This window comes from Bos indicus, chromosome 18 (assembly GCF_029378745.1).
Source record: "Bos indicus isolate NIAB-ARS_2022 breed Sahiwal x Tharparkar chromosome 18, NIAB-ARS_B.indTharparkar_mat_pri_1.0, whole genome shotgun sequence".
NCBI classification, from domain to species: Eukaryota; Metazoa; Chordata; class Mammalia; order Artiodactyla; family Bovidae; genus Bos; species Bos indicus.
This window is the reverse complement of record NC_091777.1, coordinates 47,617,971-47,690,059: the sequence shown is the minus strand read 5'-3', so window position 1 is coordinate 47,690,059 and position 72,089 is coordinate 47,617,971. Positions and strand designations below refer to the sequence as shown.

The following is a 72,089-nucleotide window of genomic DNA, read 5'->3' as shown; positions in this document are numbered from 1 at the left end:
CAACCCTTGGCAACCATTGATCTTTTTGTTTCCGTAGTTTTGCCTTTTCCATATAGTTGGAATTATATAGTATATAGCCTTTTCAGATTGGCTTCTTTCATGTAAAAATATGCATGTACATTTCCTCCATGCTTTCTTATGGCTTAATAGCTCATAGGCTTGCTTACTTTGTGAAAATCAACGACTTTTCTTAAACCTATCAGAGAATTGAGGTAGCAGGGGAAAACACCACCCTGAATTGTGAAGAGATGGAAAATCTAGACAACAGCCAAAATCAGCTTACCTGGAGCTAAAGCCACATGAGTCATAAACTGTTGTGCTGTGCTGTGCTTAGTTGGTCAGTCATGTCCGACTCTGTGACCCCATGGACCGTAGCCCACCAGCCTCTTCTGTCCATGGGGATTCTCCAGGCAAGAATACTGGAGTGGGTTGCCATGTCGTCCTCCAGGGGATCTTCCCAACCCAGGGATTGAACCCAGGTCTCCCACATTGCTGGCAGATTCTTTACCAGCTAAGCTACCAAGGAAGCCCTCATAAACTGTTAGGAATACTTAAATGATAATTTTGATGCATTGCTGAAGGGGAGTGTGGATTAACTTGAATGTGAGAAGTTCTAGGGGCCCAGCCTAAGAGAACCCCTGCACTTTCATGTATTTTACCTCCAAGAACCCCACCAGGTTCTCAAGGTGAAGATCTAAGAAACACCCCTGCCCCTCATTTGTAGGCTAGGAATGGGCAAGCTTTTAGAAATACACATAGTGTTCTCCATTACAAAGGCCTGCTCTCCTAGTCGAATTAGATTACAAGAACCTCATCTCCTTGAGGGAAGGGCAACTAGCCAGTGCCAGCCCCCTCTAATCTTCCCGTCTCACTGAAAGGGAGAAAGGAAAAAAAGGCAGAGAAATACTTCCAAAGTATTCAGATGCATTAAAAAATGAGATTTTAAATATAAGATTATAGAATGCTCCCCATCCCCCTTATCTTAGCACCACCTTGATAGGGCTCCTGTACAATAACAGTGGATTGCAATGGAAAGAGCCACAATATACACTTGATTTAAGGAGGAGATATAGGGAAACCCAAAGACAACGTGGGAGGAGAACAATAACGGTAGAGGAACTTCTCTGGTGGTCTAATGATTAAGAATCCAACACGGGTTTGAGCCCTGGTCCACAAACTAAGATCCCTCATGCCAGGAGGCAACTAAGCCTGCACACGGCAACTTCTGAGCCCATCCGACTACAGCTGTGCTTGGCAGCAAGAGAAGCCAGCATAATAATCTGGAACACTACAACTAGAGAGTAGCCCATGCTCTCCACAACTAGAGAGAGTCTGTGTGCTTCCAGGAAAACCCAGCGCAGCCAGAGATAGTAAATGAACAAAGAAGTAAAAACAATGACACTAGGGGACAACAGAGGATGAGATGGTTGGATGGCATCACCGATTCGATGGACATGAGTTTGAGCAAGCTCTGGGAGTTGGTAATGGACAGGGAAGCCTGACAGGCTGCAGTTCATGGGGTTGCAAAGAGTCAGACTCAACTGAGCAACTGAACTGAACTAAATGACACTAGAGAAAACTGAAACCTCTGGCACCTATAGACGTAGCAAATATTAAACATGGTCCAGCGACTGGCAAGATTTACATAACATCTCACACTAAGGTCTAGTTACTTCAGTTTATGTTACCCAGTGTGCTTCCACAGTGACTTGGGGTAAAGGATCCACTTACAATGCAGGAGACGCAGGAGACTTGGGTATGATGCCTGGGTTGGGAAGATCCACTCTAGGAGAAAATGGCAACCCGCTCCAGTTTTCTTGTCAGGAAAATCCCATGGAGAAAAGAGTGGGGTCACACAGAGTATGTGACCGAGCAACTGAGCACAGCCACACATATTATCCAATACATCATATACAGCTTTCAACAAACAATTACAATCTATGCTAAAGGCAAGAAAAAGTTGTCTGAAGAGAGGAAGGAAGCATTAGAACCAGGCTCAGATATGAGCTATATTTTGGAGTTATCAGATAGGAAATCCAAAATAACTGTGATTAATATGCTAAAGGACTCTAATGGAAAATGTAGACAATATGCAAGACAGGTAGGGCAAGCAAAGAGATGAAAACTCTAACAAAATATTAAAAGAAAATGCTAGAAATCAACAATTTTGATAGGTTCATCAATGGACTGAATATAGTCAAAGACAATCAATCAGCTTGGAGCTGTGTCAGTAGAAATTTGCCAAGCAAGTGTAAAGAGATTAAAAAAAAAAAAAGATTAAAAAACAGAGCCACAGCAGAATATCCAAGAACTGTGGGAAAATAACAAAAGATGTTACATATATATAATTGGGATGCCAGAAAGAGAAGAGATAAAGGAGACATATTCTAAATAATGATGGCTGAGAGTTTTTCAAAATTAATAACACCAAATCACAGATCCAGGAAGCTCAGGAAATAACAAGCAAGTGAAATACCAAAAAATCTACTCCTATGTATATATGACCATTGAACAATGCAAGGGTTAGGGGTGCTGACCCCTGGAGCAGTCAAAAATCCATATACTGCTATCTCTGCCTCAAAAACAAGGGAATTGATAAATGACTCACCCAAGGGCAGGAGGCTGCAACAGTCTGGATAGAATCAGGATTCAAACCCTACTTCTTTTGGTTACACATATTGTGATCTCTATTTGAACAAAAACCTTTCCCCACACTTAATTTAAAGATTTGTAAAATGAAATAATGGCTGAGAATTTTCCAAAATTAATGAAAAATGAAAATATAGATACTATATTTATTAAGTGCACCCTAGCAGTTCAAATCCATGTTGTTTAAGCAGCAACTGTATATCATATTGAAACTGGAGAAAATTAAGACAAAGAGAAAAATCTTGAAAAATCCAGGGTTGGGGTGAGGAAATCTTAACTATGGGGGAACAAGGATAAAAATTACATTGGGTTTCTCTCCAGAGATCATGTAAGCACAAAGAGAATGGAGTGAAATATCTACAGTATTGGGGAGGGGGGAACCCTAGCATTCTACAAAGCTACAGTAATCAAAATAGTACGGTTGGTACTGGCACAGAAACAGACCACACAGATCAGTGGAACAAAATAGTCCAGAAGTAAACCCACACACATCTGATCAATTAACCTATGACAAAGGAAGCAAGAATATACAGTGGAGAAAAGACAGCCTTTTCAATAAGTGATGCTGGGAAAACTGGACATCTACATGTAAAAGAATGAATGAAATTAGAACAGTTTTTCATTGCCTATACTTAAATAAAATTAATTAAAGACATATTATAAAACGTGAAATCATAATACTCCTAGAAGGAAAACATAGTGCACTCTTGCAGGTCTTAGTAACTTTTTTTTTTTTTTTTTCTTTTTAGATCTGTCTCCTTAGGTAAGGGAAATGAGTAAAAATAAGCAAACAAGACCTAATCAAACTTAAAAGTGTTTGCACAGTAATGAAACCATAAAAAACCAAAAAGGCAACCTACTGAATGGGAGGTTACAAATCTGATAAGAGGATAATATCCAAAATATAATAAACACTCATACAACTCAGGAGCAAAAACAAACACCTAGTGAAAAATGGGCAGAGGACCTGAATAGGCATTTTTCCAAGGAGACATACAGGTGACCAATAGACACACGAAAAGAGGTGCAACATTACTGACCAGCAGGAAAATGCAAGTCAGAACCACAGGTTAGATACTACTTCAGACCTATCAGAATGGCTACTGTCAAAAAGACAAGAAATAACAAGTGTCAGCGAAGATGTGGAGAAAAGGGAAGAAGGCAATGGCACCCCACTCCAGTACTCTTGCCTGGAAAATCTCATGGACGGAGGAGCCTGGTAGGCTGCAGTCCATGGGGTCGCTAAGAGTCAGACACGATTGAGCGACTTCACTTTCACTTTTCACTTTCATGCATTGGAGAAGGAAATGGCAACCCACTCCAGTGTTCTTGCCTGGAGAATCCCTGGGACGGAGGAGCCTGATGGGCTGCCATCTGTGGGGTCGCACAGAGTCGGACACGACTGAAGCGACTTAGCAGCAGCAGCAGCAGTACACTATAGGTAGGAATGTAAATTGATACAGCCACTATGGAAAACAGTGTTCTGTTGTTGTTTTTGTTTAGTCACTGAGTTGTGTCCAACTCTTTTGTGACCCCATGGACTGTAGCCCTCCAGGCTCCTTTGTCTGTGGGATTTTCCAGGCAAGAATACTGGAGTGAGTTGCCATTCCCTTCTCCAGAGGATCTTCCCGACCCAGGGATTGAACCTGCATATCCTGCTTGGCAGGTGGATTCTTTATCACTGAGCCACCAGATGATGGAAAACATTATGGATCATTACAATCATTAAAGTATATAGATCTAGGAACAGAGGATCAAAATGCATGAGGCAAAAACTGATTGAACTATATTCATAATAACCAAAAGGTAGAAACAATGAAAATGTTCACTAACAGAAAAAAATGGGTGAACAAAATATGCTATATCCATTCAATAGAATATTACTTGGCCATAAAAAGGAATGAAGCATTGATATATGTTACAGCATAGATGAATCTCAAAAACATTATGCTACATGAATGAAGCTGAAACAAAAGACCACATATTGTATGATTATTCCATCAATGTGAATTATACAGAATAGGCACATCCATAGAAGCAGAAAGCAGATTAATGGTTCCAGGGACACTGGGGAGGAAGGATTGGGGAGTGACTGCTAAATGGACATGGGGTTTCCATTTGGGTTGATGAAACTTTTCTGGAATTAGTGGTGATAATTGTATACCTCTGTGAATGTACTAAATGCCACTGAGTTGTGCACTTTTTAAATGGATAAAATGTGAATTTTATCATAATAAAAATGACTAATAGAACTGTAAGATACTTCAACATCCCACTTTGAATAATTGACAAATCTATCAGGCAGAAAATCAGTAAGAACATATCGTTGAACTGAATAAGAGGATTGATAAGCTGAATTTTTTAAAATGTTTATTTATTTGGCTGTATCGGGTCTTAATTGCAGAGGAGAAGGGGACGACAGAGGATGAGATGGTTGGATGGCATCACCAACTCAATGGACATGAGTTTGAGCAAGCTCCGGGAGTTGGTGATGGATAGGGAATGGTCTGGCATGCTGCAGACCATTGGGTTGCAAAGACATGACTGAGCGACTGAACTGAACTGAGATCATTGCCAAGTGCAAGATCTTTGTTGCAGCATGCTGGATCTAGTCCCCTGACCAGGGATCAAACCTGGGCCCCCTGAACTGGGAGCTCAGGGTCTCAACCATTGGGTCACCAGGGAAGTCCCTTGATCAGCTGAATTTACTTGTTGCTTATAGAATACTTCATCCAAAAACAGCTAAGTACACATTCTCAACTCAGTTCAAACATTCACCAAAATAGATGACTTTTTGCCCATAAAACACACCTAACACATTTTAAGACTAGAAATCATATGGAGTATGGCCTCAGACCACAATTCAAATAAACTATAAAACAATAATAGAAAGCTGAAAAAAAGTCACAAAATATTTGGAGATTAAGCAACACATTTAATATTTATTTATTTATTTTTGACAGCACTGGATCTTCGTTGCTGCTCATGGGTTTCCTCTATTTCTGGAGAGCAGGGCTACTCTCTAGGGCAAGGGCTTCTTGTTGACGTGGCCTCTCTTATTAGGAAGCACAAGTTTGGGCTCTATGGTGTGTGGGCTTCAGTAGTTGCAGCACATAGGCTCAGTGGTTGTGGCACATGGACTTAGTTGCCCCACAGCATGTGGGATCTTCCTGGACCATGGATCAATCTGGTGTCCCCTACATTGCAAGGCGGACTCTTAACCACTGGACCACCAGGGAAGCCTTCAGTTCAGTTCAGTTGTGTCCAACTCTTTGTGACCCCATGGACTGCAGCACACCAGGCCTCCCTGTCCTTCACCAACTCCCGGAGCTTGCTCAAACTTATGTCCATCGAATCGGTGATGCCATCCAACCATCTCATCTTCTGTCATCCCCTTCTCCTCCTGCCTTCAATCTTTCCCAGCATCAGGGTCTTTTCCAATGAGTCAGTTCTTCATATCAGGTGGCCAGGGAAACCCTAAGCAACACATTTATAAATAAAACAATTATTTTCAACCAAATGATACAGTTTATCAAAATTTGTTGAGTGCAGTGAAATGAATACTTGGAGAGAACGTATAGCATTAAAGTTCTATATTAGAAAAGAAGAAATATCTAAAATCAGTAATTTAAGCTCCCACTTTAGCAAATGAAAGAGCAGCAATATAAACCTAAAGCAGGCAGAAAGAAAGCAATAATAAGAACTAGAAATCATTGAAATTAAAAACAGGAAATCAATAGAGAATAATCAGTGGGAACAAAAGCTAATTCTTTGAAAAGATCAATTCATTGATAAAACCCTAACTAGTCTAACCAAGCAAAAAAGATGAGAAACCTATAAATCTCTTAGGAAGAAAAATGTAGGGGAAAAGCTGACATTGGATTGGCTGTGGCACCAGAAGCACAGACAGTAGAAGAAAAAATAGATATATTGGACTTAAAAAACTATACATCAAAATACACTATCATGAGAGTGAAAAGACAACCCACAGAATGGGATATTTAAAACAAATTATTAACACCCAGAATATGTGAAGAATTTCTAACAACTAATAACAATTCAAAAATTGGGAAGTGCATTTTATAGACATTTCTCCAGTGAAGATACACAGATAACTAACAAGAACATGAAAAGACACTCGACTTTTTTAGTCATTACAGAAATGAAAAATCCAAGCCCATAATGAGGTACCACTTCACACCCCCTAGGATGACTATTATTTTAAAAATGGACTAGGATGACTATATAAAAATGGAAAATAAGGTTTGGCAAGGATGTGAAGAAATTGGAACCCTTGTGAATTGGTGGTGGGAATGTAAAATAGTGCAGCTGCTGAGGAAAAGAGTTTGGCAGTTCTTCAAAAAAGTTAAACTTCTAATTTACAGAAAATGTAGAGGAAAAGTTAAGTAATGCCAAAAAGAAGCAATCAGGCAAATCCCAAATGTTGCATATTCTGTTGGACAGTTGATCTATTCAGTTTCAGTAAGTCAATGGCATGAGAACAAAGAGAGGAACAATCTAGATGAAAAGAAACTTGAACCACAAAATTCAGAAAATTTAAATTCAATAAAAATAAACTACACTTTAAAATTAAAAAATAAACTTGAGAGACGTAATAATCAAACATACAGTGTTGACTCTGTTCAGATCCTTTTTCGATGAAACCAACAACAAAAAGATATTTGAGAGTATGCGTATGTACGGGCTCAGTGCTGTGTGACTCCTTATGACCCCCATAGACTGTAGCCCACCAGGCTCCTCTGTCCATGGCATTTCCCGGGCAAGAATGCTGGAACAGGTTGCCATTTCTTTCTCTAGGGCATCTTCCTGACCCAGGGATCGAACCCGTGTCTCCTGCTTTCTCTAGTTGCAGCAAGCAGGGGCTACTCTTCATTGCAGTGCATGGGCTTCTCACTTCAGTGGCTTCTCTTGTTGTAGAGCATGGGCTCTAGCGCAAGTGGGCTTCAGTAGTTGTGGCTAGCAGGCTCTGGAGCACAGGCTCAGTAGTTGTGGCACACAGGTCTCGTTGCCCTACAGCATGTGGGAGCTTTCTGGAACCAGAGATCAAACCTGAGTCCCCTGCATTGGCAGGCAGATTCTTAACCATTGGATCACCAGGGAAGTCCCAGGAGAAAGTGCTTTACTCTCACAATGAAATACTTATTATATAGCAGTCAAAAGGAATGAACTGCAATGACACACAACAGTACAGAAAGTCTTAGTGATATAATAATATTAGAAGAAAAAGTAAATTCCAATGATGAAATATAATAACTTTAGAAAGTTAAAAAAAACTAAACAATAATATACTTTTTATCAAAACATATAGATGCAATAAAACTGCATAAAAACAAAGCAAAGGACTGATGAACACAGGGTCCATTACTCTACCTGGAGAGGAAGGAGGATGGTTTATATATATGTATAAACTAAAACTATATATACATATACATATATATATATATATAGTTTTGCTAAAGTAAGAAGCATGGGCACACGCTTTATTTAATCATATTACATTGGCTTTTCTCTTTGGATTTAGTGTAATAGGCTCAAAGTTTGCCAAAGGCCCTATATTTTGCTTAGTATTGTTGTGGGAAAATTGGATGCTTTGGGAGCTTGTAGACCAGAGGAAATGGGTTCAAGAAGATCTTTAATAAAAAAGAACCTCATGTCCTATTAATCACCACTGGGCCTAGTTGAAAAGTTCTTTTACCAGGAGTTGAATGGGAACTGGGTATGTTGAACCAAGGTGAAATGTAGAAGGCAGAGGCCAAGATCCCTGGGACAGAAGATTATTTTCAACTCAAAAGTGTGGGATGAGGGAGACAAAACACAGAGGGGAGATAGGAAATGAAGAAAGTCATCGCTACTTTAAGATTAAAATAAACTTTAAGGATGCCTGAAGGCTTCAGCACACTTAAAATCAAATAAATGCAGTACAAAAACACATAGAGCCTACATGAAAATTATTTTTATGTAGCTCCATGGAATTCTGTTGAGTATTAATCCTATCAAATTGAATTTTAGAGACACTGGACTATAAATGGTATTTTTGTATTGTAGTTCTCATGTTTTTAAAGCCTATACACACAGGTCTGAGATATTTGTAAGCTCTTGAGTAGTCCACAGGTATCAGTTTGCTCACCCAGCATTACTTCATCCTTCACTCCATCCCTGACTCATGTCTCTAAAACTTGCCTACCCACTTCCTTAATGACTAAAAGTCTTTTAATTTCTATTTTTTCACTTTCTCTTTTTAAAAAATGAGTTATAATTTATATAAAATAAAATAAAAATCTTAAGTTTGCATCATATGCACATAAGTGTGTATCCCTCACCCAGATCAAGAAACAGAATATTCTTCATTCCCTCAGAAAGTTCCCTTGGCTCCTTCCCAGACAATAACTATTATCCTCTTCTGAGGTGATCACTCTTCTGACTTCCATCTCCGTAGATTAGTTTTGCTTGTTTTATTTTTTTATAGCTTTATTTTTTAATTACTTATTTATTTTTTGGCTGTGCTGGGTCTTTGTTTCTGTGCAGTGGCTTCTCTTCTCTGTGCAGAGCACAGGCCTTAGACATGTGAGCTTCAGTATTTGCAGCTCACGGGCTCTGGAGCACAGGCTCAGTAGTTACGGCACATGGGCTTAGTTGCCCTGTGGCGTATGGGATCTTCCTGCATCAGGGATCGAACCTGTATCCCCTGCATTGGCAGGTGGATTCTTAACAACTGGGCCACCTGAGAAGTCCTAGTTTTGCTTGTTTTAGAACTCCATATAAGTGGAATCATACATTGTCTTTGGTATCTTACTTCATTTGCTCTGATGTTGTAAGATTCGTCTATATTGTTGTGTGTAGCAGTTTATTTCTTTTCTTTGCTGAGTTAGGGTACCACAGTTGTGTATCCAGTTGCCTGTTGATGAATAGTTGGGTTGTTTCCAGTTTGGGACTGTTACAGATAAAACTACCATGGGAGTTCCCTGGTGGTCCTGTGACTAAGACTCTGCATTCCCAATGCAGGGGGCCTGGGTTTGATCCCTGGTCAGGGAACTAGATCCCACATGCTGCAACTAAGACCTGGTGTAGCCAAATAAATAAATAAATATCTTAAAAAAAAAAAAAAGTACCATGAACATTTGTATACAAGTCTTTGTGTAGATCTCTGTTTTCACTACTCTTGGATAAATAACTAGAAGTAGGTTGGCTGAGTCCTATAGAATGGGAGCCCCAACCTACCTCTTGGATCTAATGCCTGATGATCTGAGGTGGGACTAATGTGTAATGATAATAGAAACAAAGTGCACAATAAATGTAGTGCACTTGAATCATTCCAGAAACATCTCGCTGCACCCCTGTCTGTGGAAAAACTGTCTTCCACGAAACTGGTCCCTGCTGCCAGAAAGGTTGGGGACCACTGATATAGAAGGTATATGCATGGAAGTTCTCAATTTTAGACACTGCTAACTCAGTCTCAGTAGTTTCATTTTCTGAGCTTGGCAACCTATGAAAATATTAGCCACATTTGTATAAAGTGGCAGTTTCGACTGATAACTTCGTGACCAACAAATACAGATGCACGTCAGCTGCACCAGGCTTTGGGCAGAGCTCGGAGTGTCAAAGCCGAGGCAAAGCTTCAGCAGTTGTTTCTGGGGCATAGTTAATGACTGTTTCAGTGGTCCCAGATAACCAGCTGCCATTTCTCCTCTAACTAAATTTGACAACTGAGAGCAACATGAGCAGCCATTTTATGTCATACTCCCAATACAGTCTCTGTTAAATGTACTTGGCAGAGAGCTCTACTATGAGTGCTTCCCCATTTCCGTATTGCTTCAAGTCACATGTTTATATCAGCCTTAACCTTTGTGAAATTTTATTTTCTTGTTGCATCTTGGACAATAACTTTCTAAGATCTCCTAGTATCTAGCAGGCAAGTGTGATTTCTGCTGTCTGGGAAGTTCCTTCAAAGGACAAACACTATAGGCACAGGATAAGTCACAAGTGTTACTTGAAATATGAGACACCAGAACTGCTCTGATCTTTAAATAAAAAGCTCACTCTCAGGAGTGAAGTGAAGGCACTGGTGATGTAGTGGTTGAGAATATACCTTGCAAGGCAGGGAGCATGAGTTCAGTCCCTGCTTCTGGAAGATTCCCTATGCTTCGGGGCAACTAAGCCCATGTACCACAACTACTGAGCTAAAGTGCAAAAGATCCCACAGGATGCCACAAAGACCCTGGGTGGTGCAACAAAACCTGACGCAGCCAAACAAAACTAATGAATTGGGGAAAAAAACAAAACAAAACAATGAAGTGAAGGCAGACATAACGGTGGTGGTGGAGCTTGCAGCAGAAGACAAATAAGGTATGTCCCATGGGCTGACCAACGCCCCTAACATTAGAGGTGGAAGAGGGGTACCTCTGAATAAAGGAATTTATCTTTTACACAATCTTAGGACACTGGTTTGGTCTTTAGTTATCTGGGGAGATACGAATGTTACAAGAGAGAGATTATAGCTGGGCTTGAAATTTTCATTAAGGATAAAAATGTGATCTTATTTTTTTTCTTTGGTTATATTTACTAAAATACAGAAAACTATTAGCTGTTTCTTCAAAGACAACTACGTAAATATCCCATTCCATCTTTTGTCTTTTAAAGTAATGCTTCTCAAATTGTGGTGAAAGACAAGATCTTGTTTCTTTCTTTCAGATTAGCAACGTGTTATGGACCAAGACTTTTGGAAAATATTATTATACATATTTTGTTGTTATATGTATTATATATTTTTATGACATAAATTTCTTGAAAGGTAAAAAAGACACATATAACACATACTCTAATTTATGTCATTTCTAGATTAACAAGCATAGAATTATATTTTCATAAATATAATCAGAACAAACATAACAGGGAAAAGAAAATAATATTAAACACTTCACATTGTTCATTCAAGTGTGCATAGGAGTGACACAAAATTACTGTTATAACTTTTGTAGTTCCGTAATCATAACAAAGAAAGCATAAAGGAAATAGCAATTCTCCATACCATGTCTATAAAAAACACACTTTGAATGAACACTGTGTATAACACATTTTTCAGTTTCTATGACCAGTGAGCTCTTTAAGTTGTTGAATAGAAAGTTACCTCTTCTGTGCTACCCAGCTGCCATCTACCTGTCACTCTTACCTCTGTCCACAGGCCCCAGAGTCTACACTCCTAATTCTACCCTGGTAATAACATCCAAACAGCACCAGCCTCTGCCACTTCCAGGAGAGTCTTACCTTGGCCCTTACCGCACAGCTTTTACCAGGGGTTCCTCTCAGGAGTGATTCCTGTTCCTGTTCAGTCGCTCTGTCATGTCCAACTCTTAGCGACCCCATGAATCGCAGCACACCAGGCCTTCCTGTCCATCACCAACTCCCGGAGTTCACTCAAACTCACGTCCATCGAGTCAGTGATGCCATCCAGCCATCTCATCCTCTGTCGTCCCCTTCTCCTCCTGCCCCCAATCCCTCCCAGCATCAGGGTCTTTTCCAATGAGTCAACTCTTCACATGAGGTGGCCAAAGTACTGGAGTTTCAGCTTTAGCATCATTCCTTCCAAAGAACATCCAGGACCGATCTCCATCAGCTCCTATTTGTTGAATGTTCCTAGCCACTTTTGACTTTATGCTGCCTGGTTCAAACTGATGTATGCTCAAGTAAACGCTTAAAAAATTCATGTCTCAGCTTATCTTTTAACACAGACAAAATTGAGTAGTGCTTTTCTTTTGACCTGTCATTATCAGGTTCTATACCAGTTAAAGTTAATTAGAGAGCATTCCTTCTTTTCCTAGGCTCTGAATAAACTGAACAATCGTTATTAGTTCAAAAATTAGGTAAAACTAGGTGTTCTACTTCTTAGTAGAAGTTAGTAATTTAAATTTTACTAGAGAATCTATGAGGCTGGTTCCTGGTGACGCTGTGGTGAAGAATCTGCCTGCCAACGCAGGAGACACAACAGACGCAGGTTCGATCCCTGGGTCAAGAAGATTCCCTGGAACAGGGAATGGCAACCCACTCCAGTATTCTTGCTTGGAAAATTCCATGGACAGATGAGCCAGATGGGCTATAGTCCATGGGGTCACAAAGAGCCAGACTTGACTGAGCACACACACAAACACACACAGAAAACCCAGTTACCTCTACTGTGGTTATAAATATTTTATTATTTGGCAGCACTGGGTCTTAGTTCGTGGCACATGGGATCTTCTAGTTATAGCACGTGGGATCTAGCTCCCTAATCAGGGATTGAATCCGAGCCCCCTGCTTTAGGAGTGCTGAGTCTTACCTACTGGAACACCAGGGAAGTCCCTCTACTGTGGTTATAAAGTTGCACATAGCCTCAAAATTATTTTTTAAATTTAATCAATCAATTAATTTAGTTTTGGCTGCACTGGGTCTTCAGCTGCTTTGCCAGGCTTTCTCCAGTTGAGTTGAGCCAGGCCTACTCTTCCTTGTGGTGTTCAGGCTTCTCACTGAGGTGGCTCTTCTTGTTTCAGAGCACTGGCACTAGGACTGGTGGGCTTCAGTAGTTGCAGTGCATAGGTGTGTTGCTCCTCGGCATGTGGGATCTTCCTGGACCTGCAATCGAATCTGTGTCCCCTGCATTGGCAGGTGGATTCCAACCACTGGCCCATCAGGGAAGTCCTCAAGATTATTTTAAACATAATGTCTATGGTTTAACCTTCCACATTTCTCATGTTTTTGTTTTGTTTTGTTCTCACTTATCAATATTGTGTTTCATTTATCTTTTAGAACCAAACAATTTTAAAAATCTGGCCCACTATTCATCCATTTCAGAATTTCAGAATCTACACTGACAGAAGAGATTTTCACATATTGAGGTATAGGGAAATTGAAACTGTGTACAAGCTCCTTCAGCCTTGTCTTTTGAACTAAAATGCTGACTCAAGAGTTAATGATTGGGAAATGTGAAGATGTAGAAACAAAGAACAGCTGTCGGGCTATGGAACTGGTAACAGTTTAGACTATAATTCTGTGACACAGCAAAATCAGTGAACTCCGTTTCCTGAAAATATAGATAAAGGCCTGACACACATTCCTAAGTTGTTTTTACAGGAAGCAGATCCCTGCAGATGAAAACTACTAACCATAGATCCTAGACTGATTGAAACCAGAAGGTTGACTTGAAACTATACCTTGATGCCAACCAGCCCAAGAACTGTCCATGAGCTGATCATGCCCTGCTCCTTGAACACTAGAGAACTCTTCACTGCCTCCTCCAGGGTGAGTCAACAGTCTTGAGGGCATTAGCCCACGGTGGCCCCCTTTGCCTGGCAAAGCACTAAAAGTTATTATTTTCTACTTCATCCAAAACTCTCTCCACATTTCTCTTCGGCACCGGTGAACAGAGGCTGAGTTTTGGCAACAAAATCATTCTGGCTTATACATAACTTGGCCTGAACTTTATGTTACTGAAATAGCTTTATTTCCTGTTTTTCATACATTATCAGTTCAGTTCAGTTCAGTCGCTCAGTCATTTCCGACTCTGCGACCCCATGGACTGCAACACACCAGGCCTCCCTGTCCATCACCAACTCCTGGAGTTTACTCAAACTTATGTCCACTGAGTTGGTGATGCCATCCAACCATCTCATCCTCTGTCAACCCCTTCTCCTCCTGCCTTCAATCTTTCCCAGCATCAGGGTCTTTTCAAATGAGTCAGTTCTTCACATCAGGTGGCCAAAGTATTGGAGTTTCAGCTTCAGCATCAGTCCTTCCAATGAATATTCAGGACTGATTTCCTTTAGGATGGACTGGTTGGATCTCCTTGCAGTCCAAGGGCCTCTTAAGAGTCTTCTCCAACACCACAGTTCAAAAGCATTAGTTCTTTGGCGCTCTGCTTTCTTTATAGTCTAACTCTCACATCCATACATGACTACTGGAAAAACCATAGCTTTGACTAGACGTACCTAGAAGACCCTTGAGAATCCCTTGGACTGCAAGGAGATCCAACCAGTCCATTCTAAAGGAGATCAGTCCTGGGTGTTCTTTGGAAGGAATGATGCTAAAGCTGAAACTCCAGTACTTTGGCCACCTCATGAGAAGAGTTGATTCATTGGAAAAGACTCTGGTGCTGGGAGGGATTGGGGGCAGGAGGAGAAGGGGACGACAGAGGATGAGATGGCTGGATGGCATCATTGACTCAATGGACATGAGTTTGAGTGAACTCCGGGAGTTGGTGATGGACAGGGAGGCCTGGCGTGCTGCAATTCATGGGGTCGCAAAGAGTCGGACACGACTGAGCGACTGAACTGAACTGAACCTTTGCTGGCAAAGTACTGTCTCTGCCTTTTAATATGCTGTCTAAGTTGGTCATAACTTTTCTTCCAAAGAGCAAGCATCTTTTAATTTCATGGCTGCAGTCACCATCTGCATTATACATGGCTGTAGTCACCATCATACATTATTCATCTCCTTTAACCATTAAAGAGAAAAAAATGCATGATCCGGAAGTAAAGACTGTTCACTTTGAAGGTGCAAATAAACAAACACCTCCCCTCCTATAAGCCCATGCCAGTACTCCTTTAGGGCTTCCCTGGTGGCTCAGCTGGTAAAGAATCTGCCTGCAATGTGGGAGACCTGGGTTCAATCCTGGAGTTGGGAAGGTGCCTGGAGAAAGGAAAGGCTATCCACTCCAGTATTCTGGCCTGGAGAATTCCATGTATTGTATGGTCCATGAGGTCACAAAGAGTCAGAGATGACCTAGCGACTTTCACTTTCAGTACTCCTTTAAAGATAAGATTCCTTCCCCAGAAACCAAGGCTATAGTGACTCCCTGTGTACGTGCTAATCTGTCTCTTGAAATTTTGAAGGAATGTTCTCATGTCATGTTTGATGTATGTATTTTGCTCTGACAAAATACAAAATATGCTGAAAGCCATGCTTCCTAGACCAGTTTCTCAGAACTACTGACAAGCTAAATCCTCCACTATGGTTCTTAGTACAGCTGAAGAAAAACCTTCTTCTATTGCTTATTGTAGGTTGTTTATGGATTTTTTGCATCCACAATAGTTGTCCACTCCAGTACTCTTGCCTGGAAAATCCCATGGATGGAGGAGCCTGGAAGGCTGCAGTCCATGAGGTCGATGAGGGTCGGATACCACTGAGCGACTTCACTTTCACTTTTCACTTTCATGCATTGGAGAAGGAAATGGCAACCCACTCCAGTGTTCTTGCCTGGAGAATCCCAGGGACAGGGGAGCCTGGTGGGCTGCCGTCTATGGGGTCGCACAGAGTTGGACACGACTGAAGTGACTTAGCAGCAATTGTTCATTTTATATTTAACAAAATGTAATAAGTAATATTTTACAAGAAGGACATGAAAATGGCCCAAATATAAGGGAATACGCAAAGTAAAAAGAAAAAACTCACAACCGCACATCCTCGAAATTAACTACTGTTAAATATTTGTGTGACTTTCCGGAGATCTTACTACTAAATGTCTTTTTATCTATATTTAAGTACTTACAAAATGTTTGAAAACAGTATGACATATTTTAACAGTATTACTTATTATTAAGTTTAGTATTGGTAGTCCATCCCGGGACTCAGGGTTGTCCTTCTTGAACCTCCCCGGGCCCTTCTTGGACTTCCCCATCAAGAACTCATTTGCTCCCCTTCAGTCTCTCCCCAACCCAACCTCCAACCCGTTAGCCTGGGACTACATTTCCCAGAAACCTCCAGGGTGGGTCCAACCCCTACCGGGCGTCTCTGGGGCCCCGCCCAAGTCGTTTGGAAAAGCCTTGACTACCGGCTGCAGGGTTCGACGTTCCAGACCGAGAGCTGCGCTGGGGGGCTGCGCCGGGGACCTCTGGGAATGAAACTTGAGCCGAAACTCGAGCACCCCTGTTACCCCGACTGTGGGCTACGTTTCCTAGAAGCCTCCACGGGCCACAACCCTTTCTTATCCATCCACCTGTTGCTACCTCGACTGGTCGGTTCGCCCCGATCCTTGGAGGATGCTCAGGCGTGGCTGGGCGATCGGGATTGGGCTTCGTTGAAGCTTGGAACACGACGCGACTCGGGACGAAAAAGGTTGTGCCTGCCCAGGCCCTGCTTGGATTTTTACTCCCACGGACTACATTTCCCCGAGGGCCCTTCAGTATGTGTGGTTTCCGTACGAAGTTGGCTGGACCGTGTGAGTTGGAGGGAGTTCGAACGCAAAGGATTGAGGCATTTCGAGGTTGCTTCGCTCACTGCTTTGGGGCGGATTCCATCAGACTGGCGTGAGAGGACCCCAGATAAGTAAACGGTGAGGGGCCTCGGGGCAGGTCTGGGGTTTGTCAGGAGTTTTAAATATGGGTCGCTGTCCGGCATGTCCAAGCAACGTGCCCGCGCTTGAAAAATAAAGCCTGACGGGGAGGGGGTGGCATCCAGGCTGCCTGTCCACACTTAGGGGTGGGAGGTGTCGGCCGAGCGCCAGCGCGGGTGGGTGTGGCTTCAGGCTGGCTCGGGGTCGAATGTCTGAAGGTCAGGAGTGTCGCAGCTGTGTGGCTGCCTGCCTGGGGAAAGAAAGCCCGTGAGATGCTCCCTGGAAGTGGTTTGTGCGCCAGACGTCCGGTGCTAGGCAGCCAGTATCTAGCGGGGTTGTGGTGGGTATCCTGTCGAAGTTGGACTCTGTGGCTCTGTGCGTGGTTGTGTGGGTAGGTGTGTGGGTGGATGCGCGCGCACCCCCAATATGGCCACGTCGCCGACTCTGCCTTTAGGGCTGGAGCTGGGAATGGCGCCCTTTTTGTACATTTTTGGCAGGTGTTGAATGGGGTCCGCGGGTGGGTGGGTCCTGGGCGCCTGCCTCAGCCCGGGATCGCGCTCCCATTGCACTCTTCGGCCCAAGAACTGACACAACTGCAGCCGCTCGCTCTCCAGCGCAGCGAATGGCGTTCTCCTGGGGCCGTTCATGGTGGTGTCGGGGGTTTCTAGGGTGCTTTCCAGGTGGTGCTAGTGATAAAGAGCCCACCTGCCAATGCAGGAGATGTAAGAGACGCGGGTTCGGTCCCTGGGTCGGGAAGATCCCCTGTAGGAGGGCATGGCGGGCCACTCCGGTATTCTTGCCTGGAGAATCCCGTGGACAGAGGATCCTGGTGGGCTACAGCCCATGGAGTCGGAAAGAGTCAGACACGACTAAAGCGACTTAGCACGCTTGCACGGGGTTTCTAGAGCTTTGGCTTGGGACTCTTCCTACTTCCACTTATCTGTTTTTCACCTTGTGGCCGCCAAGGCCCAGTCAACGTGCCCCCAGCCTAGAGGACAGAAACGTGGGACTCCAGCAGGTGGATCCGGTTTCTTTGCATCACAGATCTGGGCTCAATTTGGGTCTGGAAGTACCCAAAGCCAGGCTCTTGTGAAAGAAGGAGGCCACAGTCTGGGAGTCTTTCCCAGGACTCCCATCTGGGCCCCTAAGGTTGTCTGCTCTTCTTTTTGATGATGAGAGAGGTAGCTGGCCTCTTTGGCTTTGGGCTCCCTCTCAGTGCCTGGGGTGGAGCAGGGATTTGTTCTGCCTTGGCCTCCCCCAGGCTCCAGGTAGGACCTGCAGTCTCATAGTTTCTTAACCATTTTCTATTTTTTTCCTCCTCTAAGAATCCAGAAGAGGAGAAGAAAAGAGTTGCTGTGCATCAAAAGTCATGGTGGAGGAGGTAAGTTGTTTGCTATTCTCTTCTTGGAAAGGGCGACTTGTTGGTTTTCAGGACACTATCATTTCAGGATTCTATGGGAAAATCCCCTGTAGAATGGAAAGGCTACCCACTGCAGTATTCTGGCCTGGAGAATTCCATGGGGTCACAAAGAGTCAGACACAACTGAGCGGCTTTCGCTTTACTTCACTTCATCCAGGGGATTAACAGTAGTGATTTGGAGAAAGGGGAAGAGAGAAGGAAACCACCGATGGTTAAACCTGGGCTATCTGCTGTGCATGTATTCTCATCTGGAATTTCCATTTCCCTGGATTTTGTTCAGTGTTATAACAATCTTGGGGGCTTACCTGATGGCTCAGTGGTAAAGAATTCACCTACCAATGCAGGAAACATGGGTTCAATCCCTGGGTCTGGGATCTTCTGGAGAAGGAAATGCCAACCCACTCCAGTATTCTTGCCTGGGAAATCCCACGGACAGAGGAGCCTGGTGGGCTGCAGTCCATGGAGTCACGAAAGAGTCAGACAAGACTGAGCGACTAAACAGCAACAACATAACAGTCTTGAGAGAATGTGCTTGGTGATTTGGTAGGGAAGTGGAAGAACAGAATAAGTTACTTAAATCTTACTAATTTCTGTCTTGTGAAAGAAATTTTAGGGGTCCGGGTTCACTGTAGCCTGTTTGCTTCCAAATTTCTAACAGCATGGAATGCCTGCCAGCCCCTTTCAGATCTTGACATTTCTCCATCCCCACCCAAATATAAATAACCTAATTGTGATGATTAAAGTAATACAATAAGTGAAGTCACTTAGCTGTGTCCGACTCTTTGTGACCCCATGGACCTGCCAGGCTCCTCCATCCATGGGATTTTCCAGTCAAGAGTACTGGAGTGGGTTGCCATTTCCTTCTTCAAAAGTAATACAGGTTTCTTGCAAAAATTTCCAAAATTTGATTAAGTTATTAAAGTTTAATGCCCATGGTCCTACCATCTAGATGTAATCATTATTAATATTTTAAAATTATTTTATCTGCACATATGTGTGGGTGTGTAATTTTGTTTTCAGAATGGGATCAAATTACTAATAGAAGCAATTTAACTTATTGGGTGTTCACTTTGAGCCACTTGTAGCTTAAAGTTCTTGATATGTTATCTTGTTGGATACACATAACAACCCTATCAGTCAGGTATGAATGTAAATTCTGTGATTTTTTTTTTCCCCCTCCACATTTTAACTTCTTTGAAACCAGGATGGGTTTTTCAGTTTCTGGCAAGTTATAGTTTAATTGATGACATTTATTTCTTTCCTGGTATTTAAAGTAATGGGGGCTTTACAAACAGTGGCATATCAGATTTGATGAAATTTGGTATTATTCTAAGTTGACAGATGAGAAAATAGATTCTGTTGAGTCAGTTGCTCCAGAATTACAGTTAATAAATGGTACAGTTGGAATTTCTAAATTGCCTACTGATTTCTCTTGCCCATTTGTCAGTTTATACATTAAGCATATTAAGCATACATTAAGCAAAGTTCTTTTCAGAACTACTCTGTCATTTGTAGATTATTTTAGAAGTATTTTTTCACAGTTAATCTATTTTTTGTGTGTTTTCAAAAAGTGTTTTATGTCATGCCAGAAGCTCTTCTCTAATATAAAAATATAAAAGTCACTCATTTTTCTAAAGTGCTTTTTGTCTAAACAGTTTAATCTTTAAGGTATCTGATTTGAGATATAACTACAGAACATTGGCTGTAAAATTCTTGTGTGTGTATGTGTTCAGGCATGTCTGACTCTTTGGGAGTTTTTCCCCCTCAATGTGTCTGAGTTACAACTATTTTTTTTATGATTATTATTAATTTTGTCCAGTTGCTTTTCAGAACTACATATTTCTTTAGTATTGAAATATTTAAGCTAAATATTCTTTAGAAATATTCTTTTCTTTTCTAAAGAGTAAATAGCAAAAAAGAAAGGAAGAAGAAATACTCTTTTTTTTTTTCCCTTGGATAAATCTGTTTCTTCCTTTGTCTTTGACTTTTCTTCTGAATCCTGTGGAAACTTACTGAGTTTGTCTTCATATTTCCATTCTGGTCAGAACCTTCCTAAGGTCTGAGAAAGGGACCATATCTTCCCCCTCAGTTCTCAGCACATTTTGGTGAGGAAGGAACTCCAGCTTCCCTTTGCCCTTCAACCTTTGACTGTCCATTTCTCCCTCTATTTCCTCCTCTTAGAGTTCTTGTTGTCCTTTCTCTGTATTAACGATAATTGCAATGCATAAAAGGGTAGAGCCTACCTTCGTTTCTGCCATTTCTTAGCTCTCTGACCATGAACTTCCTCAAAACTTCTGTATAATGTAGTCTGCAGGCTTTGGGGAATATGCTGATAATGGAAATTCACCTGAATGTGCCATTACACTGGCAACCTGGAGGTCCCCTACTCTTACTTCCTGGTCTCCCCAACATCAGTGAGGTGGCAGAGCCCATTGAATCTGTCTCTTTTCCTGGTCCTTGCTCTCACGCCCTGCGACCCCACCCCACTGTCTGTGTGCCAGGTAAAACTTTTGTGGGAACGGTAGTGCATTTACCTAATTGAACTCCCTGAAAGTGTTAGTCGCTCAGTTGTTCCGACTTTTGTTGACCTCATGGACTGTAGCCCACCACGCTCTGACCTGTCTGACTACAGCTCTGACCATAGCATTCTTCAGGCAAGAAAAAATACTGGAGTGGATAGCCATTCCCTTCTCTAGGGGATTTTCCCCACCCAGGGATTAAACCCACGTCTTCTGTATTGCAGGCAGATTCTTTACCACTGAGCCACCAGGGGAACTTCGATTGGACTCCCTGCTGCTGCTGCTGCTAAGTCGCTTCAGTCGTGTCCGACTCTGTGCGACCCCATAGACAGCAGCCCACTAGACTTCCCCACCCCTGGGATTCTCCAGGCAAGAACACTGGAGTGGGTTGCCATTTCCTTCTCCAATGCATGAAAGTGAAAAGTGAAAGTGAAGTCACTCAGTGGTATCCGACTCTTAGCGACCCCATGGACTGCAGCCTACCAGGCTCCTCTGTCCATGGATTTTCCAGGCAAGAGTACTGGAGTGGGGTGCATTGGACTCCCTAATTCTAGTTTATTCCTCCAAAATAAAATAGTCCAACTGTATCACTTCCTTTATTCAGTGAATCCCTTTTACTTTCAGGATAAAACCCCAGCTCTTTCACACTATTGTTTATTTATTATAGTAAATATCTATATTTAGTCCTGGCAAAGATGACCATCATCCTTGGCCTTTCTTTTCTGGCCCCTTTGGATTTCTCCACCATCATGGCTGTCTACTTCTTTCCCAGAATCCCTCACCAGTTATCACCATTAACTTATCTGTTCCTCAGACACACAGGATGCAATTTATCTCCCTCTCTACCTCCAACTTAGCACATTCACTGTTCTTGGAATGCTGCTCAGTCTGTTTTCATTTGTTGGAGTTCTGTTCTTTTTCTGGGTCCCAGTTAATCTTTTACATGTTCTGTGAAATTTTCCACATACCCCTCAACTTAAATAAGTCACTGTTAGTTCATTTCAAAGGAATTCTGTTTACAGAACTGCTTCTTTCCTCCCTTACCTTTCTACTTTGATTTCCCCTCATAGTGTTGTGCTCTGCAGTGATAAACAGAGCAAACCAAGTGTTTTCTGCTTCCCTAGGTGCAGAGTCCAGCTCAGGTTCTTGTAAAGGATCAGGAAATCCCTGGCTGCATGTGCAAGGGTCAGAAGTGGAAGGGCATCATCTGGAGGGCTGGAGAAATCTAAATTTAAAGCCCAGCGGTGCCACTGCTTACTGCAAACTTGAGTACATTACTAACTTCACTAACCTAAAGATTCACGGGCTTTTCCTGAAGATTAATACATATAAGACACCAGGACTAAACGTGCTGAATGCACAGCAATTGTGCTTCAGATGCAGTGAGCACTGCCTGTCAGCAGTAGGGCTGGGGGTAGGAATGAAAAGCAAGAAAGCCATGGACGATCTTGGCTGGGGACCAGGATGTACAGACCGTGAGGATTCGGAAAATTATGGTTTCATGTAAAGCTGTTATTGGAAAAGACCCTGATTGAAGGCAAAAGGAGAATGGGATGGCAGAAGATGAGATGGTTGGATAGCAGTACCTACTCAATGGACATGAATTTGAGCAAATTCCAGGAGACAGTGAAAGACAAGGGAGCCTGCTGCAGTCCATAGGGTCACAGAGAGTTGGACATGGTGACTGAACAACCAGAACAACAACAAAAGCCATGGAAGCCTGCATCCAGGTAGTTGAGCTTGGCTGAGGCTGAGGCGTATTGGTTGTCTGGCCCAGTATTGGTGATTCTGGACAGGGTCTTTGTGGAAAGAGGTTCTAGATTGAGTTCTCAGGGCCCTAGTTATGGGATATGGGCACAAAGCCAAGGAAGTACTTGAGTCTTAGGCATGGAGGAGGCTGGAGACCTCTGTTGTGGAATCTGTCCAGGGCTGGGCCTGCCTAAGTGTCCTGTGCTCTGGGCCTGAGGATGTCCTCATGTCTCTAAGATGCTCCTCACCTGAGGAGCTTAGCATCTTCCTGATAGATGAAGGGTCTACCCGGGGCAGATCAGAGTAGGCTCTTCTGGGTTCAGATGAGCTCCTCATGGTGGAAAAGTTATTTCTTCTGAACACATTATGTACAGTTGGAACACACTATGTACAGTTGGATTCCCTGGAATTCAGGGAAAGCCAAGGTTTGTTACTGTCCCTCAGATGGAGAAAGAGAAAGGGACTCTGTGTCTGTGTGTGAACACACTGGGTTGCCAAAAGCATGAAGATAGGAACAGGGAAGGAGAGAGGAAACTTCATTTGTGGACTCTGAGGTCAGTCTGGTGACTCAGGGCTGTTCTTGCCTCTTCCTCCTTTGCCTTCTTAACTTGTATTTCTCTTGGGTGAACCCAGGATATAAATGATCTGGTTTATAACCCTAAAAGCCATTGCTTATGTGAATTGATGTTTCTTCTCTGTCTTACATCAAGAGCACTTTTTTATTTTGGAAGATTTGAACTGTGGATTTCTTTTTCCTGGAACTGCTTGCTTCCCTGAGCCTCCCCGAAGAACTTGTTCCCCAGTTCTTCCAATTCCAATGAGTGATGCTCCTGTCCCCTAAGTGTCTCTCTCTTCTCCAACAAACATTTAACTGTTTATTCAGAAACCGTTTAGCATTCCATAAGTGTATATCCTTCCACCAGGAGTACTGATGGAATGGGAAAACCAACCCTTGCTGGAAATGTTGTCCCTCTCTTGTTAAAGCTGTGCTTTGATGAAGTGGAGGTGAGTGGTTATGTGCGACTCCATGTTGCAGACTTGGGTTTTCCAATTATAGTGGATGCATTTCCAGTCACTCATTCATCTCTGACTCTTTGTGACCCCATGGACTGTAGCCCACCAGGCTTCTCTTCCATGGGAGTTTCCCCACAAGAATACTGGAGTGTGTTGCCATTTCTTCTTCCAGGGGTTTCCAATTAGACAAGAAGGTAATTGATACTGATTTTTTGGATTCTTAGTATTTGCTCATATTTTTGGCTCTGAGATTTTTTGGGGGACTGAGAATATGATAGACATATGATAGATTCTGTGTATGCAGTTATGTGATAGTTCACACGGAACCTGTGGGTCCATTTTGAACTTGTGTAGTGTTTGCTCATCGTGGGTCTCATCTTGTGAGTCTGCATCTTACTCCATTAGTTCTGGGAGTTCTGGAACAAAGAGAGTATAGTTGGGGACAGTTTACTGTAACAGGAACAATTCAACCAGATGTATAAATTATGAAGAAGTAATGACCCTTGCAACTGCAACAGAATTTTAGAGAACTGTCTAAGCTAGTGCTGCAAAATACAGCACTGAATACATAAGACGGGGGGTTGTACACCCAGTAAAAATGATGTGTATTTGTGGACATGGAGAACAACTAGGATTAAATATTCTGGTATATTTATGAGCCTGAGTTCTTAAGAAATTATTAAATCACATAAGCGATATTCAAATCCTATATTCAGAGAGAGAGGTTTTTAAAGATACCTTTGAATGATTCAGACTTTTAAACAAATTTCTTAAATGGGTAAATTCAAGGAGATGGTCACAGTGTTGTGTGCTGAACGTAGCATGTGTTATGTACTTGCATGTACAGTTTTATTTAATTGGGAAACACCGATTATCTCGACTTTGTTTATTCCCAGACCTGGCTGGGAATAATGGATAATGCCAGAGAGGTTTTATCTGTAGTTGCAGGCATGTTTAAGAATGATTTGAACGACACAGGTACTATAACCAATATTTTATAATAATTGTAAATGGAAAATAATTTTAAAAATTGTGAATCAGCATGTTATATACCTGAAACATACAGTATTATACATCAACTATATCTCAGTTTTTTTAACAAATGGTGTGTACACCAAGAATGTGTACTGTGATTACCCTTGTTTCCACACTGAACTGTCCATGTTTTTTTTCTTTTTTTTCTAATTGAAGTATAGTCAATTTACAATGTTGTTAGTTTCAAGTGTACAGCAAAGTTATTCAGTTATACATATACGTATCTTTTCAGATTCTTTTCCTTAAAAGTTATTACAAAATGTTGTGTATAGTTCCCTGTGCTATCCTTATTGGTTATATGTTATATATAGTAGTAGTATGTATGTGTGTTAATAGCTTAGTCGTGTCCAGCTCTTTGCGACCCCATGGACTGTAGCTCACCAGGATCCTCTGTCCATGGAATTCTCCAGGCAAGAATACTGGAGTGGGCTGCCATTCCCTTCTCCAGGAGATCTTCCCAACCCAGGGATCAAACCTAGGTCTCCCTCATTGCAGGCAGATTCTTTATCGCCTGAGCCACCAGGGAAGCCCTATATAGTTAATCCCAAACTTCTAATTTATCCCTCCTCCCACCTTTCCCCTTTGGTAAGTATAAGTTTATTTTCTATGTCTGTGGGTCTATTTCTGTTTTGTATATAAGTTCATTTGTATAATTATTTTTTTTTTTTAGATTCCACATATGAGCAATAACATCTTCTTTGTTGTTCTCTGTCTGGCTTACTTCACTTAGTATGATAATCTCTGGATCCATCCATGTTGGGTGAATGTCCAAAACATGCACATGGCATTGTTTCATTCCTTTTTATGGCTGAGTGATATCCCATTGTATAAATACACCACATCTTCTTTATCCATTCATCTGTTGATGGACATTTAGGTTGCTTCTCTGTCTTAGCTATTGTCAGTAGTGCTGCAGTGAATATTGTGGTATATGTATCTTGTTGAATTATGGTTTTCTCCAAACATATACTCAGGAGTAGGATTGCAGGATCATATGGTAGCTCTGTTTTTAGTTTTTTAAGGAACCTCCAAACTGTTTTCCACAGTGGCTGTACCAATTTACATTCCTACCAGTAGTGTAGGAAGGTTCCTTTTTCTCCACACCCTCTGTAGCATTTATTATTCATAGACTTTTTAATGATGGCCATTCTGACTGGTGTGAGGTGATATCTCACTGTAGTTTTGATTTGCATTTCTCTAATAATTAATGATGTTGAAGCATCTTTTCATGTGCTTTTTGCACATCTGTATGTCTTCTTTGAAGAAATGTGTGTTTAGGTCTTTTGCCCATTTTTTGATTAAGCTGTTTGGTTTTGATATGGAGCTGACTTACCATTTTGTAAGGTCCAGCGTGTCCTTTTTTTCCAAACAGCTACTGAATTGCTCTCTTAATTTTCTTTTATTTTCTTGTAAAGATTTTGGCCCATTAATTTCTGTGTATTTTTATCTGTGGTTTCAGGATTTCAGGTTCAAAGATGTGGTCATTTACTTCTCTTGGAAAGAGTGGGAATGCTTGCACTCTGCTCAGAAGGATTTGTACCAAGATGTAATGCTGGAGAATTATAACAACCTGATCTCACTGGGTAAGTTGATTTGTCCTCCAAAATTCAGAATTGGTCTTAAATTTTTATATTTCTTATAATAATTTCTTGTGAAGTGAAGAAGTGAAAATCACTCAGTCGTGTGAAGTGAAGAAGTGAAAATCACTCAGTCGTGTTCGACTCTTTGCGACCCCATGGACTATATATCCATGGAATTCTCCAGGCCAGAATACTGGAGTGGGTAGCCTTTCCCTTCTCAGGGGATCTTCCCAACCCAGGAATCGAACCCAGGTCTCCCACATTGCAGGCAGATTCTTTACCAGCTGAGCCACAAGGGAATCCCAATTTCTTGTGAGTCCTTCCTAAGTGCTTAGCTGAATTAACAATTCTTCCTAAGTGCTTACCAAAGAATGCTTTGTCTCTTGTGAAGTTAGAAATTGGCTGCTCCTATATACATTATCATGTGTAAAACAGATAACTAGTGGAAAGCTATATAACACAGGGACCTCAGCCTGGTGCTCTGTGACAACCTAGTGGGGTGGTATGGGGAGAGCAGGGAGGCTCAAGAGAGAGGGGATATATGTATATAATTATGACTGATTCTTGTTGTTATACAGCAAAAAACAACACAACATTGTGAAGCAATTATCATCCAATTAAAAAACACATTAATAAAATAATGCATGCAGCCTAGAAAAAACAAACTTAAAAAATAAATATTCAGGACCTGAAATAAAAAGAAAAAGAAATCAGCTGCTCCATTGAACTTTTATCTTCATCCCCCTTTCCTCATACCCTTAATTTTCTTACTCCTCTTTCGTGATAATCGTGGACTGATTTTAATTCTGGGACACCCACAACATAACTTGATCCTTTTTTTCTTTCTTGAGCAGGATTCACCAACTTTAAGCCAGATGTGATCTCTTTATTGGAGCAGAGGAAGGAGCCCTGGATGGTTAAGGGCAAGGAGACAGAAGAATGGTGCCCAGGTGAGTAATAGAGACTCACATGGGAAACGCCATGGCAGATGTCACTCTCCTGACCTGTGAGAAGGCAGGCAGCACATCTGAGATGTTGTTAGGAAAGCTCCCCAAGAAGCCTGAGATCTGGACAAGAGAGTAATGTGTAATGTGAGACTGGTTTTTCACATGTCTTCCAATTTCTTGCTACTGTTCCTCATATTCCCTCTGATTTCAGGAAGGAAATGCCTTTCTGCTTTCCTCCGTTCCTCCTTTCCATGAGATAACAATTTTCACCATACTTTGGGTCCAGTTTTGTTCTGATTTTTTTTTTAATAACTTTTATTTATTTTTATTCTTGACTGTGCTGGGTCTTCACTGCTGCATGGGCTTTCTTTAGTTGTGGCAAGCTGGGCTTCAGCTAAGGCTACCCTCTACTTGTGGTGTGTGGGCTTCTCATTGCAGTGGCTTCTCTTGCAGAAGTTGTGGTGCACGGGTTCAGTCACTCCTTGGCATGTGGGATCCTCCCAGACCATTAGGTGGATTCCTTACCAGTGAGCCTCCAGGGAAGCCTTGGGAGAAATTATACCAGTAGATAAACTGATGAACAAATCAGATCAGTCGCTCAGTTGTGTCTGACTCTTTGTGACCCCATGAATCGCAGCACACCGGGCCTCCCTGTCCATCACTAACTCCTGGAGTTCACTGAGACTCACGTCCATCAAGTCAGTGATGCCATCCAGCCATCTCATCCTTTGTCGTCCCCTTCTCCTCCTGCCCCCAATCCCTCCCAGCATCAGAGTCTTTTCCAATGAGTCAACTCTTCGCATGAGGTGGCCAAAGTACTGCAGTTACAGCTTTAGCATCATTCCTTCCAAAGAAATCCCAAGGCTGATCTCCTTCAGAATGGACTGGTTGGATCTCCTTGCAGTCCAAGGGACTCTCAAGAGTCTTCTCCAACACCACAGTTCAAAAGCATCAATTCTTCAGCGCTCAGCCTTCTTCACAGTCCAACTCTCACATCCATACATGACCACTGGAAAAACCATAGCCTTGACTAGACAGACCTTTGTTGGCGAAGTAATGTCTCTGCTTTTCAATATGCTATCTAGGTTGGTCATAACTTTCCTTCCAAGGAGTAAGCGTCTTTTAATTTCATGGCTGCAGTCGCCATCTGTAGTGATTTTGGAGCCCAGAAAAATAAAGTCTGACACTGTTTCCACTGTTTCCCCATCTATTTCCCACGAAGTGATGGGACCGGATGCCATGATCTTCGTTTTCTGAATGGTGAGCTTTAAGCCAGCTTTTTCACTCTCCTCTTTCACTTTCATCAAGATGCTTTTTAGTTCCTCTTCACTTTCTGCCATAAGGGTGGTATCATCTGCATATCTGAGGTTATTGATATTTCTCCCGGCAGTCTTGATTCCAGCTTGTGTTTCTTCCAGTCCAGCATTTCTCATGATGTACTCTGCATATAAGTTAAATAAGCAGGCTGACAATATACAGCCTTGACGTACTCCTTTTCCTATTTGGAACCAGTCTGTTGTTCCATGTCCAGTTCTAACTGTTGCTTCCTGACCTACATACAAATTTCTCAAGAGGCAGATCAGGTGGTCTGGTATTCCCATCTCTTTCAGAATTTTCCACAGTTTATTGTGATCCACACAGTCAAAGGCTTTGGCATAGTCAAGAAAGCAGAAATAGATGTTTTTCTGGAACTCTCTTGCTTTTTCCATGACCCAGCGGATGTTGGCAATTTGATCTCTGGTTCCTCTGCGTTTTCTAAAACCAGCTTGAACATCAGGAAGTTCACGGTTGACATATTGCTGAGGCCTGGCTTGGAGAATTTTGAGCATTACTTTACTAGCGTGTGAGATGAGTGCAATTGTGCCGTAGTTTGAGCATTCTTTGGCATTGCCTTTCTTTGGGATTGGAATGAAAACTGACCTTTTCCAGTCCTGTGGCCACTGCTGAGTTTTCCAAATTTGCTGGCATATTGAGTGCAGCACTTTCACAGCATCATCTTTCAGCATTTGGAATAGCTCAACTGCAATTCCATCACCTCCACTAGCTTTGTTCATAGTGATGCTTTCTAAGGCCCACTTGACTTCACATTCCAGGATGTCTGGCTCTAGGTCAGTGATCACACCATCGTGATTATCTGGGACATGAAGATCTTTTTTGTACAGTTCTTCTGTGTATTCTTGCAAATACGTAATTATAAAATTGAGAAAAAGATTATGAAGGCAAAGAAAAGGATATAGGATAAAAAGTTAAGATGTTTAGAATGAAAGAAGCTGGCCATGGCAGATATCCTGGAACAGAGAGCATGCAAAGGAGCCAAAAACGTTTCCTGAAAGATGAGAACGTAATTGGCATGACATGCAAGTTGAATGGAGGCCAGTGTGGTGAACTCATGGTGAGTGAAGGTGACAGTACCTCAAAATTAAGTTGAAGAGGGAAGCGGGGGCCAGATGCTGCAGAACTTTGCAGGTCTCATAGTGAATTTCGTATTTTAGGTGCAGGGGGAAGGCACTGCATTTAAACGGTGAGTCCCACATTTTGAGTTGCCTCAGAAATCAGTGAGGGAGATAGAAAAACATACCAATAGCCATACTTTCGGCAGACAACTATTATTTATTTTGTGCAGGTATAGTGAAGGGTGGACAGCCAGTACAGAAATAAACAAGTTAAAATATAATCTGTTGAGTTTAGAGGTGAAGTATACTGATGTCTACAAGGTGACTTGATGTTTGGAGGGGTAGATAGATGTATAATAAGGCAAGTAGATCCAAACATTTATTGTAGAATCTAGGTGATGAGATTATGGGAGTTCACTGTCTAGTTCTTTTCATTCTTCTGTGTCATGAAAACTTTCAAGCATAATGTTGGGGGAAAAGATAAAATAACATATGATAAGTACACCGCAAAAAAGTACAGTAAGTAGACTGATGAAGGTCCTGTTTTGTAAAGAGTGGTCTCTTAAGTTGGCATCTAAATAGAGGTTAGAATGAGGTAATTGAAAGAGCCATGTTGATATCTTAGGGAAGATATTTGTAGGCAGAGATTCTGAAGGAAGGGTGTGCGTGGCAAATGTGAACATCTGGTTGGTCAGGGAGCTAGAATAGTCAGCTCATGGGAAGGGATAAAGCAGTAAGGTCATAGAGGTAGTGCAGGACAAGTTCTGGAAAGGCCCTGTGGATCATGAGGGATTTTGACTTTTACTCTGGGTGAGAAGAAAATCCAGTGGAAGATTTTGAGCAGAAGAATGACATGATCGAACTTATTTTAATAAGAGCACTCTGGCTACTGTGTTGGGGATGGAATATTTCCATAGGAAGCATAGTATTTCCATAGGGAGATACTGTGCTAGGATAATGTTTTGTTAATCTTGGTGAGGGATGGCTCTGGACAAGGTAATTACTGCTAGAGATACTAGTAGAAGTAATCAAAATCTGGGGCTAGAGATGAGAGGACTTGCTGTTAGATAATGTCCTACTCCTTTAGATTCTTATTTAGTTGGTTGGTTCCTGGACATGACATATTTTTAAAAATATATTTATAATTTATTTATTTGGTTATGTTGGATCTTAGTTGTGGCACATAAGATCTTCAGTCTTTAGTTACCAACTGCTGGATGTGGCATGTGGGATCTAGTTCCCCAATGAGGGATCTAACCCAGACACCCTGGGTTGGGAGTGCTGAGTCTTAACTGGTAGACCACCTGGGAGGTCCTGGACATTGTATTTTTAACAAGTTCCCCAGCTGATTCCACCAGAAGTGAAAAGTCACTTCCTTGGGACTTCCCTGATGGTGCAGGACTAAGACTCCGGTGCTTCCAATGCAGGGGGCCTGGGTTCAATCACTGGTCAGGGAACTCGATCCCACATGCCGCAACGAAAGAGTTCACATGCTACTACTAAGACCTGGCATAGCCAAATAAACATTTAAAAAATCACTTCCTTCATAAGCTGCCCTCATTTTCTCTATTCTTATTCCCCTCCCATCATTTTTTTTTTTCAAATTGTAACGCAGTGTTAAGAGCAGTTTTAACTATTCACTATTTTTAGTTTGTTGTTTCTGCCTTAGAACTTTCCTTTCTCCTGCAACAAGAAAATACTCTTTTCTTTGTTATCTTACAGACTGGAAATCTAGAAGAGAAGCCAAGACTTTATCTTTAAAGGAGGACAGTTATGAAATTAAGTCATTGCAACTGGAGATAACAAAGAGACTTATAAGCTCTAATCTTGAGTGTCCTAGAGTCAGATATACCAGAGAAGTCAGATGCCACTTGGAAAGGCTACCAAAAGAACATTTCAGACAAGCCATAATAACTTTTGAAGAAAGATCCACTTCCATTCAGCACACAGATCCTAGAGCACCTCAGACAGCTCCTACTGGAGCAAAATCCTGTGAATCCAAGGAATGTAGGACTTCCAGGTCCCAGCCACACCAGAGTCAACATGAAAGAAGTCATAATAAGGAGAAAGACTCTAAATGTGGAGAATGTGAGAAAGCCTTTAATAGTAGGTCAGACTTGATGAAGCATCAGAGAATTCATGAAAGCCAAAAAAGTAATGAAAATAAGGAAGGTGACTTTATTCATGACTCTCAGATGATGAGATCTCAGAGCATTAATACTGCTGAGAAACCTCATAAATGTAAGGAATGTGGGAAAGCCTTTCATTCTACCTCACAACTTAGTAAACACCAAAAGATTCACATAGGTGAGAAACCCTTTAAGTGTACGGAATGTGGAAAGGCCTTTCCATCTACCTCACAGCTGAATTTACATCAGAGGATTCATACCAATGAGAAATACTACGAATGTAAGGAGTGTGGGAAAGCCTTTACCCGTCCCTCACACCTTCTTCGACATCAGAGAATCCATACTGGTGAGAAACCCCATAAGTGTAAGGACTGTGGGAAAGCTTTTCGCTATGACATACAACTTAGTCTTCATCAGATAATTCATACTGGGGAAAGACGCTATGAATGTAAGGAATGTGGGAAGGTGTACAGTTGTGCCTCACAACTGAACCTACATCAAAGAATTCATACTGGCGAGAAACCTCATAAATGTAGGGAATGGGGGAAAGGTTTTATTTCCAATTCACATCTTGTCCGACATCAGAGTGTTCATACAGGGGAGAAACCATACAAGTGTAAGCAATGTGGGAAAGACATCAGAGAGCTTACCAGACATCAGAGAGCTCACATGGGTGAGAAACCTTATAAATGCAAGGAATGTGAAATGGCCTTTACTTGTAGCACAGAACTTATCCGGCATCAAAAAATTCACGCTGGTGAGAGACCCCATAAATGTAAGGAATGTGGGAAGGCTTTTATTCAACGATCAGAACTTACTCATCATGAGAGAAATCATCGTGGTGAAAAACCCTATGAATGTAAGGAATGTGGGAAGGCCTTTGGCCGTGGCTCAGAGCTTAGTCGACACCAGACAATTCATACTGGTGAGAAACCCTATGAATGTGAGCAATGTGGGAAGGCCTTTATTCGTGGCTCACACCTGCAGGACAGAGGAGTGAGTGAAGACATGGGAAACCTCAAAATTTGACATCTGGGAGAAGGAAATGGTAACCCACTCCAGTATTCTTCCTTGGAAAATTCTATGGACAGAAGAGCCTAGTGGGCTGCAGTCCATGGTGTCACATGACCAGAGCATGCACGCATGAGGGGTTGGAGGGAGATGCTATGCTATGCTAAGTCACTTCAGTCATGTCCGACTCTGTGTGACCCCAGAGACGGCAGCCCACCAGGCTCCCCTGTCCCTGGGATTCTCCAGGCAAGAACACTGGAGTGGGTTGCCATTTCCTTCTCCAATGCATGAAAGTGAAAAGAGAAAGTGAAGTCGCTCAGTCGTGTCCGACCCTCAGCAACCCCCATGGACTGCAGCCCTCCAGGCTCCTCCATACATGGGATTTTCCAGGCAAGAGTACTGGAGTGGGGTGCCATTGCCTAGCAATAAACAGGTAGAACTAAAAAAAAAAAAAATTGACATCTGGAAATTTGTGTGCTAATAAAACAAAAGCCTATGTAATTGTCAGGAATGTGGAAAAGCATTTAAGGACAACAGCTTAATATCACACTACTGTGGATATGAGGCCTTCAATTAAGGGCCAGAATTTGATATGTATTCAGTTCAGTTCAGTTGCTCAGTCGTGTCTGACTGTGACCCCATGAGTCGCAGCATGCCAGGCCTCCCTGTCTATCACCAACTCCCGGAGTTTACCCAAGCTCATGTCCATCAAGTTGGTGCCACAACTGGGTATTGTTTTTGCTTTGGCTCCATCCCTTCATTCTTTCTGGAGTTACTTCTCCACTGATCTCCAGTAGCATATTGGGAACTTACCGACCTGGGGAGTTCCTCTTTCAGTATCCTATCATTTTGCCTTTTCATACTGTTCATGGGGTTCTCAAGGCAAGAATACTGAAGGGCTTTGCCATTCCCCTCTCCAGTGGACTTTTCTGAACATGAAGGGTTATTAGCCTTAATGAGAAATCAAGTGTCACAATACAAATATCATATAGATGAAACATCTATCTGCTAAAATTAACCTGAACCAAATCAGAGTGGGAAAGGATTTAACCAACATTTACTGTTTGCTGCTGCTGCTGCTGCTAAGTCGCTTCAGTCGTGTCCGACCCTGTGCGACCCCAGAGACCGCAGCCCATGAGGCCCCCACCCCCGTCCCTGGGATTCTCCAGTCAAGAACACTGGAGTGGGTTGCCATTTCCTTCTCCAATGCATGAAAGTGAAAAGTGAAAGGGAAGTCGCTCAGTTGTGTCCCGACTCTGCGACCCCATGGACTGCAGCCTACCAGGCTCCTCAGTCCATGGGATTTTCCAGGCAAGAGTACTGGAGTGGGGTGCCATTGCCTTCTCCGCATTTACTGTTTACTTCACCATTATTTCTCATTTCTTATAGGGCTAATTACTTAACCAATTAGAAATATTAGGATCATATTTCTTAGCATTGTATACATTGTATCCCTTATCTGACTCATATTGAAAGTGTGCCTAATGAGAGCTGCATTATATTCTTTTTTGTTTTCCTAGTTTTGTATTGGAAATCCTGTAAGAGGAAGGCCTTACAGTGTACAGTGACTATATGAACATCTTACATCATCTTTCTTTCTAGAGTGTTAGATAATTCCTTCTGGAGAAAAATTTTAAAACTGAAGCTTTTCATAGCTTGCCTTTTTCCCCACTAGGGGATTCATAATGTAAGAAACTCCAATATAATAAAAGTGAGCTGCTGTAAGGTCAGAGAGAATATTTAGATGATTTTTTAAGGTCTTCCAAGAAACAAGAGACATATGCCACAATCTTTGACCTCTATTCTAGTGAATTAGAAAATAAAGCCTCAGACAAAATCCATTTCTCTACAAGGAGATTTAAGATACCTATATAAGTTTCACATTAAAAAGGAAGTCAAATTATCATTTGGCAAATGAATGACAAAGAGACAATGTTAAAATTCGTAGGATGCAACCAAAGCTTTATTCAGGGAATTTAACTTCTTTCAATGTATGTATAGAAAATGGGGACAATTAAAAGCCAGGATTCATTCTCATTTTATTATACTTAGTCCACTGCTAAGAGGTTCTCAGTAAACGTTTGTTGACCAGAGGAATGAGCGAGTGCATTCACTTGCTCAACAAGCATCCAGCTGTAGTCTCTTGAGGTGCTCTAGCAAAATAAGTGCAAAACCCAAAAGACAACTTTGAAAACTTTGAAGTGAAAGAAATTGCACCCTGGACAGAAAAAATTCAAGCATCATAAGTGAGAAAGTAGGTATAACTGCAGAAATGAAGACCAAAGGGACCTCACCTGGTGGTCCAGTGGTTGAGACTTAGCCTTCCAACACAGAGGGTGCCAGTCCAATCCCTGGTCGGTGAGCTAAGATCCCACATGCCTCATGGCCAAAAAATCAACATAAAAAACATTAAAAAAAAAAACATAAAACAGAAGCAGTATTGTAACAAATTTAATAGACTTTTTAAATGGTTCACACCAAAAAAGAAGCAATTAAAGAGATCAAGAAATAAGGCAGTATTTTGGCAGACACTGTTGGTTGCCTACCCACTGGTATTAACCAGTCTCCCTTTTCTAGATGCCTGCTGCCCACCTAAATCTAAATGCCAGACGCTTGCTCTCCTAATTGCTTGCAACTGAGCATATGCGTAGTGGGCTTCCCAGGCGGTGCTAGTGGTAAAGAACCTGCCTGAAGACCCCCTGGGTAGGGCATGGCAGCCCACTCCAGTATTCTTGCCTGGAGAATCCCATGGACAGAAGAGCTTGGCGGGCTACAGTCCATGGGGTTGCAAAGAGTCAGGACTGAAGTGACAGTACAGTACACATACGTGTAGCAGTGCTGACCACCGAAGGTCTAAGCAAAAGACTGCAAGTGAGCTTCAGTTAAATATTCTTTACTTAACAAAATAGGAGGAAATGGTCTTCCCTTATACAGGACACATCTCTGTGTGATATCTGGGATTGTGGCTGCTTTACAACCAGAGAACGCAAGAAGCCAAGACTGGCACAGGCGATAGAATTGCTTGTGTGTTTGACACTGTAGAGCTGATGAAACAATTCAGAACTGCTCTATGCTTGGTTGTATGTGAAATAAATTCCATGCCTCTCTGTTAAACATTTATATTCAACTTTGTATATCTGAGTACTGGGAAAAGTATTTTCACATATAGTATATATACATACACATGTTTATTCAACTTTAATTAGTAAAAAAAAGTATCAGTTCAGTCGCTCACTCAGTCGTGTCCACCTCTTTGCAACCCCATGGACTGCAGCACACCAGGCTTCCCTGTCCATCACCAAGCCCCACAGCTTGCTCAAACTCATATCCATCCAGTTGGTGATGCCATCCAACCTCTGTCATCTCATCCTCTGTCATCCCCTTCTCCTGCCCTCAATCTTTCCCAGCATCAGGGTCTTTTCCAATAAGTCAGTTCTCTGCATCAGGTGGCCAAGGTATTGGAGCTTTAGCACTGGTCCTTCCAAGGAATATTCAGGACTGATTTCAGATCTTTTTCAGATATTCAAATATTCAGAATGCTTCATATAAATGTTCAGAAAATGTTTACATTTAGCTTTTTATTGTATATGTGAAATTATGGGGAAAACATTATTTTCCTAAGTATTTTCTTAAACATATGTATGTGTATATGTATACAACTTTGACAAGATGTAGGAAATGCTTGTTTACATTCAGCATTTACAGTGTATGCATATATTCAGTTTTTTTATAGTATGTCTGAAATCCAGGAAAAGTCGTATTTTCCTGAATATAGTAAGAACCAAGAAAAAAACTGATGAAAGCGCTACAGCATTTTATTCCTCTAGTACTAGAGTAACTTACAGATAAAATCTAACTCTTCAAGATTTTATAAAGAGTATCAGCTATGAGGCTAGCATAACCCCTGTACCAAATTTGGAAAAGGGCAGCATCCAGGTCCAATCAGCTACAAAAATAATCCAGTGTACTCATGGTATATGAATGTTCCAATTAAAATAGCAAATCAAATCTAGCAGCCCATTAAAAGAAAACAGGGTGTTGTTTGTTTTTTTTTCTTTTAATCTGAAATAAAATGGTTCATGACCTGGCCTGTCAGATTGTAGAAACTGTAATGTGTAAATGTAGTGTTTGCACATTGAAAACTAGACACTTAACTTATCCATCAAAAATAGTAAACTGTTAACAGCAAATGATACTCAATTGCTATGAAATTGTCCATTAATTGTGCATCTGTAGACATTCACAGCATTTGGAATAATCACCACCATCAGATTCCACCTTTGCCCATGCTTCAGAAATACATACTTTAATGTACACATATATTATGCAACAAATTAAATTGGTCATAACTAAATCAGTCAACCCGTAGGAGGACAATGTACAACAAAAATTTAAGCATTTTTTAAAAGAGGGAAATGAAAAAAAATAAAAGAGGGAAATGATTACTAAATTTTATCTATACTTTCTCTACAATTTCTTATATTGAGTTATAATAAAAGTTGTAATAAATGTTAAGAAATGATTGTAGACTGGTGGTTGCCCAGGGGGAGAGAGGTGAGAGTGGGTTGGATTGGGAGTTTGGGATTAGCGGATACAAACTGGTATATACAGAATGGATAAACAACAAGGTCCTACTGTGTAACACAGGGTCCTACTGTGTAGCACAGGATATTCAATATCCTATGATAAACCATAATGGAAAAGAATATTAAAAAGTATGAATCACTGCTGTACAGAAATAAACATTGTAAATCAACTATACCTCAATAAAAAATAATTCTGATATTTTGCTCATAGCTCAGATGGTAGAGAATCTGCCTGCAAGGTGGGAGACCTGGGTTTGATCTCTGAGTCGGGAAGATCCCCTGGAGAAAGGAATGGCTATCCACTCCAGTATTCTTTCCTGGAGAGTTCCATGGACAGAGGAGCCTGGCAGGCTACAGCCCATGGCGTCGCAAAGAATCAGACATGACTGAGCAACTAACACTTTCACTTTTTTTCTGTGATAACCACAGCAGTTAGAGTCTCAAGAGTCCACGAGGTGCACAAACTTTGTAGCCAGATGCTTAGAGGGTCAGTTTTTCACAGAGGTCCAGAGGTGGTTGCTGACAGCGTCTGGCTGTAGATCCAGCAGTCAGTTTTACTTCACAATGAGGCCGCCATCGCTGCCCAGTCCACAAACACCCTCCCCTCAGACTAGGGATAAAGTGTAAGGCATTTAACAGGCACCACCCAGGGACGATTATGACCATTAAGCAAAATCCAGCAGAAAGAACATTCATTGTGAGGTAACATCACCCCTGCCTGTGGCTTTTGTCCGGCCTTGCATTACCATTCCACTAGTCCACCCCTCGGCTCCATTGCCAGTGCCCAATACAGGCTGTGTACGAACCAACCACAAGGTTAATAAGATGATGCAGTCTCCAGTAAGACAGTGCATTCTCCTGGGTAACTACTTTAATAGTTTTAGGTGGGCCGGCAGGAGACCGGTAAAATCTGTCAGTCCCTTTCTTATCTTTTAAAAAATACTTGACTGTGTTATGTCTTAGTTGCGGCATATGGGATCTAGTTCCCTGACCAGGGGTTGAACCCTGGCATGGGAGCATGGAGTCTTAGCCACTGGGCCACCAAAGAAGTCCCATTCAGTTCCTTTCTAATCCTATCCCCCACAAGACGGCAAACCCTAACCACCCAGGCCTTACCTGCCAGTCCCAGGGCCATTTTATAACATGTTCCCCTGGAGGTAGATCCAGTGGTAAGGGCAAAAGTGAATTCGTGTCCTGATCAATAGTTGCTACTGCCTTCCGGTGAGCAACAGTTGAATTCAGATTGTGTTGACTAGTTGTCTCAGTGTTCAAATGGCTTGGGCTCAGTGATGATAGTTCCTGGGATGTTGAAGTTATAGTTTGTAGGGCTTGAGTTAGTTTCTGGTCCACACGTTGAGAGCATGGGCTTCCATCTCAATTGTTAAGGAGTCCCTTTATCCTTTCCATGAGCCCAGCAGCAATGGCATGGTAAGGTAGGTGGAAATGCCAACGAAAGTCATTTTTTATCAGCCCATTTCTGAACAGCATGCCTGGTGAAGTGGATTCCTTGGTTGTTATTGATGTCTGTGGTGGGGGAGAGTCCTATATGTTGCACACAGCCATTCTAGACCCCAAATAATGGTGGTTGTTCACACTGCTAGACAGTTCTGGTAGGCCTTTTGTAATGCCTTCCACCTGTTGCAACACATTGTAGACTGCATATAGATGAGATGAGATCAGATCAGTCGCTCAGTCGTGTCCGACTCTTTGTGACCCCATGAATTGCAGCACGCCAGGCCTCCCTGTCCAACTCCCAGAGTTCACTGAGACTCACGTCCATCGAGTCAGTGATGCCATCCAGCCATCTCATCTTCTGTCGTCCCCTTCTCCTCCTGCCCCCAATCCCTCCCAGCATCAGAGTCTTTTCCAATGAGTCAACTGTTTGCATGAGGTGGCCAAAGTACTGGAGTTTCAGCTTTAGCATCATTCCTTCCAAAGAAATCCCAGGGCTGATCTCCTTCAGAATGTTACATTAAGGGAAATAGTGGATTTTGAAAAAGAATAAAGGACCGATTTGTGCAGCCTAATCCTAAAGAAAATCAACCCTGAATATTCAGTGGAAGGACTGATGCTGAAGCTCCAATATACTGGCCACCTGCTGCAAAGAGTGGACTCATTGGAAAAGACCCTGATGCTGGGAAAGATTGAAGGCAAAAAGATAAGGGGGTGGCAGAGGATGAAATGGTTACATAGAATTACCAACTCAATGGACAAGAGCTTGAGCAAACTCTGGAAGATACTGAAGGACAGGGAAGCCTGGGATGCTGCAATCCATGGGGTTACAAAGAGTCAGACAGGACTTGGTCACTGAACAACAACAAAATATCCTGTTAATGGCAGATGTATCAGCAAAGCTGAGAATTAACTATATCCTGTTTTAATTGATTGAAAAAATTGTTACAGATGAAAAAAAACTGTTACAGATGATCTTAAGGCTCTGATTAAATAAATAAATATTCTCTGGTGGCTCAGATGGTAAAGAATCTGCCTGCAATGTGGAAGACCTGGCTTGTTTGATCCTTGGGTTGGGAAGATCCCCTGGGGAATGGAATGGCTACCCACTCCACTATTCAGGCCTGGAGAATTCCATGGACAGAGGAACCTGGTGGGCTACAGTCCATGGGGGTCGCAAAGAGTCAGATATGACTGAGTGACTTTCACTTCACAACTTCCTTAGTGTTGCAGTTAACTTAGCTTCTGATCAGTCAGTTGAAAAACTGAACCCTAAAAAAATATTTTTATTGTTAAGATTCATATACTTGTACAGGTGGACGTCCTCCAGCCAAACACCACCACCAGGAACATTCCTGTAAAAGAACAAGTTGGGTTTACTGTTCGTTGCAGCAAAGAACACATCATTGGGAACCATGGGGGTGTGTCCACAAGAAGGTGCTAGAAGGCTTGTTCTCGTGTTTATTGATTTAGAGAAGGTTTAAGAAGTGAGGCTTTGTTCTGGGTTGGATGTAGTCAGGAATTAGGGCTAACTTTCTTTAAAGAATTGAAGTATAGTTGATTTACAATGTTATGTTAGTTTCTGGTGCACAGCAAAGTGAGTCAGATATATATATACACACACATACACATATGTGTTCTTTTTCATATTCTTTTCCATTGTGGTTTACTACAGGATATTGAATATAGTTCCCTGTGCCATACAATCGGACCTTGTTGTTTATGTCTAAATATATTAATAAATCTTATCTCTGGGGGTGGGGGCAGAATAAAGCAAGGTTAAAATTGCAATTGGTAAAGAAATAGTAGTCATTCCTATTATCCAGGAACATGTTTGGCATTTTGTAGTTTGAAAAATGTTCCTGTTTTATCTGTTTCAGTATTATTACAGATGATCTTGTTTTTGTCTTGACCCATTGGAGTCACAGAGTTGCCTGCTGTTGCTAAGTCGCTTCAGTCATGTCTGACTCTTTGCAATCCTATGGACTGTAGCCTGCCAGGCTCCTCTGTCCACGGGATTCTCCAGGCAAGACTACTGAAGTGAAGTGGATTGTCATGTCCTTCTCCAGGAGGTCTTCCCAACCCAGGGATCAAACCCAGGTCTCCCACATTGCAAGCAGATTCTTTACCATCTGAGCCACCAGGGGAAGTGAGGTCACTGAAACTCAACAGGAAAACACCAAGATGTAGCTGAAGGGACCTGAGCAGCTCCAGCACATCAGGGGCTGCCTGTCTGTTTCTATGGTACATAAAGAGCATAAATCTTAAGTGTACAGCTTGATGTCATTTTATCTACTGAGAAATATAAATAAAATTAATAACATATTGGGGGAATTTATTTCTATTTGCAGATGCATGGCAGAAAACATATTTTAAAAGGAGTAAATCATAAGAGGTCCTGCCGGGGTCCAGCCCCAGTGGAGTCAGGGATTGCGAAGGGGAGACGGCTTCGGCGATCAGGATACGACAGAATTAGAGATATAAAGAGTGGTTAAATAAGGATAGCTCAGTGAGAAAATTCAGTGGAGAAAAGAGGCTGAATAACTTGGTTTACGTGGAAAACTAATAAAATTCCAAAATAAGGAATTTACATCACCTACATAGTTCGCAGGCGTCCTCCCGTTCTCCTGAAGGAGAGGAGACACTAAGGCCTCCCCAGTCAGATCTTAGAAGCCCAGGCATAATTAGTAGGCTTGACGAGCCTCCACGCTCAAGAATTCAGCCGGAAGGTGAGAGAAAGAACGACATGGGGAGACCAAGTTTCGGTGAACAAGGCCCACACTTTATTTTCCAAAGTAGTTTTTATACCTTAAGTTATGCATAGAGGATAATGGGGGAAGGGGTAGAGTCATGCAGTAAGCCAGGCTTTCTTCCTGCAAACTTATCATATGCAAAACATATGGCATGTGCAAAACAGATGGCATGTGTTGTAACTGTGTTACAGTGTTCATTTATAAATGTGTAATACCTGGCATCATCGACTCAATGGACATGAGTCTGAGCAAACTCCAGGAGATAGTGAAGGACAGGGAAGGCTGCCATGCTGCAGTCCATGGTGTCGTAAAGAGAGTCAGACATGACTGAGCAACTGAACAACAATACCTGGAATTATCAATACCTAGATTACTTTAAGGATCCTAAAAAAAATCAATGAGAAAACCCAAAAAGAAACAGAGAAAGTACGTGAATAAAAAAGCACTTTTAGGAAAATGTGATTGGTCAATAAACACATATGAAAAAATGTGCTCAATTTGCTTGTAATCAGGGAAATACACTCATCTTTAACAACTGAAGGGATTCAAAATTGGTGCAAGGATGGGGCAACAATCTGGCAATATGTGAAGCAAAGTCTATACAGCACTTCTAGATATGCACCTTTGAGAAAATCTTTATAAAGAAAGAAAATACACGAATGATATTTAATATAGCATTTTTATTTCAATGAAAAATCATTTATGTCCTAATCACTGTTTAATAGAGTATTTCAGCATGTTTACTATATACACTACCAAGGACCAGGCTGAAATCGTTTCCACTCTGTAGAAAAGCACTGGCCCAGTATTCAAGCTGGAAGCTGCTTTCAGAGTATGATGTGAGCTGCGGAGAAGGGTCCTTCCTCACCCTTCCACAACACACTCACTCACCATAATGTCTGAAATAACATCCTGCAAGACACTCACCGAGGTTATGGTAACATCTACCAGAATGGTTCACACTCTAAAGGTGTTAAGGGATATTTGGAGTGAGAGAATTGCACAGCGAAGTAAATTTGAGATATACTGTGTTAAATGAAAATATATCTTGAATACATCTTTTAACAAGCTGGTAACAAGTACTTGGATTTTCCCCCCCAAAATATATATTTTATCCTTGGTTTCATTCATGATTTTCCCCACGATACCTTTTTTTCAAATATCCTCATGGATTAGTATCCCTGAAACAAACTTGTGGAGAATGTTGGGTTAAGGTCTTGTGCTAGGTTCAACACAGGCCTTCTGGAGATATTTTGTGCTTGGAAAAGGCAAAACACTAACCTATTAATGAAGGCTGATTTTGTAATAAATTCTAAATACAACTATTTAGAATTAACAGAATCGTCATAAATGAAGCTGGTCTAGATTTTGCTCTTTAGGAGTTATCCACGTCTAGTTTTATATCAGGACTATTTTACCTGTGCAAAATTAATTGCTAAAATCCTGTTAAGGATTATCTGTTTCTTAAGACTTTCACCTATGCAACTATCAGATTTTTTCCCTTCAACAGGAACTTCACACACATTTATTTGCTGATCTGTTTGGGTTCTAGAGCAATCAGTTGTGATAACATTCTTAGAGAAGAAAATGTAATCCATGTTTTGACATATATTGGAATACATATTGTACATACAAATAGTGTTATCTTAGAATTAAAAGAAAAATTTGATAATCTGTAGTTATGTCCCTTCTATCATCGTTAATGCTGTTTCATATTTCATTTTCTTTTCATTGATTAGACTTGCCAAAATATAGTCATTAACATTGGATTAAGTCTACTAGTATCTAACCCCTTAATTTCTAATTTTAATTTTACTCTGCTTCTCCTCTGTTGGTTTTACTTTGTTCTTTTTCTGGTTTCTTGACATAAAGGTTCACTCATTCCTTTAACACATTTATCCATGTGACAGGCCCAGCTTTGATGGCTGTGGAAAAGTGAAGATGAAACCTAGGCCTACAAACAAGATTTTCTTAATGCATTCAGGGGCATAAGTTCCTCACTGAATAGAACTTTGGTGACATCCAACAAGTTCATATATGCAGGCATCTTATTAACAATGATTTCTGAAGCAGTGTATAATTTGATTTTAAATATTTTATTATGGAAACTTCCAAACACATAAAAAAGTAAAAATATTAGAACAATGAACCCCCCATAAACAACCATTCTACTTCAGTAATTATTAACATTTTACCAATCTATTGATATTTTCTAGCTCTCTTTGCCAATTTTCTTTTGTGGAATATTTTAATACAATCTGGGTATCTTACTATTTCCTATATATTTATTTCTAATCATAAAATCTTTTATTTTTTAATAACCACACTGATATTATTATCGAGCTTCCCGGGTGGCACCAGTGGTAAATAATCCACCTGCCATTGCAGGAGACCCAAGAGATTCAGGTTCGATCCCTAGGTTGGGAAGATACCCTGGAAAAGGAAATGACAACTCACTCCATTATTCTTGCCTGGGAAATCCCATGGACAGAAGAGCCTGGTGGGCTACAATCCATGGATATAACTTAGTAACTAAACAACAAAACTAGTATTTCTAAAAATCAACTAATACTCAGTGCATGTCCACATTTTCCCCAGTCTCCAAAATGTCTTTTTACGCTTTGTTCAATCTGGGTCCAAATAATGCCCACATATTGAATTTAGTTGATATGCCTCAAGTCTTTTTTTAAAAATCTGTTAACAGTGCCCTTCTTTTTTCATGCCACTCAATAGTTGAAGAAATCAGCTCATTTTGGGGAATTGTTTTGGGAATTTTATACATTCTGGATCGGCTTGGCTGCTTCCTGTGGTAACATTTACTTTGTTCATCTATTTCTCAAGTTCTCGGGTTTAAAAAAATTTTTTGATTTAAAAGTTTGATTCATTCTGTTCATTATTTTGACAAGAAAACTTCATAGGTAGTGACATGTACTTCCTAACTTCATTATACCAGGAGGTGCATAATGTCTGACAGTTTCACTTTTATAGATGTTAAAATCAACCAAAGGGCTTAGAAATGGTCAGCTTGATAAATCCAATATAAAGTTCTCACTATAAACTCTTTCCCCAAATAGTTTTAATATCCCTTGAAGACCACTTTCTGGACATTATTCTTTAAATTAGGAACTAGAAAATGATTTTTCTAATCCAAATATCTTTTTTTTCTGCATTTACTGGTAAGATTCATTAAATTAAAAAAAAAAACTTAAATTTGATGAGCTTTGGGTGACCCTGAGACTTGATTCACATGGAAAAAAAAATACTTTCCCCTTTATTTATTAGTTTTCAGAATGATGAGCTGGTATCCAAGCATCTTCCCAAGCTGACCAAGTTAGGCAGCCATAACCAAGTAAACTATTAAACTGCTACCGGTGTCATGTCAAAAAACCCAGCTCCTACTGGTTGAAGATGGGATACTATGAGCATCAAAAAGTTTACTAGTTGCAATGGAATGTCTTCTTTCTTTCTACAAGAGTAACATACACACACGGGTGCACACACATACACAATTATATTTCCAAGTGGTTAGTTTTTTTTTTTTTTTGCCATATTTTTCATAGTTTCTAATCAATTTTGAGTGGTGGTCAGAGAATACAGACTATAAAACATTTACCTTGTTATTATGGGAAAACAATTTCATATTTCTCTTTGCTTCTTCAACCACTACATTCTTAACCTCATATTCATGAAATTCATCAGGTTTTTTTTTTTGGCATGAAATTTCTGATGCAGCTCAAGTGATGAAGAACTTCTCACATTCAAAATAACCTCCTAGATTTTATCTTAGGTTTAATAAGTGCTGAGCAGTGACAGAAGGCATTTCTAGTTATTACTTCTATAGGATCTTCCTTTCATATGAATTCACTAACACTAATGATGTTAATAACAACTATAGATAATATTTACAGAAAACATGCTATATGGCTGCTGTTTTTCCAAGTATTAACTACTCAATCCTCACAATGATACAGCAGGCTGACTCTGAATTGGCCCCAGTGATCCCTTCCTCCTGGGATTCATACTCTTCTATAAGCCTGTTCCCTTGAGTGTACGGCAGCCTAGTTCCTTGCTTCCAAGCAACAGAAGGTAGCAAAGGTAATGAAATGTCATTTCAATGATTAGAAACACAAGATGATAGCTTCTTCGATGCTAGCAGACTCTTGCTTTCTTGGATTGCATTCTCTGACGAAGCAAGCAGTTATGCTGAAGGGGCTCCTGTAGCAAGGAACTGACTGAAGTCAGCCTTCAGCCAACAGCCAGATAGAATCTGAAGACCTCAGTGCAACAGCCCTCAGGAAATTAATTTGGACAGCAACCACATGAGGTTAGAAGTGGATCTCTTCCCCAGTTGAACCTTCAGATGAGACTCAGTCATGGTCGACACCTTGATTTTAGCCTTGTGAGAGGCCCTGAAGCAGAAGACCCAACTAAGTTATGCCTAGTTAGTTGACCTGACCTATAGAAACTGAGATAATAAATGTGTATTATTTTAAGCTACTAAGTTTGTGATATTTTATTATGCAGCAATAAATAGCTAATATTCACAGATACTACTATCACCATTTTACAAGTGAGCAAAATGAGGCACAGAAATTTAAGTACCTATCCAATAATACACTGGTAATACAGTGGTGAAATGGTGATAAAAGATGGATAAGGCTAAAGATTTTCCTGCATTCATTATATTACTTTCTCATATGAATATGCTGAAGACAATGCTTGAATGGTGATGGAAGCAACCATTAAAGCAACATTTTTTTCTGTAATACAAATTTTTTATGCTTAATGAGCATCAAACAAATTCTCTCAAAAATGAATTTTCTGATGTTCTGTAACATAATGTGCATTTGAAAGCCTTGTATTAAATTACATTATGAATTTTCTGATGTTGAGTAAGGTGTGAATGTTGTCTAAAAGCCTTCTTACATTCCTTACATTTGTAGGGTTTCTCACCAGTATGAATTCTCTGGTGTTGAGTAAGAAAAGAATAAAGTCTAAAAGCTTTACCACATTCCTTACATTCATAAGGTTTCTCTCCAGTATGAATACTCTGATGTTGAGTAAGTTGTGAGAGAAGTCGAAAAGGTTTTCTACATTCCTTACATTCATAAGGTTTCTCACCAGTATGAATACTCTGATGTTGAGTAAGTTGTGACAGCAGTCTAAAGGCCTTCCCACATTCTTCACATTCATAAGGTCTCTCACCAATATGAATGCTCTGATGGGAAATAAGTTGTGAGTAACTACTAAAGGTCTTCCAACACTCCATACATTCATAGGGTTTCTCACGAGTATGAATTCTCTGATGGCGAACAAGTTGTTGCCTTAATCTAAAAGTCTTCCCACAATCTTTACATTCATAGGGTTTCTCACCAGTATGAATACTCTGATGGACAGTAAGCTGTTGACATATCCTAAAAGCCTTTCCACATTCCTTACATTCATAGGGTTTCTCCCCAAAATGTATTTTCTGATGTATTCTAAGGTCTGGACCACATACGAAGGCTTTCCCACATTCCTTACATTCATAGAGCTTCTCTGAAGTATGAAGTCTTTGATGTCGAGTAAGGTGTGTACACTGCCTAAAGGTTTTCCCACATGCCTTACATTCATAGGGCTTCTCTCCAGTGTGAATTCTCTGATGTCGAGCGAGTTGCTGATGTACTCTAAAGGCCTTTCCACATTCCTTACATTCATAGGGCTTTTCACCAGTATGAAGTCTCTGATGCTGAGTCAATTCTTGGAGGACTGTAAAGGCCTTCCCACATTCCTTGCATTCATAGGGTTTCTCACCAGTATGAAGTTTGTGATGTCTGATAAGGTGTGCACGCTGTCTAAAGGCCTGCCCACATTCCTTACATTTGTATGGTTTCTCACCAGTATGAATTCTCAGGTGTTGACTAAGTGTTGAGCGACGAATAAAGGTCTTCCTACATTCCTTACATTCATACAACTTTTCTCCATTATGAACTCTCTGATATTCAGCAAGAAGATTATGCTTTTTGTAAGTGGTCCTTTTTTCAGAAGCAATTTTCACTTGCCCAAAATATCCCTCTTGTGGTTCCTTTTGCCCCTCAATTTTGCTTTTGCATTCCCAATCATTTCTAAAAATGGAGTCCTGAAGGCTACAGCTTTTAATTCTTTCCATTATCTCCCACTGGAACGAATATATTTTGTAAATGTCCTTTTCTGAAGATAAAATATTGGCACTGTATCTGGACTCCGAGTCTGAAAGAAAACAAGAAAGCAAACACACAATGTTTTCCTGTTCCAGAAGAAAGAAAACTATACAGAAATAAAAAGCACCTAAAATAATGCCTATTACTGAAACCTAGTAGGACCCTTTGGGGCTCTTGGGCATGGAAGCCTTTCTGTGTCCCCTGTTTCTCTGCAGAGAATAGACTCCAGCCTCCATGGACCTTCCCTAGATTCCAAAGGGAAAATCTGAACAGGTGCTAATCAGGAAGGGGAGAGGATGCAGAAACGAGAAAGGGGCAGTCAAGAAACAATACTGCAACCTTGGGTCAGAGTCCTGGTTGCACCACAAGGGATACACGTAACAGTATCTTTGAGCTCTTCTGCAGAACTAAAACCCCCAGCAACTGGAAGATGTTCCAGAGAGGTGACAGTTTGATAACCCTGAGAAGCTCAACAAGACACCACCTGAGGCCAGATTAAAGGAACCAGTGAAGCTCTTCAGGAGACCACCAGAGGCCAGATTAAATTAAAGGAATACAGGCCCTGCACACCCCCTGATCCTTATCAGTAACCCTGATCTTAAACTATTGCTATAAAACTCTCACCAACTCCTCCCAGGTTGGGACACACAATTTTTAAAGCACAAGCCCACTGTGTCCCCCTTTGCCTAGCAAAGAAATAAAGCTATTCTTTTCTACTTCACCCCAAACTCTGTCTCTGAGATTTGATTCACCACCAGCATGCAGAGGCTGAGTTTTCAATATCATTACCAGTGAATGGATTAGATATCTCTAGAAGACATTGCATTTCTGCTAATAACACATATGTGTACCTAAAAAAACCTATCTTCTGTAAAATTACACACCAAATATTAACGTTTATGGGGAAAATAGGAAAAATCTCTCCAAAACAATACCTCCAACAGAATTACAATATGACTGACAAACTGCTACTCAATGAAAATGACAGAAGCCAGAAAAACAAGAAGACAGCTGCTAAGAGAAAATAACAGCCAATCCAGAGTTCTGTACTCCAAAGAACGAAGACAAAGTTCTGTACCCTTTAAAAATGAAGACAAAATGAAGATAGTTTCAAATAAAACCTAAGAGAATTCATTGCCAACAGGCACAATAAAAGAAATACTAAAGGAAGTTCTTCAGGAACAGAGAAAATGATTCTAAGCAGAAGCACTACAGTACAGAAAAGAAAAAGGAGCACTGTAAAAGGTACCTGTGTAGGTAAATCTAAATCAGTATTAATAGTAGTATTTAAATTAATACTCTGTAGGGATCTAAATGTATATAGAGTTAAGATACCTAACAACACTAGACAAAATAGAGGATACCTAAAAAGAATTTAAATGTTATTAATGTCTCTACAATATTGAGAAAGATATAAAGGAACTAATTTAAGGTAGAATGCAGTAACTGAAGAATGCATGTGCTAACCTCTAGAGCAACTATTAAAAATTAAAGTGTGTATAACTAACACACTCAAGAGGCAAAAGCTAAAATAAAATATTTTGATTAATCCAAAATAGGCATGAGAGGGAAAAAAGAGAATGCTGAACAGACAGAAAAAAGAAAGTGGATTTAAACCTAAATATATAAGGTTTATATATTTCCTTGGTGACTCAGACAGTAAAGAATTCACTTGCAATGCAGGAGACCTGGGTTCAAATCCTGGGTCGGGAAGATCCCCTGGAGGAGGGCATGGTAACCCACTCCAGTATTCTTGCCTGGAGAATCCCCATGGACAGAGGAGCCTGGCGGGCCAACAGTCCATGGGGTGGCATGCCCGGCAACAGTGCATGGGGTTGCAAAGAGTAGGACATGACTAAGCAACTAAGCACAGCACATATAAGAAAATTACTTAACTGCAAATGGATAAAATGCACCAACTAAAAGACAAAGACCCTCCTTATCCACATAGGGAGAAGCAGGCTGTATGAGGAGTTCAATCTGGGTAAAGAAAACATCCACTTGTGGGAGCAGCCTCAAGTGTGGAGGATTCAGACCGAGGAGCAGCCCAGCAGTATATTCTGAGCAAACCCACCATGAATCTAACATCTGTCTATCTCCCACCAGCAACATTCAAATCAAAGCCACTACCATATTCCACTGGGACAAATGAAATAGCCTCCTAATTGGTCTTCCTACTATTCATCTTGCCCCTATTTGATCTGTTCTCTATAGAGTGATACTTATAAGGCAAATCAGCTCATGACATTCCCCTGCTTAGAAATCTCCAATGGCTTTCTATCACAATGACTTCCCCTATGATACTCAAATTTCACATGACCTAGCCCTTACCTAACTTTCTGACTTCATCTTGTTACTCTACTTCTCACTTACCTTTTGAATAATCATCCTGGCCTTCCTCCTCCTCTTCTTTTTAAAATTTTTATTGGAGTATAGTTGCTTTATAATGTATTAGTTTCTGCTGTACAGCAATGTCAATGGGCTATATGTTATATGTTTACATATATCCTGTCTTTTTTGGATTTCCTTCCCATTTAAGTTATCACAGAGCACTGAGTAGAGTTCCCTGTGCTATACAGTAGACTATCATTATTTGTCTATTTTATTATAGTATCGATAGTGTAAATATGTCAGTCCCAATCTCCCAATTCACTCTATCTGAACTTCCCCCTTGGTAGCCACACGTTTGTTCTCTACACTACTGTGTTTCTATTTCTGCTTTGCAAGTAAGATCATCTAGAAAACAGGGAAGGATGATAATAAAAATTTGCATGCTGGCCTTTTTGCTGTTCCTCAAACATCAAATTCTTTGCCCTCTGACCCAAGGTCTCTGCATTTACTGTTTCATTAGGACTGTTTTTGCTTCTTGCTTTAGATATTCAAGTGGTCTGAGCTCTTTTTTTCATGTCTCCACTCAAAAATCATCTCTTCAAAAAGCCCCAAACGCCCAAAAATCTGTCTACATCTCCCAGTTTCTATCTCTGGTTCTCCTCACTTTTCTTAATAACACTTGTCCCTACATAATACCATTCATTTACTTGTTAACTTAATGTCCTCACCCTTATTAAAATTAAACAAGAAGCCTGCTGGAACTGCCACTCTTGCTCACAGCTGTCCCACTGGTGTGTAGCACAGCGCTTGGTTCAGGTTGGGCATGCAAGTACTGCTGAATAAATGAGCATATTTTTAGGCAAACAAGGGTATGTATACTAGTGAGACTGGAAGAAGCTGGACCCTATATAGACATTGCTATGGACTGAATTTTGTCCCTCCAAAATACACTTAAGCCCTAAACACACAATATGCCTATATTTGGAGACAGTGCTTTTAGGAGGCAATTAAGGTTAAATGAAGTAATAAGGGTGGGATCCTAATTCACAGGACTGCTGGACAGAAGAGGACAGGACAGTGGCCTAACAGGAGGGAGAGAGAGATCTTTCTCTCTTCATCATGTGAAGACAGTGTGAGAACGGGGCCATCTGCAAGCCAGAAGAGAGCCCGCATCAGGCCCCAAAATCCTAACCTTGAACTTCTGGCCACCAGAATTGTGGGACAACACATTTCTGTTGTTTAAGTCACCTATTCTATGGTATTTTGTTATGGCAGCTGGAGCTGCAGTACAGGTTTAGATCATGATGAATTATAGTCATTGATCAAGAAAGAGAGCAGCTCCTCTCTTGGCTCAAATCTTTTACCTATCACCCCCAACAGGACATTTTAATTTACTTTTTGTTTTGAAATAACTGCAGATTCACAGGATGCTGCAAAGAAAAGTATAGGGAAGTCTCACGACCCCTTCACCCTCCCTCTCAATGTGAACATCTTACAAACTATAGTATAATATTCAAACCAAGAAATTACCCTTGGAATAATCCACAGGGCTGATGTAGATTTCATCAGTTATACATGCCCTCATGTATGTGTTTGTATACAGGTCTATGCAATTTTACCAAATGTATAGCCTTATATGCAGAGTACATCATGAGAAATGCTGGGCTGGAGGAAGCACAAGCTGGAATCAAGATTTCCGGGAGAAATATCAATAAACTCAGATATGCAGATGACAACACCCTTATGGCAGAAAGTGAAGAAGAACTAAAGAGCCTCTTGATGAACGTGAAAGAGGAGAGTGAAAAAGTTGGCTTAAAGCTCAACATTCAGAAAACTAAGATCATGGCATCCAGTCCCATCACTTCAGGGCAAATAGATGGGGAAACAGAGGAAACAGTGGCTGACTATTTTTCTGGGCTCCAAAATCACTGCAGATGGTGACTGCAGCCATGAAATTAAAAGACACTTACTCCTTGGAAGGAAAGTTATGATCAACCTAGACAGCATATTCACAAGCAGAGACGTTACTTTGCCAACAAAGGTCCATCTAGTCAAGGCTATGGTTTTTCCAGTAGTCATGTACGGATGTGAGAGTTGGACTATAAAGAAAGCTGAGCACCGAAGAATTGATGCTTTTGAACTGTGGTGTTGGAGAAGACTCTTGAGAGTCCTTTGGACTGCAAGGAGATCCAACCAGTCCATTCTAAAGGAGATCAGTCCTGGGTGTTCATTGGAAGGACTGATGAAGCTGAAACTGCAATCCTCTGGCCACCTGATGTGAAGAGCTGACTCACTGGAAAAGACCCTGATGCTGGGAAAGATTGAGGACAGGAGGAGAAGGGGACGACAGAGGATGAGATGGCTGGATGGCATCACTGACTCAATGGACATGGGTTTAGGTGGACTCTGGGAGTTGGTAATGGGCAAGGAGGCCTGGCATGCTATGGTTCATGGGGTCACAAAGAGTCAGACACAACTGAGCGACTGAACTGAACTGATAGCCTTGCCTGAGGACATCCTTGTAGCTCAAACAGTAAAGAATCTGCCTGCAATGCAGGAGACCAGGGTTCAATCCCTGGGTCAGGAAGATTCTCTGGAGAAAGGAATGGCAATCCACTCCACTATTCTTGCCTGGAGAATCCCAGAGACAGAGAAGTCTGGCAAGCTATAGTCTGTAGGGTCGCAAAGAGTTGCACACGACTGAGCCACTAACACATCACACATAGCCTCGCCTAACCCTCACCACAATCAAGACTCAACTGTATCATAACCACAATGTTTTATTCCTTTGTAGCTTCAACCATCTTTCCCCCTCCCTACATTCCTAACCTCAGGTAACTACTAATCCAATTTCCATCTCTATAATTTTATTATTTCATAAATATTAATTAGAGTCATATGGTATAACCTTTTATGATTATTTTTTTCACTCAACATAATTTCTTCCAGGTTCACCCAAATTATCACATGTATTAAGAATATATTCCTTTTTGTTGCCGAGTGTTATTCCATCGTATGGATGTACTTTTTACCCATTTTTAATTGAGCTGCCTATCATTGTAGTGTTGAGTTGTAGTCTATCAACTGGATGTTGGTCCTTTGTTTTACTACTATTTTCTCTCAGTCTATGACTTGCTTATTCATTTTTTATTAGTATATTTTGATGAGATAAAGTTTTTCATTTGGCTAAATTATGACATCAATTTTTAATTTTTATGGTTACTGCTTTCTCCTAAGAAACTTTTACCTAATATCAAGTCATTCCCCTATGTTTTCCTCTAAAAGATTTGCATCCATGCTAAGTCACTTCAGTCCTGTTGACTCTGCAACCCTACGGACTGCAGCCCGCCAGGCTCCTCTGACCATGGGATTCTCCAGGCAAGAATACTGCAGTGGGTTGCCATGCCTTCCTCCAGGGGATTGTCCCAAGCCAGGGGTCAAACCTGTGTCTTAAGTCTTCTGCGCTGGCAGGCAGGTTCTTTGCCACTAGCACCACCCTGGGAAGCCCATTTACTTTTTGCTTTTATATTTTTTACATATAAAATGTATACCTAGTTTTTAAATTTTTATTTTATTTTTTACATTTGACTTTTAAGATTTTTTAATGTTTAGTTTTTATATTTAGGTCTAAAGTCTATCTCAAATTAATTGTGATATGAGGTCAAGATTTTTTCCCCCAATTATTCCAGTATCACTTGTTGAAATACTTTCCTTTTCCCATTGGAAGGCTCTGACACCTTCGTCAGGAAGTAAATGACACCAAGTGCCTGTGAGGTCTGCATCTAGGGTCTCTGTTCTGTTTGCTGATCCTTAGCCAATACCACAATGTCTTGAGTAATTTAGTTTTATAATATATCTCAAAGTACCTTGAAGTCATGTAGTCTAAGTTCTATAACATGTTCGTCCTTTTTTGAGATTGTTTTAGACATGCTAAGTCCACTGATTTTCCATATAAATCTTAAAATCAGTTTGTCAGTATCTACAAAATTTTCAAAAAAGGTTCCTAGGATTGTGCCTGGAACTGTGTTGCATCCCATCCCCAAAATGGTATCTTTCTATTCATCAGATCATCTTGCCAATGTTCCATGGCTTTTATTGTAGAGGTTTTGCACATTTTGTCAAATTTATTCCTCAGGATTTTGTTTTCTGACACTACTGTAAACTGACTTAATTTACTTTAATTTTTCTTAATTGACTTAACTTTAATTTTCCAATTTTTTTCATATATAAAAACAAAACTCATTTTTGTAGCTTAACTTTGTATCCTGCGATCTTCACTTACTAGTTTGAGTAGATGTTGCTTTGATTCCTTAGGATTTTCTAAGTATATAATTATACCATCTCCGAATAGTTTTACTTCTTCCTTTTTGATCTTTATATCTCTTATTTCTTTTTCTGGCCTGATTGCAATGCTTGGACCTTCAATTTAATGTTAAGTAGATATGGGGAGACTGGGCATCCTTGCCTTATTCAGTCTTAGGAGGGAACTCTTCAATCAAGTATGATAAAGTTAATGATGTAGTATTTTTTCAGCAGATGCCCTTTATCACACTGAGGAAGCTCCTTTCAATTTCTAGTTTCCTGAGAGTTTTTATCATGAATGGATATTGAATTTTGTCATATGCTATTTTTACATTCATGGAGATAATCAAATGATTTCTCACATTTCTGTTAATATGGTAAATTATACTGATTAATTTTTAAATGTTAAACCAAGCATAATTTCCTGGGGTAAACTCTATTTAGTCATCATTACTATATATTGCTGGATTTAATTTTCTGATATTTTGTTAAGCATTTTACATCTATGTTCAAGAAGGACAGAAATTACCAAGGCGGTGGGGGCGGGGGGGGTGGTGGGGGGGGCGGAATTATAAACTTACATCCTTCATGAACATAGTGTAAGAATTAAAGTAGCCTCATAAAATGAGTTGGAAGGAGTTCTTTTTCTGAAGGAATATGTGTAATACTGTACTATTACTTCCTTAAATATTTAATAGAATTCACCAGTGAAACTATCTGGGTCTAGCATTTTCTTTCTGGAAAGACTTCTGATAATGAACTTAATTACTTTAGTAGATATGAGATTATGCATATTTTCTTTTTACTCTTGTGTCAGATCTGGTAAGTTTGTATTTTTCAAGGAATTTTTCCATTTAAGTTGTCAAATTTACTGGCATAAAGTTATTCATGATATTCGCTCTTTTTTTAATATGGAACATGTCATGAATTTGCATGTCAACCCTGCACAGGGGCCATGTTAATCTTCTCTGTATTGTTCCAATTTGAGTGTATGTGCTGCTGAAGTGAACTCTTATTCTTTTAATGGATATAACATGTTAAGCGAAAACCTCTCTTTCTTTCCTGGTATTAGTAATTTATGTTGTCTCTCTTTTTTTCTTGATTAGTCAAGTTGGTGTTCATTATTTTTTTTTTGATTTATTTTTATTTTTTTATTTTTTTGGTGTGTATTAATTTTGTTGATCTTATCGAGAGATCAACTCTAAGCTCTGTTAAGTTTCTCTGCTTCTTTTCTTTTTCTATTCTGTTGATTTTAACTTTTACATAATCATTTGTTTTCCTTCTACTGAGAACAGCTTTTTTCTTTGAAGTGGGAGAGAAATATGATGTGAGAAATAGAGAGTTGTAATCAAGGCCAGTAGGAAATTCCCTTGTTAGCCCAGGTTTAAAAGATTTTAATTTGCTTCCTAGGTCTTAGGCCTTTCCTCTATAGGCTTTTGAAGAGTGATCTGTAAATATCAAGGGAATGTCTCTACCCTGATGTACTTGGCTATTACCTACAGTAATGATTTTCCCATGCCTACTCAGCCCTCACTCACCAGGGTGATGTTTTCCTGTTCCTTCTCTCACAACCATCCAGGGCTCCTTCCCTTCATCCAATAAGGTAATCACATCTGGCTTAGACATGGAAGGACCTGCTTAAAATATAATGTGACATGAAATTATAAACCCCAGAGTCTTTAGGTTCACATGTGGTTAAATTTATAATAAACTAGTAGTTCAAAATGGTATTTTATAAAGTCTAAGCACAAAGAAATGCTAGGAAGTTGAAAAACACTCACACTAGGGTAACCTCAGGACCACTAAGGACAGACAACAGATAGTTAAGAACAGGCTTTAAAACAATTTAAACTCATATAAGCTCTGCTGAGAGGCAGTCTTATTTAATAGCTGAGAACACAAATTATGGATCCAGATAGTACGGGTTCATCCTGCCTTTGTTGCTATGTTGCCTCAGCAAATTATTAACCTTTTGTGCCTAAGTTTTCTCATCTGAAATAAGGATAATAATAGTACATTTCCCATAGAGTTGTTGTGAGGATTAATTAGTAATATACAATGTTCAGAATAGTACATAAGTACAGTTCAGTTCAGTTCAGTTGCTCAGTCGTGTCCGACTTTTTGCAACCCCATGAATCGCAGTACGCCAGGCCTCCCTGTCCATCACCAACTCCCGGAGTTCACTCAGACTCATGTCCATTGAGCCAGTGATGCCATCCAGCCATCTCATCCTCTGTCGTCCCCTTCTTCTCCTGCCCCCAATCCCTCCCAGCATCAGAGTCTTTTCCAATGAGTCAACTCTTCACATGAGGTGGCCAAAGTACTGCAGTTTCAGCTTTAGCTTCATTTCTTCCAAAGAAATCCCAGGGCTGATCTCCTTCAGAATGGACTGGTTGGATCTCCTTGCAGTCTAAGGGACTCTCAAGAGTCTTCTCCAACACCACAGTGCAAAAGCATCAATTCTTCGGCGCTCAGCCTTCTTCACAGTCCAACTCTCACATCCATACATGACCATAGGAAAAACCATAGCCTTGACTAGACGAACCTTTGTTGGCAAAGTAATGTCTCTGCTTTTGAATATGCCATCTAGGTTGATCATAACTTTCCTTCCAAGGAGTAAGCGTCTTTTAATCTCATGGCTGCAGTCACCATCTGCAGTGATTTTGGAGCCCCCCAAAATAAAGTCTGACACTGTTTCCCCATCTATTTCCCATGAAGTGATGGGACCAGATGCCATGATCTTCATTTTCTCAATGTTGACCTTTAAGCCAACTTTTTCACTCTCCTCTTTCACTTTCATCAACAGGCTTTTTAGTTCCTCTTCACTTTCTGCCATAAGGGTGGTGTCAACTGCATATCTGAGGTTATTGATATTTCTCCCAGCAATCTTGATTCCAGCTTGTGCTTCTTCCAGCCCAGCGTTTCTCATGATGTATTCTGCATATAAATTAAATAAGCAGGGTGACAATATACAGCCTTGACATACTCCTTTTCCTATTTGGAACCAGTCTGTTGTTCCATGTCCAGTTCTAACTGTTGCTTCCTGACCTGCATACAGATTTCTCAAGAGGCAGATCAGGTGGTCTGGTATTCCCATCTCTTTCAGAATTTTCCACAGTTTATTGTGATCCACACAGTCAAAGGCTTTGGCCTTTGTACATAAGTACAAATATACGCATTTATATATATGAAAGTGAAAGTGTTAGTCACTCAGTCGTGTCCAACTCTTTGTGACCCTATGGACTGTAGCCTGCCAGTCCATGGCTCCTCAGTCAATGGAATTCTTTGGGCAAGAATCCTGGAGTGGGTAGTCATTCCTTTCTTCAGTGGATCTTCCCGACCCAGGGACTGAACCTAGGTCTCGTGCACTACAGGCAGATTCCTTACCATCTGAGCTACCATATACCATAATATATGTGTATATTAGCAGTTGATTTCTATTATTATCAATTGGCTGAGAGAAGAATAAGAGGCTTCCTGAGACATCCTCAGATACTTACTAGGATATTTGTTTAACATTAAATGTAAAGTTCTTAGATTTTTAACCTTCAACCACAAAGCAAGTAGAACTGAATATGTCTGTTATACAAAACAGAATGCATTTACTTGAGTTTTAGATGAACTATATGGATTCATCTCCTACTATGTAAATTCTACAGGCTCCTCTTATTTTTAAACAGATTCAGAATCCCTGTGTCTAGGTATTCTCTTCACAGATGGATTAGAAAGATGCTCCATCAATTCTTAGCTCAAATACATAGTGAATTCTGGTTTCTTGAACAATGTTTCTGTCAAAAAAAATCCAGAATTCAAACCCAGCCCCTGTGTACTAAGAAAACATGGAAACAACAGAGCCTGAAGAAAGTCTGAAGGACCTAGCCTGCTGAGCCTGAGAATGACAAGTGTTAAAAGGAGGGTCCTATTTCCAACCTAACAAAGCTTACACCATTCCTTTGGAACAGAGAGAAAAATTTCATTTAGTTTCTCAAAACACAGTCCTCTAATTGACAGAAGAGAAAGTCGGTATAATTTGAGACAAACTGCCTTACCTAGTGAGATGAAGTTGCTGTAATTCTCCCACATCACATCCCTATATAAGTCCCTCTGTGCTGAGTCCAAGAATTCCCATTCTTCCTGTGAGAAGTCAATGGCCACATCTCTGAAAGTCACTGAACCCTGAAAAAAATAAAACTCATGTATTACTTGTGAAAATACATGAAATATTTTTTTATAAATAGAAAGAGAGGGGATCAATGATTGCACTGCAGAGACGGAGGGAGCACAGAGCAAGCACATTTACTTATTTGTTTGTTATTTACTTCTGGCTGTGCTGGGTCTTCACTGCTGCGCTCTGGCTTTCTCTAGTTACGGTGACTGGGGCTGCCCTCGAGTTGTGGCGCATGCGCTTCTCATTGCAGTGGCTTCTCTTGTTGCCGGCACATGTTGTAGGGCTTGCAGGCTTGGTAGTTGTGGCACATGGGCTTAGTTGCCCAGATGCCCTGCGGCATCTTCCCAGACCAGGGATCAAACCCATGTCCCCTGCATTGGCAGGTAGATTCTTAACCACTGGAGCAGCAGAGGAAGCCCAGAGCAAGCAAACTGATGCCATGTGAATGAGACAGTAAGAAAACTAGCATCACTGAAACACAACGCTACATGTTATGAACTGTCTTGTGACTGCAGATAAGATTAAATTTTTACCCAAAAATATCTGGAAAGGAATAAATTAACCAAAAGAAGTCCCAAAGAAATGAAACAGTGCACACAAGCCTTCAGCAAGCTGTTTCTTCACCACAAATTCTTAAGAAGTATGAGATCTTCTATCTTCTTTTTCCTTCACTGATAATGAAAAAATATTGATAAAAATTTCTCCCAAATGTACTACAAAATCTCTAAGAAAACGACTCAAGTTCCTCATAAAGTCAGATTTTATTATAAGCACTTTGCCTATTATGACCAATTCTTTATTTTTTAAAATCTGCTACATGGCAGTCCACATTTCGAATGCATTAAATTCAATCTTTTTTCGCTCTCTCTTTAGATTTCTGGATTCAATACAATCTCAAAAATCTTCCTCAACCCTCACATTCTACACCATTACTTACACTCATGGACGGAGGAACCTGGCAGGCTACAGTCCATGGGGTCACAAAGAGTCGGACACGACTGAGCAACTGAGTTATATGCATAAATAACACATTATTTATGCATCTGTATGATCTTCTTAGCTCTTTATCATTCATCATCCCTCACTGAACACCTTTCCTCACTTCTGAGTTAGAGAGTGTGTGCGTGTTTAGTTGCTCAGTCGTGTCCGATTCTTTGCAATCCCCACAGACTGCAACTCACCAGGCTCCTCTGTCCACAGTATTTCCCAGGCAAGAATACTGGAATGGATTGCCATTTCCTCCTCCAGGGGATCTTCCTGACCCAGGGAGACCCAGATTGAACCCGAGTCTCCTGCATTGCAGTTTATTTACCGTCTTAGCCACCAGCGAAGCCCCAAGTGTTAAAAATAGTACTCTGGATCATGATTATCAACAAGGAGTGATTTTACTTCCAAGAAGACATCCGGCCACGTCCAGAGACAATTCTTATTGGCACAACTGGGGAGAGGGGGTGTGAGTGTTAGACATCTAATAAATGTCTAACATGGATACTGTTAGACATCCGACAATGCAGAGGACACTCCGCCAGAATAAACGATTCTCTGGCTTAAAATATTAGTACAGTTGACACTTGAACAACAAGGATTTGAAATGCATGGTACCAGTTCTATGTGTATTTTTCTCAGTCATAAATACTACAGTATGATGCGATTCTAGGTTCACTGAATCTATGGATGTGGAACTGCAGATAATGAGGAATTCCAGATATGAAGGGATGGCATACACAGAGGGTCAGATTTTCAACTGCCCAGAGGGTCAGCGCCCCTAATTCCTGCACTATTCAAAGATCAACTGTAGTTCCAAAACTGAGAAACCCTGCTCGAAACCAGCACATCTGGTAAAACTGTACAGTGGTCTCTGCTCCTAGTATTCTTCTCTCAGAGCTTCCTGGAGATAATTCTTGACCTATTTGCTGTCCGGTTCTGATCACCTCCTACTCAACCCGCTCGTGAGGGAGGGATCCTAAACAGTATGAGATGACTGAATGTCTGACACCTGATAGATGCGACTGATGGCAGTTTATTAGTCACATATACTCACAGCCCAGGAAAGGAAGATATTACACGTCATACAGGGCCACACAGGGGATGTACTCAGGAATAGGGTGAACAAACAGAATCTGCGGGAGGCAGGCTTTATAGTGAAAAGAGGATGATGGATTCCGTGGCCAATGCAGGATGATGTGATGGCTTGTTTGAATAATTCTGTGGGCTGCCAAGGAGGTGACTTACTAGGTTAAGGACCAGGAGAGGTTCAGCTGGTCTGGCGAATAGAGGAACTAGCCAGGTAAATGGGGGCCCCATCTGGGGAGAGCAGGGAAACTCTTAGTTAGGTCTCTGGAGCCTTGACAAGATATCAAGGCAGCATATGAAATTTTAAGCCTCACAAAACGAGGCCTCAATCAAATCCCTACCTCTTCCACCCTCTACAAAGCCTTACATACCATAATATTTCAATGCACTAATATTTCAACCAACACGAAATCTTGTTACGTATTTTAAAAACTCAGGTTTGTGGAGAAGTTTGGCGGTTTCCCTATCAGCAGTCAAACAAGACGAAATTCTCTCTTTCATCAAACCACAGGATTTTCAAGGAAAGTTCAAAGAGGGATCTCCCACTTAGTATCAATAATCCATTGCTGAAAATCAAGACATTCCAACACTACATAGTTTCCCCACCATTTTGGGTGGGTGCCTATTTTCCTACCGTTTTAAAGCAAAGCATTCTATTGCATTCTACATTAATTCCAACCCTCCCGCTAGCTTCGCATTTCCCCCAGGACAGAACTCCAGTACACACGGGTCATGCACATATGGTATCTTTGGCTTTCGTATTTTCTTTCAGCTTTGCTATTTCTTTTACCAAATGTTTTTTTCTCACTTGCTTTGTTTCTCCACAATTTTCTTCAATACTTTTCCAACTTTTTAGGAACTCACTTTACAAAATGACAAAAGCAGGGGCTCCGTGGGCAATGCACCATGAAAGTGCGTTTCTAATAAGAACGTAACGGAGGAATGACTCTTACTCTGTACGATGCTCTTATGCCTTCCCTTCTGCCAGCAACACCAATTATACACATCCCCTTTGATGATATTTGCAAGCATTTCAAAACATCCGCAGATGGTTCTGATGGTTCAGCAATTGTATTTGGAATACAACAAGACTTCGTGTATATTATTTTCTGTTTTTTAAATAAAAAAAGTTACATTGAACTATATGATTTCACTTATATAAAGTCCTCAAAATAAGCAAAATTATTATAGGGTATTCCAAGTCAGGATTACATTTGGATACATTTGGACGGGGTGGGTAGAAAGTAACTGAAAGGGGGGTATCTGAATGCCAGTAACATTCTTTCTTCTCCTGAGGGCTAATATAACAGAAATACTCAATTTATGAAAATTCATTTAGATGCACACTTAGGATTTGAGCACTATTCACTATGTATGTTTTGCATCAATAAAAAGTTCTAAAAATCTTTTAAAAGATGTTAAATTCTATATTGGGGATGTAAATTTTTGTTGCTGCTGTTTGTTTGTTTTTGGCCATGCCACATGGCACGTGGGATCTTATTTCCCCGACTAGGAATTGAACCCATGTCCCCTGTAGTTAGAAGTGCAGAGTCTTAACCACTGGACCACCAAGGAAGTCCCTGCGGATGTAAATTGTTTCCATATAGAACCAGACCAAAAATCACTGTTTTCAGAGAAATATGCTTTCGTTGAAGTTTAGGTATTAAAATAAAAAACTAAGATAAAAAATGTTAACGGGGGAACATTTGGCAGAAATTACCTGCTTTTTTCTTAAGGCAATTTACTTTTGCTCCCTCATGGCTCTTGACAGAAGATGGTCCACGTTAGTGGAAAAAAAGAGAAGGGCACACAAAAGGGACACTGGGCTATTTGTCTCCAACTCTCACAGGAATGAGAGGGACTAAAGTAGGTTATTGAATGGAGTTCCATTAAACAGAAGTTTCAGAATAAGGAAAGAGTATGTATACATGGTCTAGAAATAGGTAATATTTCAAAAAGGAAGAAGAAACATCAACTTACATGGGCCATTGTTTTGAACTGCAAGCACTGGTCAGTCCTTTTCAAGATTTCTGTTAGAGATCTGCAGAGTTCAGATAAGCCAGATCTGGAAGAAGACAAAGCAGTGATAAAACCAGAGGTGCCTCAGAGCTCCTCCAAATGACTTATGTTATTTTATGAGTTTTCCTCTTCCATTCCTGCTTCCAAAATACTCCTCACCGCTCTCATATTCAAACTGGAGGAGAGCACAGGGAGTCTAAAGAAATCCAAGCTCTGATGTGTGCACATGCTGTTTCTTCCCACTCTCTGTGACTCCCTGGGCCTTAGCCCGCCAGGCTCCTCTGTCCAAGGGATTTCCCAGGCAAGAATACTGAAGGGGGTTGCCATTTCCTATTCCAGGGGATTTTCCCAACCCAGGGATCAAACTTGCATCTGCTTGGCAGGCGGATTCACCAGCCAGACACCTGCGAAGCCCATGTCTTAAGAATACTACCTAGAAAAGAAAGACAGAAAGTCCCTGACTCATGTCTTTTAGGCACTGATAGCAGTCTCACGACTGCTTCCTTTCACAGCATCCTGGCAAATGCATTTATTTTGCTTCTGAACCAATACTTTGAGCCAAGGTGCCTATGAAGTCCTCCAACTGCTACTAGATCTTCTTGTCCTATTAGTCTAACTTTGCAGGTAACATTATCAAAATAAAAACTGTAAAGCATAAATCTTACTGTATGAAATCCACACACCTCCATAGAGACCTCACAGCTATACTCTGGATGTAACTTGACAGTGTTTGCTATCATTAGATCAACATCTTCCCCCTCATGATGGACTGGGCTTCCCCAGTGGCGCAATGGTAAAGAACCCGCCTGCTGATGCAGGAGACACAGGAGACATAGGTTTGATTCCTGGGTTGGGAAGATTCCCTGGAAGACGAAATGGTAGCCTTCTCCAGTATACTTGCCTGGAAAATCCCATGGACAGAGGAGCCTGGCAGGCTACAGTCCATGGGGTCGCAGAGTTGGACATGACTGACTACGCATTACTACTACTGATGATGGATTACTAAGTAAAGAGGGAAAGATTTAAGTATACATAATGATGAGATCCGGAGAAGGCAATGGCACCCCACTCCAGTACTCTTGCCTGGAAAATCCCATGGACTGAGGAGCCTGGTAGGCTGCAGTCCATGGGGTCACTAAGAGTCAGACACGAGAGACCTCACTTTCACTTTCCACTTTCATGCATTGGAGAAGGAAATGGCAACCCACTCCAGTGTTCTTGCCTGGAGAATCCCAGGGACGGGGGAGCCTGGTGGGCTGCCGTCTATGGGGTCGCACAGAGTCAGACACGACTGAAGTGACTTAGCAGCAGCAGCAGCAATGATGAGATTTGGTATACTGTTGCAATTACTAACATAGGCTTTGCTGTCAAACTTCCAGGATATAAATCTCAGCTCTCATAGTTATCAAACTGTGTTACCTTAGACATGTTACTTTGCAGCCTTAGAGTCCTCCTATAAAAAATGGTGATAACTATAAATTCTATCCCAAAGCATTGTTACGAGTATTAAATAAGACTCTACATATATATGCACTAAAGTTGCAAATAAACGTTTAATAAAAGTCAGCTATATCACTGAAAATGAAGGATACTACATACTTCTTCCCACAATTATTAAAGAAAATTCTCTTCTGCTCTTTATTCTTCCACAAAAAAATTTGAGCTTCTCAGCCCCACTCTTCCTCATAATGCTAATAAATTTCAAAACTTCAGGTTGGTAGGCAGTTCCTCTTGAATAACAACAATTTACAAAAGGACAGACAGTGTGAGGATGGATGAAGCACACATGGCAAAATCCTCATAATTTTTGGATCTGGGTGATGAGGAAAAACATGGAATTACAATTTAATAATAACAACTAAATCTATTGAGCATTTATATGTCAAGCATTATCTGAGGACTTTACACATATTAATTCACCTATTCACAGCAATCCTATACAGTAGGTTCTATTATTACCCTCCTTTTACAGATGAAGGAAGAGTGGTGCAAAGAGACGAAATGAACTGCCCCAACTTCACCGAGTTCTAAGTGGCAAGTTAGGATTAGAATCCAGGTAATTCAGCTCATAACTCATCCTATTGCCACTATACTAAACTCCCTTTCATAAGATCACATAAATACATGATCTGAAACACACATACGCTGTCAAAAACTTCAAGTCACTTGTCAAATTTCTAATCTGTTTTCCTCCCTTCCTACTAATATTTCCCTTCTCTTGTTAACACAGATTTCTCTGTTAAAAATCTATCACCTTGAAACTCCTAAAGGCTAAGACTGAAAAGCTAAGACTTTGTCACCAATCAAACATCTTTTCCTGCTTTTGACCTCAGGGCAGTGGAAAAGATCAAGGATACCTAGGGTATGATTTCAACTAAACTGTAATCTTCTCACTAAATGACAGCCTAAAATAATGCTATGCAGTTAGCCTCCCTGTATGACCTGCAGATCATTTAAACTATTAGAAAGCAGCAGCTCACAGGCGGAATTAAATGACTGCCAAGTGTTCATCTGAATAGTCAATGGAGAGGAAGAACAAAATACCAGGCCATAAGGCAGTTCTATTTCCAGTTTTTTGATCCAGCAATCCCACTGCTAGGCATACACACTGAGGAAACCGGAAGGGAAAGAGACACGTGTACCCCAATGTTCATCGCAGCACTGTTTATAATAGCCAGGACATGGAAGCAACCTAGATGTCCATCAGCAGATGAATGGATAAGAAAGCTATGGTACATATACACAATGGAGTATTACTCCGCCATTAAAAAGAATGCATTTGAATCAGTTCTAATGAGGTGGATGAAACTGGAGCCTATTATACAGAGTGAAGTAAGCCAGAAGGAAAAACATCAATACAGTATACTAACGCATATATATGGAATTTAGAAAGATGGTAACAATAACCCGGTGTACGAGACAGCAAAAGAGACACTGATGTATAGAACAGTCTTATGGACTCTGTGGGAGAGGGAGAGGGTGGGAAGATTTGGGAGAATGACATTGAAACATGTAAAATATCATGTAAGAAACGAATTGCCAGTCCAGGTTCGATGCACGATACTGGATGCTTGGGGCTAGTGCACTGGGACGACCCAGAGGGATGGTATGGGGAGGGAGGAGGGAGGAGGGTTCAGGATGGGGAACACATGTATACCTGTGGCAGATTCATTTTGATATTTGGCAAAACTAATACAATTATGTAAAGTTTAAAAATAAAAAAAAAACAAAAAAACAAAAAACAGGCCAATGGGTAGGATATTTCAGCTGTTTAGTTAAAGCCTAACTAGCTAAAGACTACCTGGAATAAGCCTGCAGAGTCCAACAAAATAGGACTGACTCAAGAGAGGGAGGAAATTCTTTGGAATGTGACAGAGGACAGGGATAAAAAAAGCCCCTCTGTAAACAGCTGTGCTCCAGCTGAAGGATTCTGAGGCTGTGGGGAACCATTCTGGAATGACTGCTGCTACTGAAGTGAGAGAACAAGATAGGCAGGGACTAACTGGAGATTGAGTGCTATTAGTAAAGTGAGGGTAATTTAGCAAGCGGGTATCTCCAGAAATAAAATAAAAACAGCAAGGCAGGTCTGGAGCAACCCTGGTAAGAAAGCTGGTAAGAAACCCTGGTAAGAGACCTTATAGCTCTCAAAAAGGGAGTCTTTATGGCATTTTACAACTGCGGCGTGACCTGTGCAGTAGTAACGTTTTCTATTAACTGTGTAGTTGGTTTTCTGTCTTTTCTCTCTCAAGAAGATTAACGGCAGGATTACTTTTTGTCTTAGTCTGACCTATTTTTCACTTCTTACAAGTATCCCCGGGTCTAGAAAAAGAATTGAAATTACACTTTATGGGACAAAGAGGAAACATCATGTAGATTTCCTTCTTTCTAAAGATTGGCGGACGATGACGGGAATCGACGCAGTGAGCCTTTTTCCCCAGCTCAGCCGGGCCAGACTAAGGACACACCCCCGCTACGACCCTCGCTCCCACCATCCATCACACACACTACCCGATGGAAATAAGAGGGAGCCGGGGTGAAGCTGTGCCTTCCCGGCATCGGACAGAACGGCCAGAGTACAATGGCCAGGGCTGGAAGCTGTCTCCGAGTTCAAGAGCGCTGCCTTGGGAGGGAGCTCTGGTTAAGCTGTGGTTCTGAGAGCTGTTGTTCTGCGTCTTTTTGTTACAGGCCTTCACTGTGGGGTTCGTAAATCTAACTCGGAGCCATTCTGGGCCGCTGCATCTGCGCGGCCCTGAAGCAGGAGGACAGAGGACGCATCAGAGCACCCAGTGTCCGGGCAGCGTCACAAACTACACAGTCACTGCAGCCGGGTGCACACAGAGACCGCGCCGCCCCCGCGCCGCCCCCGCGCCCATTTCCTCAGTGCACGAGACCAACTCACCTTTCCGAGCCGAAACCCGCAAGGAAGCCGGAAGGAAACTAGGCGCAGAGGCATGTGGGAAATGTAGTCCCGGATAGGGAGGGCCTGGTCCTCGCCTTAACGGGTTTCGTGGGATGCGCAAGCGCGGGCGCGAGTGGGCAGGTCGGGAGCGCGCCGTGGACCTCCCGGCTTGGGGTTCAGCTGAAGCGGCACCGGCTTCGAGGCTTCACGGGGATGAATGAGGCACCCGCTGCCAGCTTGGGTTTGAGGTGTCTCTGCGGAACTGCTAACTGGGGTTTAGAGAGACCGTCTTGGCGCTGCTGCTGCTGCTGCTGCTAAGTCGCTTCAGTGCTGCTGCTACTGCTGCCAAGTCGCTTCAGTCGTGTCCGACCCTGTGCGACCCCATAGACGGCAGCCCACCAGGCTCCCCCGTCCCTGGGATTCTCCAGGCAAGAACACTGGAGTGGGTTGCCATTTCCTTCTCCAATGCATGAAAGTGAAAAGTGAAAGTGAAGTCGCTAAGTCGTGTCCGACTCCTAGCGACCCCATGGACTGCAGCCCACCAGGCCCCTCCGTCCATGGGATTTTCCAGGCAAGAGTACTGGAGTGGGGTGGCGCCTAATACATGCACTAGACATACGGCAGGTGCTCTATATATATACCCAAGCAGGACGTAGGTACATCAAGTCTCAATATCCCCAAACTCTTAGCAGAATCTGGACACACACAGGTTGCTCGCGCTCTAACTCTTTACCTCCCCCGCTTCCTCCTCTCTTTAGGTTTTCTTCCTCTTTCCCTCCTGCACTTGTGAAAGTATAATTCTATAAAAGCCTAGTAGGTGAAGGGGGTTGATATTGTCATTTAGATATTCTTTGTCCTTACCGATTAAAAAAAAATTCTAGTAATTACTGAGATAGGGTGTCTACTTCTATTAGCACCACCAGGTTTTGCTTCAAGTATTTTCAAGCCCTGTTAAGTACATACATTTATGACTGTTTTCCTGATGATGAGGTCTGAAAAGTAAAGATTAGGAAGGGTGTCCTCAGATGAGTAATAATTGAATTTGTCCTGTGCTGAGTTCATTCAGGAAAGAAACTGGATAAGCCTGCTGGGGACCACACTGCAGCATCCTTCTCATCTTAAAATTTTTATGTATTGGTTCATAGATAGAAGAGTTTTTCGTCTCTCAAAAAACTTCAGGAAACATCTGAAAGTATCTAGGCTTATCTTAAATCTCAATTTTTTTAACAGTTAAATATATAAGGGGTAGAAGATACATGAAAATTATGGCAGTGGATTTGTCTTTTTCTACTTTTAGTTCATTTTGTTTTTGCTTCATGTAACAATATGTTAAAGCTGTTAGTACAGTATATGCACATTTATGATTGTGTGTCTTCCTAATGAATTGACCCTTCTATGATGAAACATTTCTCTGTCTCTTGTCTTGACATCTGTTTTATTTAGTACAGTCACTCTGGGCTTGCCAGGCTGTGATGGTGGTAAAGAACCCACATGCCAATGCAGATGTTAAGAGACTCGGGTTGGATCCCTGGGTTGGGAAGATCCCCTGGAGAAGGGGATGGCAACCCACTCCAGAAATCTTGCCTGGGAAATCCCATAGACAGGGGAATCTTGTGGGCTACGGCCCACAGGGTCATGAAGAGTCAGACACGACTGAGTGATTGGTACACATGCAGGTACCCATTGCATTAAAAATATATGATAAACTTCACTGGAGTATGGGTGGAAAAGAAGCTGATCTAAGTAACTCTGGAAATGAATAGAAACTGTAAGTCTAGAGACAAATGTACATATATGGTGTCTGGGTAAACAGTTCTGAAACCACTACATGTATACTGGTATTAAACAAACAAATAGATGGATGAAAGACAATGAAAGCCAGGTTTTTCAGTCTTGGAGTGGGAGGTTCCAGACCACCAAGCAGGGAAGGTAAGAGTGTTCTGGTCACCAATTACAATGTGTGTGAAGGGTTTTCCACACACTACCAAGCAATTTTTGGACACCAGCTGGATGTCCTACAATTCAGCCCAATTCAGACACCGTTTACTCAGAGATAGCATCAGATTGCACAGGTTGAGGGCTCAGTCCTGTAAGATTGCTCACCCCCATCACTTTAGATGCGAGTTGTAAGCCTAGATTGTTACCTGTGTTTCTGACCAACTGGTTATGTTCTCACAACCCCTCCTTCAGGTTTGATTAATTTGCTGCAATGGCTCACAGAACTAAGGAAAACTGTTTACTTACTAGATTACCAATTTATTATGAAGGATATTAAAGGATATGAATGAACAGCCAAGTGAGATAAGGAGGGGAAAGTTATCATGGAGTTTGGGGCCTGCAGGGTACAGTGACACATGGATGCATTCTGATTGCCTAACCTAGAAGCTCTCTGAACCCCCTCCTCTTGGGTTTTTATGGAGGCTTCATTACATAGCCCAATTTCTAGCCCCTCTCCATCCCCAGAGGTGGGATGGTGACAAAAGTGAGAAAAAGGGGGTCTGAAAGTTTCAACCTCTAGTCACATGGTGGACTCCACTGGCTACCAGATCCCATCCTTGGGTGCTTTCCAAAAGTCACTCCTTGAGCTTCTCTGGTGCTCCAGTGGTTAAGAATCCATGTGTCAATGCAGGGGACATGGGTCTGATCCCTTATCCAGGAGCATCCCACATGCCACCGGGCAACTAAGCCCATGAGCCACAACTACTGAGTCCGCATACAGCAACTGCTGAAGCCAGTACGCCTAGAGCTTGTGCGTCGCAACAAAAGCCACTGCAGTGAGAAGCCCGTGTACCACAAAGAAGAGGAGCCCCTGCTCGCCGCAACTAGAAAAAGCCTACGCAGTAATGAATTCCCAGCACAACCAAAAGTAAATAATTTTTTAAAGGCTGATATCAGTGATATGTTGATAGCATGTACCTCTAATATGATGTTGTAAGAATGACAGTTAGTGTGACCTTCTTCCCCCAGATTTAAACCCCTAGTCTAACTAGGAAAAGAACTTTAGACAATTACAACTTTGGGGACATTTTCTAAAACTAGCCAGTGCTTCTCAAAACTGTCAAGGACATCAAAAACAAGGAAACTGGGACTTCCCTGATGGTCCAGTAGTAAACAATCCTCATGCCAATGCAGGGCACACGGGTTTCATCCCTGGTCCTGGAATATCCCATATGCCACAGAGCAACTAAGCTCGTAGGACACAACTACTGAAGCCCAAGCACTCTAGAGCCCTTGTCTGCAACAAGAGAAGCCATTATGGGAAGCCCGTGCACCACAAGGAAAAGTAGCCCCCACTGCTGCAACTGAAGAAAGCCTGAGCACAGAAACGAAGACCCAAAGCAACCAAAACTAAATTTTAAAAAAACCAAGGAAATCCTGAGAAACTGTCACAGTCTTGAGCAGCATAAGGATCAGATCAGATCAGATCAGTCACTCAGTCGTGTCCGACTCTTTGTGACCCCATGAATTGCAGCACACCAGGCCTCCCTGTCCATCACCAACTCCCGGAGTTCGATGAGACTCACGTCCATCGAGTCAGTGATGCCATCCAGCCATCTCATCCTCTGTCGTCCCCTTCTCCTCTTGCCCCCAATCCCTCCCAGCATCAGAGTCTTTTCCAATGAGTCAACTCTTCGCATGAGGTGGTCAAAGTACTGGACTTTCAGCTTTAGCATCATTCCTTCCAAAGAAACCCCAGGGCTGATCTCCTTCAGAAATGGACTGGTTGGATCTCCTTGCAGTCCAAGGGACTCTCAAGAGTCTTCTCCAACACCACAGTTCAAAAGCATCAGTTCTTCGGCGCTCAGCCTTCTTCACAGTCCAACTCTCACATCCATACATGACCACAGGAAAAACCATAGCCTTGACTAGACGAACCTTTGTTGGCAAAGTAATGTCTCTGCTTTTCAATATGCTATCTAGGTTGGTCATAACTTTTCTTCCAAGGAGTAAGCGTCTTTTAATTTCATGGCTGCAGTCACTATCTGCAGTGATTTTGGAGCCCAGAAAAATAAAGTCTGACACTGTTTCCACTGTTTCCCCATCTATTTCCCATGAAGTGATGGGACCAGATGCCATGATCTTTGTTTTCTGAATGTTGAGCTTTAAGCCAACTTTTTCACTCTCCACTTTCACTTTCATCAAGAGGCTTTTTAGTTCCTCTTTATTTTCTGCTATAAGGGTGGTATCATCTGCATATCTGAGGTTATTGATATTTCTCCTGGCAATCTTGATTCCAGCTTGTGTTTTCTTCCAGTCCAGTGTTTCTCATGATGTATTCTGCACATAAGTTAAATAAACAGGATACAGAGGACTAAATATAATGTATCCTGGATAGGATCCTGGAGCAGAAGGATATTAGGTAAAAACTAAGGACATTTGACTTGAGTATTGTTGTTCAGTCACTCAGTCGTGTCCGACTCTTTGCGACCTCATGGACTGCAGCATGCCAGGCTTCCCTGTCCTTCACCATCTTCTGGAGCTTGCTCAAACTCATGACCATTGAGTTGGTGATGGTGTCTAACCATCTCATCCTCTGTCATCCCCTTCTCCTCCTACGTTCAATCTTTCTCAGGATCAGGGCCTTTTCTAATAAGTCAGCTCTTCGTATCAGGTGGCCAAAGTATTGGAGCTTCAGCCTCAGTGTCAGTCCTTCCAGTGAATATTCAGGGCTGATTTCCTTTAGGATTGACTGGTTTGATCTCCTTGCTGTCCAAGGATGGACTATGGGCTTTAGTTAATAAGAATATGTTAATGCAAATGTACCATATTAGTGTAGGATGTTAACAAAAGGAAAAACTGAATTCTCATTATTTGGGAACTCAACTGTTTTTGCAAATTTTCTGTAGATCTAAAACCGTTCTAAAAGAAAAAGCTTATTTAAAATAAAGTATGAGGCTATGGGGACTACAAAGAGTCGGACACTTACTGAGCGACTTCACTTTCACTTTCGTGCATTGGAGAAGGAAATGGCAACCCACTCCAGTGTTCTTGCCTGGAGAATCCCAGGGACGGTGGAGCCTGGTGGGCTGCCATCTGTGGGGTCGCACAGAGTCGGACACGACT

At 41.3% G+C, this 72,089-nt stretch overlaps 2 protein-coding genes and 1 non-coding gene across 12 annotated transcripts; 1 reads left to right on the top strand and 2 right to left on the bottom strand.

Moving 5' to 3' along the window:
* The first annotated feature begins 16,424 nt into the window (after positions 1-16,424).
* Positions 16,425-70,891, top strand: LOC109572418 (zinc finger protein 568). 3 transcript variants are annotated; one of them, XM_070772076.1, is made up of 5 exons: positions 16,425-16,966; positions 18,292-18,347; positions 26,163-26,286; positions 27,138-27,233; positions 66,812-70,891. In XM_070772076.1, the coding sequence occupies exons 2-5, from the start codon at positions 18,336-18,338 to the stop codon at positions 66,877-66,879; spliced, it is 300 nt and encodes a 99-aa protein (XP_070628177.1). In that variant the 5' UTR covers positions 16,425-16,966; positions 18,292-18,335; the 3' UTR covers positions 66,880-70,891. The 3 variants fall into 3 exon arrangements, with proteins under 3 accessions (XP_070628177.1, XP_070628175.1, XP_070628176.1); XM_070772074.1 differs by lacking the exon at positions 66,812-70,891 and adding an exon at positions 31,346-49,486; XM_070772075.1 differs by lacking the exons at positions 16,425-16,966; positions 66,812-70,891 and adding exons at positions 17,122-17,306; positions 31,346-49,486.
* Positions 43,632-67,074, bottom strand: ZFP14 (ZFP14 zinc finger protein). Of its 8 annotated transcripts, none has more exons than XM_070772051.1 (6): positions 67,026-67,074; positions 62,588-62,672; positions 61,561-61,716; positions 58,416-58,542; positions 55,905-56,003; positions 43,632-47,782 (listed from the first exon to the last, which is right to left on the bottom strand). In XM_070772051.1, exons 2-6 carry the CDS (start codon positions 62,594-62,596, stop codon positions 46,416-46,418), a joined length of 1,758 nt encoding a protein of 585 aa, XP_070628152.1. In that variant the 5' UTR covers positions 62,597-62,672; positions 67,026-67,074; the 3' UTR covers positions 43,632-46,415. The 8 variants fall into 8 exon arrangements, with proteins under 8 accessions (XP_070628152.1, XP_070628154.1, XP_070628153.1 ...); XM_070772053.1 differs by having other exon boundaries at positions 55,905-56,000; XM_070772052.1 differs by lacking the exon at positions 67,026-67,074 and adding an exon at positions 64,226-65,284.
* Positions 55,272-55,376, bottom strand: LOC139177428 (U6 spliceosomal RNA). Its single transcript, XR_011561871.1, has one exon. It is a non-coding gene; the product is annotated as a U6 spliceosomal RNA (small nuclear RNA).
* Positions 70,892-72,089: the final 1,198 nt, after the last annotated feature.

Coding starts and splice junctions, on each gene's coding strand:
- LOC109572418 (XM_070772074.1), top strand. Junction 26,287..27,137: donor TAACAACCTGATCTCACTGG/GTAAGTTGATTT, acceptor TTTCTTGAGCAG/GATTCACCAACTTTAAGCCA. Junction 27,234..31,345: donor GACAGAAGAATGGTGCCCAG/GTGAGTAATAGA, acceptor GTTATCTTACAG/ACTGGAAATCTAGAAGAGAA.
- ZFP14 (XM_070772051.1), bottom strand. Junction 58,543..61,560: donor GCATAAGAGCATCGTACAGA/GTAAGAGTCATT, acceptor TATTTTTTTCAG/GGTTCAGTGACTTTCAGAGA. Junction 56,004..58,415: donor CAGCAACTTCATCTCACTAG/GTAAGGCAGTTT, acceptor TTATATTTTAAG/CAGGTCCTTCCATGTCTAAG.